This window comes from Zea mays, chromosome 5 (genome assembly GCF_902167145.1).
Source record: "Zea mays cultivar B73 chromosome 5, Zm-B73-REFERENCE-NAM-5.0, whole genome shotgun sequence".
Classification (NCBI taxonomy): Eukaryota; Viridiplantae; Streptophyta; class Magnoliopsida; order Poales; family Poaceae; genus Zea; species Zea mays.
The window spans coordinates 176,336,159-176,407,624 of NC_050100.1; the positions used below are offsets into that span (position 1 = coordinate 176,336,159).

The following is a 71,466-nucleotide window of genomic DNA, read 5'->3' on the forward strand; positions in this document are numbered from 1 at the left end:
TTGCCCCTGATTGTAGCTGGGTTGAACAATGGTAGTGCCAATGCATGAATTCAGATTTTGTAGTATAGAAATCATTTTGATTTCCCTAACCTAACTAATTATCATTTCCAAGGTGCACTGTGCTGGTCCACACAAACAAATATATTTTGAGCCTCAATATGTGAAGGCTGGGATGTATCGTGTAGTGGGCTCTACCTAGGTCTCAATGATGTCATTCCAATGGATAACACTTGTTACTATTAACTCTGCTTTTCTTTATGGAAAAGACTCGATTCTGACAATAGCATTATCTGCTTCTTGGATGTAGTTTTTTTTATGGTTAACTAGAATTTAGCACAAGTGGTTTGATTTGCATTGGTAGTGTATTCATCACAATAGTGTTCTTGTACTTAGTGATTTAGGTAGTGTTTGGTTCCGGAGCCAGTTAGGATGGTGGACAGATAAAAGTTGGGTTTTCTCAAGCAGATGTGGAAATCCTAAAATCTGTACTGAGGAATTCCCTTACTTCACCTGGTAAGGAGTTCTAGAATGCAACAATTGAATGTGCTGATGGGATATCCGCCTAGGCTAATAAGGTCATATGGAAGGCCTGAATTTGATATGCAACAGAAGACAAGTCACACAGGTGAGTCCAATTCTCAATTGATCTACTCGGTTGTTTGTGATTACTAGGTTTTGAACTAATCATTGTGTTGTTGCTCATTATCACATTAACAAATTAAATGCCACCTTTTTTCTTTACATCCATAATAAGAACGTGAAAAGTTAATGGTCTTTTGGTCTATACTGGGCTTTGTCTTTTCTTTGCTCTCAAACTATTTGTACCTTTTCACATAAACCAATATGATTTATGCTACTCTTTGCTCTCAAACTATTTGTACCTTTTCACATAAACCAATATGCTTTATGCTATACTGTTTATCCAAAATTTTAAAATATATGCATTGTCAACTTTAATACGATGTAATGAGATGTGTTTCCCTCCGCCGCGGCCCGACACAAGATGGTAAGCTCTGATCCCCTCATCTTCAGCCTACTCAAGATCCGAATTTGTCACGTTGCTCGGGTTAGATCTCTCTACCATATTTTTTGGCCTGAACTGATATATTTGAAATGAACTTATTGTCTACAAATTGTCTTAATTATTCATAATAAATAGTTAGAGATTCACCAGCACGTTGCACTTAGATCTTGTTCCTAAGCGTGCAGATTCACCAGTTGTGTCACTGTCTTTACTGAGTTTAATATGACGTCTATGGAGCAGACTTCCTATTGAAATGGAAGTGTTGGATCAATCCCCTAAAAAAGACTGAAATTCACACCATCTTGCCACAAGCTCAAATTTCCCATGTTGAGTGAGGATTCTCCAAACTGAATTTCACTGTGGGCTTTATTTGGAGAGTCGATACTATGAATGTGGTGACAGCAAGCAGTGGCCTCTTTTACATTAGATGTCCCCTGTGCAGTTTGATTCCTGACATGCAAATGGTAGGCTATTTACATGACTGAGAATATAATTTTGATTTTTTTTGCAGAATTTAAAGTGCAACGTGCTGATTCTTTATATGTACTTCTGAATGCTTGGACCTGGTGTGACTACATAGCCTGATATTCATTTCATAAATGATGGAAAGAAGATTGGGACAACATGTATATTTGATTCCCAGAACCCTTCCCTTTATGCAACTCAATGCTATGTCCTCATTCTCAGCTGGCCATGGACGCCGACCCAAGAAGAAGGTATATCACCGTGAACCTGGTCTTGACAGGGCCATGGATCTTCAAAAGAAGCCTGCCCTTCTCCTTTGTCTGTGTGACCTCATTTTGGCACAAAAGACAGGATCACTACTTGTGCGTGACCTTGAAAAGGAGGTTGGTTTTGTCCAAAAATGGAACTTTCTTTCACTTATCGAGCGTCACCCTAATATCTTCCATGTCTCTGGTGGAAGTGCTTCCCAAGAGCCCATTTCTGTCACACTTACGGAGAAGGCCAGAAAGATATCCAGTGAAGAGGCTGAAGCGCGAGAGCTAATGGAGCCAATCTTGGTGAGAAACCTTAGGAAGTTACTGATGATGTCGATGGACTGCCAGATTCCTCTGGATAAGATTGAACTAATCCAGTCTGAACTGGGCTTACCTAACAACTTCAAGAGAAACTTGATTCCAAGGTACCCTGATTTTTTTTTCAATCCGTGATGTGAAGGGACTGGACCATTTATGTCTGGAGAATTGGCGAGAAAGCTATTTATCATCTCAAGACCAGGTAAATTCACTTCGGCCAGTTTCTTCAAAATAACAGCACTTAATATTTCTATGGATATACTGGCAATGTTGTTTGCCACGCTACATTTATCTATTCCAATTTTCATCATCTATGTGCTATACTGAAGATAAAACTTGTCTATTTAGAGTGGATTATTTTGTGTGAAGATTTTGGTACAAGTAAGTAGCAGATGAAATGCAAACTTTCCATTGAGCAAGACAGTGGTGCGGTGTTGATTCCTATATGCATATAGACTTGGAATTGACACGATGTGCATATCCGTTATGGTACATAAATCTTGTCCGTACAGGCTGAGAGAGATACAATGCCTCTACATTGAGCAGCAAAGGTTTTGATCAACTTGGAATCAGAGGACGAAGAATTTCCCCAGCAAGTAAGTAATAGCCGATCCACATAGATACTACTACCCTTAATCTTGCTTCTAATTTGCACTCAAGACCTTGCTTGGAACAATCACTTGCTTCTGAATATATGTGGTTTGGACACTTTTTCCCATGTTATGAATTATCCAACTATGGTTATTGTTTTACAAATCCTATTAATTTCAAGATATATGCTCTAACCTCCATTTGATTTTTATACATTGTATTAACTAGGATCAGTAGCGGCTCGGTGGTAAGGGCACAAAGGGGAGAGAGGCAGGCCAAGGCGGGTAAGGCAACACTGTGGCTCCCAACTCACCTTCATGTGTTCCAGCTTGGGTTCATGGTGTTGGCATAGGAAAAACGAATGCAAATATCAATTATCAACCATCTGTTTTCCAGATATGTAAAAGCTTTGCATATTTATTTTTTTCCCAATGATGTAGACCTATTGTATAAGTTGAAAATAGAACGGTGATAGGTGATCATATATTTTTTTGTAGAGCAATGCAACCCAATTGCCGTGCTTACAAGGTGTGTCAAACATTGTTAGTTATGAATTATTTTGTTGTCGTCCAATTATATTGTAATATGATGCATTATTAGTGGATGCTACCATCTCAAAGCACTAGAAAATTGTAAATCCTTCTGATCGAGAAACATAAAACAACTACTCATCTACCACAAATATTGGGTTCTTTCATAGTGTGTTTTTTACCATATGCCATTTCTAGACTGAGAGGCACCAATTAAGAGCAATCATTATCAGTATGAAAAATCACACTGGCCCCATACTAATAATTTTATTTTCTGACGCACTAATTTGGTGAGGATGATGCATATGTCTCCATGTGTGTTCTGTTCTCTCACTTTTTTAGCAAGGATTCTTCTCTCTGAGAAAAAATTCTGGTGCATGCTATCATGATGTTCGATTTGAGCTTCATTTACGTCCTTTTCTTACCAAATTTATACTATCTAGCTAGAGCTCGTTGTTATTTTTACGTGACGTGTTTAGATGACTATTGCCAATTGCGGTGGTAAAGCAAATAGGCATATGTAGCCTGTCAATACGACATTGGTCAAGTAAATGGCCACATCAATAGAAAATATACATCGTGGTGCATAAAAATTAATTGAATGGATGTATTATCATATATTTGTATCCCATATTTACGTATATTTTAAATATGAATGTGTAATCTTTTGTATTCCATATTCTACTCAGATGTAGTGGTTATGATACGAGTGTTGGGTACCCACCGGCAAGTCTACTTGTATCTATCTTTTGATGAAAGTTGTTATGGTTATTTTTAATTTTTGTAGTGGTTATGATATGAGTGGATTGAAACACTGTTTTGTTTAAGATCATGTAAAATTTATATATATCTAATTTAGGTCGTGAAGTCTCGTGGTGTTATGACATGTTGTTTGATTTACGGTGTCGTGTCATGTGTATAAATTTTATGCTTTGTTTGATTTGCGGTACCACATAGATAACGATTCCATGTGTTTCCTCGTAGCATCGCACGGACATAAACCTATTTGTACATAATTATCGTAGTATTATAGGTCCCCGTTGCAACGCACGGACACTCACCTAGTCAAATATTATATTCCAAATGTGGACCACGTCGTGACTCAGTCGCTATCCGAGAATAACGTAGAGTATGTATTCTACTAGCTGTGTCGTGTGCAACGAGAAAAACACACGTATGAACACAACAAAGTGTATCTTTAGCGGCAAAGGGTCTCTCTAACAAGTTACTCTCTCTCTCTCCCAAAAATAAAATTTGTTTTGGTTTTTTAGTAGGTGTATATATGAGTCTATATTTATCACGTCTAGTTAAATATAGACATAAAAATAAAGAGTTAAAACGAATACTATTTTAAGATGGATGAAGTACATAACAGCCAACTATAGCAGACTATAGCACAAGTAAACTGTAGGTAGGTCAGTACATATAGGTGACCACTGCCTAATAAGGGACTATTTGGTTTTCTTAGTCTAGGGACTAGATCGGAGGACTAAAGATTAGTCGCTACTCTGTTTGGCGATAGGGACTAAAAATATTCAGAACACATTAAATGACTCATAAGAAGATCAAAATATCTCTTAACATTTTCCTGATATTAGTGTAACTGAAATAAATAAGGGACATGAATTAATATAGTTTAGTTTCTTTTAGTCGCCCTTTGAGGGACTAATGATTAAACAGTTTAGTCACTATTTTAGTCCTATCATTTAATAATTTAAGGATTAAATGAAACTAAAATGGATGAACTAGTTTTTAGCCCCCTCAAACCAAACGGGGGCTAAGATAGCTGTAGTCTGACTATTTAGGGGCCGGCATAGGCAGAAATATGTTAATTGTATACCTCAGGACATTAGAAATGAAGTGGATCGTTCCGTGGCTCACGTAATGCAAGATTCATGAGAGAACAGAAGATGATTGCAAGTCAACTTTGTGCTTTAATTTGATATTTTCTAAGAACGTAAAGGTACGGTGGTGCTTGGTACAGCGAAAGAAAAGAACAAAGAGATATGATCTATCTGCCACTAGCTCGGATATATATCTATCTTGTGATCTCGGAATCTAAAACAGGGGCAACTGAAAGGCGCACACGAAGGTCCAGATGTGTGGATGCGAAACATTCAGATTCCTTCTCCATTCGCGAGTACTGACTGTACATGGAGCCTGGATCGATCTGGATGCATGCATGACTATCAAACTTGCACTGTTCGGATAAATAAAAGACCAGATATTTCTTCGGTATAAATATCTTTTCCATGCATATCGTCGCACCACAAGTAGTAGCAAGTGTGAGGCGCGCCCGGGCCCGGCCGGACTTGACCTCGTCGTTGCATCGCATTGCTCGGGCGAAATGCGGGATGACACAGCGGCACACCGATCACCCTCCTCCGCCTCTCCTTTTGCCATCGCCATCGCTGTCGCCGTCGCCATCCCTATCATAGGCAACATACATAAGCGGCCATCGTTGGGCCGTTGCCTGCCCCCTAGTTGTTGGGAACTGCAACGCAAACTTGGGGCTGTCAAAAACATTACTTGGGTGAACAGGCCTTCTTTCTTTTTAAACTTTTGGCTGGAAGAGATAGGCATCATCGTTCATGTGCTCGTGCTTACTAGCAGTTGGTAGAGCCCAATAACCACTCTCTGCAAGTGGCCAAGTCGATCCACACCCTTCATTCATTCATCCACAGGTAGATACAAAATGGCTGACCCGGCATCTGCCCTCCCAATGTCTCTGCACCGTTCGCGTGTGGCTAGAGATGCCAATAAGCCTCGATCCCTGATTACCCGTAGGAAATTCCTCTAGGACGGCGATAGAGAGAAGTTTCTTTCCCCACGGGAGTAATGTAAAATCAGGCTAAGCTCAAGCTCAGAGAGTAATGTAAAACTATGAAGAACTGCACAAAAGGAGGATATATTAGTGATCACTGAAGACCATATATTTTTTTTCTAAAAAATTGGTACAATTCATCCCACACATACACTATCAGCAACTGAACATTATTATGCTATAACTCTAGCGTAAGAATGTCTGACCAAGGGAATGTGGGGAAATCAAATCGTGTAATGGGCTCAATTGAGCCCTATGCCGAAAATATATAGCCCATGCTGCTGTCAGCATATCGAAAGGTTGCAGTCCTAGAATGCCAAATCAGACTTGAGTTTTGATACGGGTTCCCACCATGCAAGCTAGAGCTAGCCTAGTGGCGAAAGGATGGTGGTTGAAAGCAAGTATCATGATGGGCTTGATTGATGGAAACGGAGGCTTGCTTTGAGCACGGTTACAATCATGTCAAACATGCATTCTGAATGGATCAGTTGTCATGTGCACGTCGTAACAGTGTAGTGTTTAATTAATATGACCCTTTTTTGTTTTCTAAGTGCTAAAGATTCTACGCTTGTGGTGCAAAAAAAAACCCGAATGGTTGATAATAATGGAGGATCAGTTGCATGGTGAAGGAGGATCAACTAAAGCTCTTTTCTCTCCACGCCCCCAAAAAAAGGTTCTAGCTTCGGACCACTCTTCACGATTCAGAAATAATTAATGGAGAAACCATGTACCATGTTACATTACAACTTTTACATGTTCTCTCAGTTTTCATGTACACATGGAATTAGCTAGCAACACACTACTTAGGGTGGACTTTGAAGCACAAGATAAGCTCTATTTATCTGCAACATACCAAATATAAGTAACCAGTTAACTCTGAATGCTTCCAAGCTCTGACTGATATTTTTATTTTTTTCATCCTACATCGATAAGTTTGAGTGTCTGACAGGATTGGGGTGACGTGACAGTGCATCCACACACGATTTAGATAATGTCATGTCACCATTGTAGGCAGATCGTCTGTACTTTTTGACAATTACAGGCATTCAGTCCATTTCTGGGTTTCCAAGATGTCTATTCTTAACATGTTTAAAGAAAGTAGCCATATGCCTTTCAGAAACTTTCTAGAGACATGAGGCATGAGTTTGGTAAATTTTCTCCAACACAAAAGCCAATTCTAATAAACCAATAAGCCTTTGTTAATTGTCCCTTTCTTTGATATACTGGCTATAAACACACAGTGGGTTTTAAAAAATCACCTGTTGTTAGAGAAGTTCAATCATAAAGTTTGTCCGTCGCAATGATTTACCTCTCAAAACGTTGACTGCTAAACTCCAACAGCCTGGATGGAATTCATGCATGGGAGGGGTTAGGAGGGTACCTAATAAGTTTTGATACCTGTTGCACAGGCACAACAAACAGCACACTGTATGCCTTCGAACTGCTATAGGCAAGGATCTGTTTGTGGTCCCATGAATGAATGAGCGTTTGGGGTCTTAATTTGCCTCTTTAACCACCCATAAAAACAAACACATCTGAGCTATGTCTTAAAAGCTATCTCAGTGCGCAACCTCCTAGCTTATATATAAGCTGTATTCCTCTTTAGCAAAAGTCAATATGGGGCTGTGTTGCTAACTGAAGCTAGCTAGTAGGTGAGCTAATGTAAAATGTATAACTTCAAAAGTTGCTAACTTTGGAAGTGACTTCAGGGGGGGCCTACTTGGGAGTTAGGCATGTGTCTTCTTCAAAGTGATGTGGGGGTAAATGATGTTAATATGGAGCATCTCCACTATTGATTATAGCACCGTTAGCTGGTTATATTAGTGGAGGTGAAGTGATCTCTGGTCATGTATACAAGCGAAGTGCAATGTGATTATGTGAACGTATCAGATAATAACCATGCCAATCTAGGTTGCATTGCAGGCTAAAAGGTGATTTTACTAATTAAGGATATGAACTGGATTTTTATATTTTGAATTAAAGTTATGAATTTAGCATAGTTGCAGAAAACCAAAAAAAATAATAATCATTTATACTGAACATTTGAGTAGAAAATTACATTTGTTCTTCTGTAAAAATTTAAAAAGATCTCCTTGTTTTACATGTGGGGTCAGTAATCAGGATTCACGTACGCTGCTATTCGATTATTATCCTGATATGCATGGTTCATTCAAACATAAGGCATTGGACAATTCCAGGGATTTGTCCAAAATGAATGGATCCAAACGGGGTTCTTAAAAAAAATCCTTTGACTGAAAATACTAAACTAACATGATGCTGCTCTGCTGTAGGAGTTGTTGTAAATCTATCTGCCTGAATATTTTAGCAGACCTAGCTAGGCTCTCCTTTCAGCTAGAAAGTCCGTTGCATTCTAAAAAAAATCATGACGGAACAAACAAAATGATAGCATGCATGTATATATACCACTAACGTAGCTAAGCTATAATTGATCTTTTTTGTTATTTATCCTTTTAAGTGTCCCCATTCACTTACATATGTTGGACCTTTATCATGTTCGTGATGCCAAAAAAAACTAGGACAATAGGACATGCATGAATCATGAAGAGAAGTGACATAAATCCAACCAGTACAAGGGTCGTTAATAAGCTTCAGCCGGGGAGAAGGCGTTTGTGTAAAACAGTTAACGACAAAGCTGTCGCTACTGGGTTTCTTGTGCTTTTTTAGGCGGCTCTAGAGCTAGCTGTAAAAAACTTTGGGTTAGAACTTATGACTTTTTATTACTGTGTAGTGACTCTCCTGCAACTGCAATTAGTGACCTAAATCCATCATTAGACACAACAAGCTGAAGCTTTTAAACCCATATTGCATGATAATCATATCGATCGATTACAGGGTAATATATAATGATTTCGGATAGAGACCGGCTTAAGCTCGATGCCTATCATCAGGCCATCTGCATCATGCACAATGCAAGTTGCAACCACTTACGCTTACGCAGACGACGACGTTACCGTCACAGGTACTAATCAAATGGCCTGCTAGCTAGGGTTCTAATTATTTGGCAAGCTCACTTCGTCGTAGTCGTCTAGAGACAAGAACACCTCATCCAAGCACGAAAGCTCTGTGCCCTCGTCATGGAAGCTCACTTGCGAACCGCAGCTTGATTCGAACACTCTACATATCACCCAGCTGTTTATTGACTCCTGCAAGAGGACGACAGATCATTGATTATTTATTATTGGTAAGCGGCTGCTGGCTGCATATATGCCGATCGAGAAGGAATGAATGAATGAATCACTCACCGTGCTCGAGTGAACTCTCTTCCTCTGCGATCTCCTGCTGCTGCCGGAGCTGCTGGAGCTACTTGGGGTGGTGGCGCCGCTGCTCCCGCCGACATTGCACCCGGCCGGCCCGTCCTGAAGGTGGTACTCATGCATGACCCAGTTCGTTCTGAACCCTCTGAAAGGCTCTCCGGTGCAGAAGACGAGCGTCTTCTTGAGGCCAACGACACGGCCGCTGCTCGCTAGTACTACTGTTTCATCGGCGCCGGCGGGGTTCCAGTACCCGGACGGAGAGGTTCTGGTCTGCCCCGCCGCGGAGTGGGCGTGGGCGTGGGCGTGGCTACTGAAGAAGTACCACTGGTTCCCAGCCTGCAGCGCCGTGCCTGCATGCTTGGAAGGAAGATCGGTCGGTCACCAGACCGTACGTACGTACGCACGCTGTGAGCTATAGCGATATATGGGTGAGAACGCAAACCGTTCAGCTCCCACGGGTCGTAGCGGTGAAGGAGGATCGTCGGGACGATGTCGGGGCGGCACGGGAGGTTGGCGGCTTTGCGGCGGAGGAAATGGACGACGAGGTCTTCGTCTGAAGGGAAGAAATGGAAGCCCGGAGGTAGGTTGGTGGCTCCTCCTCCCATGCTCGCTGGGCAGGCAGGGATAGGGACGACGAAGAAGGGTGAGATGAGACGAGGTGAATCTGAGTGTTTACTTTTTATAGGGAGGGGGGAGGGAGCGTATGGGTGTGTGTGTGCTGGCTAGCTCAGTGAGAGAGAGAGAGAGAGAGAGAGAGAGGGAGAGGGAGGCAGAGACCTGCGTGTGCGTGCAAGCCAAGGAGTGTTGAGAGGTATTATTGGAGGCTGCTGCATGCAGTTAACACAAGAAAGAAAGAAAGAAATGCGTGGTTCGCCTTCCTCGCCCTCCTTTATTAATGCGTCGTCGCCGGATCATGATGTGAAGAAGGTGGAATGTAAATTGTATTGATTTTGAACTGAACCAATCATTACGCTCTAAACCAAAAAAAAAGAGAGATTAATCATTACGGATTCACATGCAAAACATTTGCTTAGCTTCTACTAATGATTGTGGTTTTTGCAAGGCCGGTGCATCGAATGGGTACTGTGTAGGTGGAAAACTAGTGGCAGGTGTAGCTAAGCATCATGCATATATGCATGTTTGCAGTAAAATTAAGTCGATCTAGTAGTGGCTGTTGTTCTAGCTAATGGGTCTCGCTTTCTCTTTCCGGTCTGGTAGCCTAGCTGGAGTCCGTATGTATTAGCTCTCCGACTTCCTAATCCGATGGTGATGAACCCCATCAGCGTGCTGTTAGACTAGCGATGTGAAGCGGTCACATAAAGTGCCGGCACCCCGGCCTGTACGTACATGCTAGCTGGGGGGCTGGCCGGCTGGGGCTCTGCTAGCTGCTGGCGAGGGGGTGACGACTGCACTCCTCCCCCCATGTCATGCGTTCGTCACCCTTGTCGATGAAGCCATGCTCCATGACCACAGCTATTATTATATTATATATATATACTACTAGTACTGCTGCTACATGGATAGGTAGTAGATACCAGATAGCACCCAGAAAGGCTGCATGCACGCACGCACGGGCGCACGGCCATAGTTTGTGTGGACTTACCTTGTTGTAAGCTGTCACAGAGATGCTTATCGGAATGGAAGGTCAGTTCTGTTTTGTTCAGTGGAGTATAGTATATATATATGCCAGATATAATCAGCTGCCAGAACTGCTCTGCTAATGGCCTGCTGCCTGCGCCATCGAGATGCTTATCCTCATGGGCATGGAATCTTCCAGCAAACTATGCTAGCTCCCAGAAAGAAAGAAAAAAGAAAAGAAAAAAAAAGAGATCTGGCTCCACCATTATTTCCATTTCCAATTCCATTTCCTTGGTGCACAGTCACCCACAGTAGTGTCTCCAGGCACCACCCTAGAACCCTACACAATCCTCCCTTTCCCCCGGCCCGCGCTCGCTTTTTTGCCTTGCCTTTTGGTTGGGTGCCTCGGCTCTCATGCTTGCTCGCTCTCTCTGCTTCTTTATGGCAGGGCAGGGCAGGCCATGAAAGGGGAGAAAGATTAGGCTCAAGTCCACCACCGGCCGCCCGGAGTCGTGCTGCTGGTGATTCATGTCATGCCGGTAGTACACGTGAGGGAAGCCCACCTAATCCCGGGACCCACCTGGGTATGTGCGGTGGAGGGGGCTTCTTTGGCGCCATCCTCCATGCTGACATGCTCATGACGCAATCAGCCATTAGCCTCGTCCCCTTCCCACCCCGCACACTATAGGGATGGCAGTACAGGCTAAGGTACCCAATAGTCACAAAAATCCATACACATACCATATAATTGGTTGCCTGCTTTCACGTGTACATAGTCCGTGACATGAAAAAAAAACATCGGTCTATGGTGTTTGATTGGCTGCATTTATGGCTGGACCAGGTCATGTTCGTGCAGAAAAGGAGCCGGAGCCAGGCTCACGCTATACGCCCGTTCGGCGCGTATCCACGCGTGCAAGCAACCAATCACACGGATACAGTATCCACTAAAAAAACCTCATACACATATCCACTAGTACTCATCATGGATATAAAATTACGGCATACTCATACACACCATATGTGTAGCAGGTACCCATCGGGATCCATACGCACTAATATTATAGTGAACATGATCATTTGAATCACAAAAAGCAAGTATTAAATACAAAATGTTGAAACCTCACACATCATTAATATTGAAAGATCCTAAAATAACATAATATCTTTTATACCAGTATGGCAAATTTGTTGAACCCAACGTAATTTTATCACAAGGTCAACAACATTCAGTATTAAATGGCAACACCATACAAGCTCATGCATAAGAGAGAACAATCCCTTTAATTTGAACCCACATGTCATATGTTAGTGGATTTTTCTATTGGGTAACATGTATAGGGCAAGAGAGAACATACTCATGCCCACCATACCCGATGTTTTTTTACCCATTGGGTATCGGGTTTCAGGTACTCATTGCCATCCCTACCCCACAGTCGCGCCGACGCGCCGTCTCCACGGTGTTCAGCCCTAGATCCAATGCAGTGCCATGCTTAGCCCCTAAATCAAGTACATGAGTGTCCTTCCATGTTTCCCACGACCAGGGGTTACATTCTCGTTTCGTGATTTCCAAAAATTGTTTTGTTCACCAAAATTTGACTTTTATAATTTCGAATTTGAAACCGAAATACATAAAAAACTGTATCGGTTTTCGTCTCTCGATCCATAGCGAGAAGGAGAAAAACTATCGGATCTCGCCAGTTACCAAGCGGAAAGGTAATCCCTACCCATGACTCACCAAAAGCCCTGACCGGCTATTGCAGCGCCCTCTAGATCCCCATCCACCACACACACACACACACAAAGCAAGCACAAGAGTCTAAAAAATGAGATGGAACCTAGCCAAACGCGAAGAAACGAAGCAAAAAAGGATTTAATAGGCATTCATCCAAGATGTCAGACAATCTAGAGAGACGTGTCAAATCATATAGTAACCATCCAAAGAACAAGACATCTGACATTATCGCTGGACCATTATCTACCCATCATCGAACCATATGGTCAAATTGTTCATCTCATAATGGGGTTGGACATTAACTGCTCAGCGAGCATCTAACTATATCGATTGACAAAGTCTGGCGGTTATGTACAAAGGTTATAAAAAGATAATAGGGTGTCGAACTAATATGATGGTAGGCACTAGATGGTACAAGTATACCTAACGGTCGGCAACAGCTAGTACTAACACAATAGCCGAGGCATCTGACCGTACTCAATGATTTGATGGTGTTACTGTTGGATGGTCCAATGGTGCATAGAGTTGGTTGTTGAGGGTGTTACAAATATATCTTTACTTAGGGATATGAATAGAACCCTAAAATCAGTCATTTAAGATGTGTTAGAGCTAAGGAAGGTAGCCATTGAGTTGATACTCGAATACAATAATCTCTAGACACTCAAGTGTTTATGGAATAACTTAGTAACTAGGCATAGGTGCTTTATGAAGTGCTTATGTTAGTTAGATGGCTACCATTAGTGCTTGCTCTAAGTTTATACCTAAACGATTAGAAGCGAGATTAGACACACCTCTTACCCCTTGACGCTTGCGCGCATCATTATAATAGTTGTACTAAGTGGGGTTTGTAAGTCTTGCGAGATCATACCATCTATATTTGTGGTGTGAACATCACTGTGTATTGGAGGGAACATAACTTGTGACATTTTAGCCAAAACTACAGTGGAGACGATGGGGCGTATTCGAGAGAGGGTCACAACCAGAGCAACACTTATGCGTGGAGAAGACTCGGGACTATCGACGGAGTTGGAGCTTGGGCCCCGTGTGGGAATTTTATTATGTGGGGCTCCAACGAGGATTAGAGGGAAGCTTGTGCGTTTCTTGGTACCTCGATAAAAATACAGACACGTTAATGAGAGTTTGTATCTCTATTACACTTAAGCTTTTGCATTTTTATTGTGTTGTCTTGGTGGTATGCTTTACCTTTTTAGATTAGTTATATACTAGTGGATAGGTTTGAAATCTAGGTTGCATAACTTCTTCACTTAGTCAAAATTGTAGTTGCACATTACATAGATTATTTATTGTATAGTTTGTTATTAGGATAAAAATAGAGATCATGTTTTAGAGAGAAATTAGATTGCCTAATTTACCTCCCTCTTAGGCATCACTATTCCATTAAATTGGTATTGAGGCTAGTGGCTCAATTTGGAACTTTTGGCTTCGCAAGTGCCTTATGGCACGTGGTAACATCAAAGACTTATCCTCTAGTGAGAACATTGGTGATAACAAAAATTTGAAAGCCATATACTAAAGAACTTGCGCAAGCCATCGATTTTTTTAAAGAGGTTTTGCACGAAACGAAAGACTAGATTAAAATTGTTAGAATAAAAAAATAGTTAGCTCACGAAAGGCTTATCAAAATTTGCTAGAACAACATGAAAGCTTTGTAAGTTTTAATGATGAGGTATCCAATAAAATCAAAATATCAGAAAGCTAGTACAAACACACCTACCGACGAGCACCTAACGAAGAAAAAAAATTAAAAACTAAGTCAGCTAGCTCTCAAGATATTTATGATAGTTTGCTAAATAAAATATAAATCTTTAGCGTATATAATGATGAGGTAACTAGCAAGTTGTTAGTAAGACTCTCGAGACACCTAAAACTAAAACAATTAGAATTTGTAAATAAAAAAAGATGCCTCATCTATTCCTTGCAACGGTTTGGCTATCAAACTAACCTAGCTGTAGTCTTGGATACTGTTGTTGAGACTTCCTAAGCTGACGATATACAGAGATGCAACATCAGAGGTGGATGGAGGCAGCCCCATTGCAAGATTCCTTCCTAGTTCCAGAGTAGAAACAGAGTCGTGAGGCCCATGAGTGGTTTTATAGCGTTTTTTTCTTCGTATTCACATCAGCTGCAACGTAAACGTATGGAACTCTTGTTGAAATGGGGGCAAGAACTGCAAAGCGCCAACGGTGGTAGAATAGGACACCGCACCATTGATTCGTCGCCGATCCGTAGTATCCAACTGCCTACCCCCAATCACCTGTAGATATATATATCTATGTTCTAGAATCTATGCAAGAACGTACAATACATGACATGGGGTGGCAGAGACGCCCACGCGCGGCTGCACACCGTACGTTTGCTGCCTTTGCTGCAGCTCTGGAGAATGTCGGGTGCAGTGCTGCATGCGGCATATTACAAATACATACATGATCAGGCACTCAACATACATACATGGGCGCGCTTTTGCAGGGATTGGGGCTGGGCACCTGGTGTCCGGTGAGCGTGCGTGCACGCTGACACATGGGAATATAAAGAGGAATGGACACGGAAGAGTGGCAGGCGTCCACATCCCTCTCGGCATGTATATGGTCTCACGCCCGGCCCGGATACCTGTTCCGTCTCACGCGCGCCGCGGGATAAGACAAACTGCCGATGGGTGGGTCGCCCACTCGTTCGCGCGCTGCTGGGCTCTGCCGGCGTCAGGCGAGGGTGAACCGTGACCGAGGGCAATGCACCTGCCCGGTTGGTGGGTGAAACCAACGGTAATGTGCGTATGTTGTCTTCATGCCTTGTTACTGCATATATGTCTACATCATCTGTGACGATTGCTTGCTCCTCCTCGTACTCATCCATTTCCTTCACGACCTTCCCCTCAGATAACTCAGCTGACAGAAGATATGGATGCTCAGAACCATTTCCCTCAGATAACTCAGCTCACAGGGCGTTGTTGCCTGCCTGTTGGGTCGAAATATTGAAACAATGCAAAAAAAAAACCCCCCTTCGTTGATCATTATTTTTTCTCTATCTTTTTTATTGACCAGTACATGTTATGATGCATTTTTAGAGATTATTGTCTTTGTTATTTTTCTCTACACAGAGTCTAAAATATCTTTAAGCCGACTGGTTGTGATTAATTGTTTGCTGGTACCAGGGTAATCCCAAGCTTTTTATCCTAAAACATATTCTAGGCTTCGCATTGGCACCATGTCTTCGCATGACGGACTTCACCTTCATCAATTGGATTGGATCGTTCTGCCTTCATTCGGTTTTGGCTTTGTCTTTTTGCAGAAGTATATCTCGTGGCTTCATTTGGACGGAGACAATCTTCGTCGGAGAAACTTCACACCCTAGAGTGGACTGATCTAGCTTCCCTCACTTCTGAATTCGCTTCTTAGCCGAGAGCATCTAGACGCCTGGTTGTGTTTCAGTGGTTAATGACAGCGATAGATTATTATTACTAATGTGTGTGTTTTGCATAGATAAAATAAGTTGGCTCATTATGATGATGATTGATTGGACGTATATGGATTTCATGCCCCCGGGTGATAATGTTCAATTTTGGTTTTTAAATGATGAGAGAGAATGCTAAGGATTGGCTAGTTCCAGGTTTTGATGGGGTAGAATGTAGATAGACATGTAAATTAGCATTTGAATCTTTTCTTTTTCTTTTGGTCATACCATAGAGTAGAACATGGATGGATACCTTGAACTAGGTAAGTCTGATGCACACTTGTGAAATCTAGTACTAAATAACTCTATGGAAGCCCAATATAAGTTTGAGATCAAATCAAATTCAAAGAGTGGTTGAAATAGACATTTAGGTAGTGTTGTTGGTGCATCGTACGTGCCCGGTGAGGCACCAGATACCTGACATTGGATAGTAATAGTGTCCTGATACACAAAGAATCAGCACTGATGTGTTTGATGTGTCCCTGCTCCCCTATATTTAAATGGTAAAAAAGCTAAAATAATGCACAAATGTGAATACGAACCATAGTTGTTGGTTCCAAATCACATTCATACCCACATGGCCAACATAACACAAATGTCTTTGATTTTATACTCTATACTTAAGCATAAATGGAAACTGTAGTAATGTACAAGCACCTACTAGCTGAAGTGAAAGGGAGAGTCTTTGCCTAGTGATGTGTTTGAGATATGATAATCACGAAATTAGAGATCACATTAGTACATAAAAAGTAGCAACTGTGCATCCACCTTCTCATTAGGCTTGATCAGGTCAAGTGAGAGTTTGCGCTCATTACTCTTGGTGGTCGACATCACATAGATTAGCTAGCAATCGAGAGTTTAATGATCACTTGATGGAGATTATCGATGGCCCAACTCATGGTGTAAACTATAGGTGTACATTCGGGCCGCCAGGCCCGGCCCGGCCCAAGCCCAAAAAGGCCCATTGTTTGAATTTCGGGCCAGCTCGACCCGTTTGAATTTCGAGCCGGGCTAGGTCGGCCCATGGGCCTAGCCCTCGGCCCACGGCCCGACCCGTAATTGCTTAAACGTGCCGGGCTCATTTCGGGCGGCCCGAAATTCATTTTTTGGCCCGAAATTCAATTTTTGGCCCAAAATTCACATTAGAGCCCTAAATTCAAAAAAATAATAAAACAAATAAAAGATAAGACAAATAAATTTGAACAAAATCAAACTTAATATTTGTATTAAAGTTACCACAGCTATGCAATGACTACCTCGTTTATAAATCATTTTGTTAGAAGGAAAAAGAGTATAATCAGCTCTATACAAAGTCTGTAAGTTCAGTTTATTGTCTAATGTACATAACAAAAGTAAAATTACATCACACACTCTAATTCAAAGCTACAAAAACATCTAACTAGCATTATCTCTAGCTTTGTGTTTTTATCAAGTATATGAAAGTGTGGAATGAAGTGTGGTTTTAATAAATATATAGGCCTTTTTGTGCCTCTATATGGGTCATTTCGTGTCTGCCTTAAACGGGGCGTGCTCATGCCCGCCCATGAGTCGTGACCTCTGCCCAAACCCGGCCCGATATAACGGGCCGTGCCGGCCCGACACTAAATTATTTCGGGCCGTGCCGTGCCTGGGCCGTGCTTTTTTCTCGTGCTTCGGGCCGGCCCATCAGGCCCGGCCCAAATATACACCTATAGTGTAAACTGTTGTAGATGATTCACTGTGTTAGGGTGGCGACTAATCAACTTGTAGAGAAGAACTTGTAGAGAACACTCGAATCAAGGGGGAGACACACCCTTCCGCGAGTGCTCCAAGGGGGGCTAGGGGGAGTATCGTCTCCTCGATACATCAAGAAAACATCTCGATGTTCCTAACGCTTATTTACTTTTAGCATTTACGTTTAAGCAATTCAATTCTTGTTTTATATTAATAGAATTACCATGCTAGAATAGGATCAGAGCTTAGGGTGCAAAACTTTTCTTCTAGGTAGATAACACTTTTAGACACAATGGGTGAAGTAGGTTATTTGATATGTTTTATTTGTTTTGAGAAATTTTAGATTAGCCTAACTCACCGCTCCCTTATCAGCTTGATCCTTTCAAATGGTTTCAGAGCCTCATGCTCATTGGTTTAGGTCTTACCACCTAGAGAAAGATGTTCGGTGGGGATAGACCCCTCCTATATTTGAGGGAGACAATTTTCCTTATCGAAAGATTTGCATGGAGTCATATCTAGAGGCCATAGATGTTGGAGTGTTTAGAGCCGCCACACAGGGTCCCCCAAACCCTAATGATCCTGCCAACCTACTATTCGCTTGGCTTTAATCCGTACTGGCTTCTACTACTTCTACAATATTTTTGTCTCTATGTATTGCAGCTACAACAGTTCAAACAACCAGCTTTAATCCGAAGTGAATAACCCTAGTTGATGATAAGATACACTAGGATAAATATAATTTAAAGGCCAAAAACACCCTATTTAGAGGCCTTTTGTAAGGAAGTGTTTAATCATGTATAGAAGCAGACCAAGGATATCTATGCACCATAATCGAACATTTTTACGTTCCATGAGGGAACAACGATTAAGCATGAGGAATGATGCCACCCTATTATGAAGAATGCTTCCTCAAGAAAGTGCTAATAACATGGATTCTTGCCTAAATGTGCTTGTATAGAAAGTCAATGGGATACGACTCACTCAATTGTCATGACCTGCACCACCACTACGGATGATACATGATCGACAAACAACGGGAGAAAAGGACATTGTTAACCGAAGTGAAGTGCCCCTTCCCTCTAATTTTACCTTTATTGTGATGATTAAGGCTTCCCAGTAAAACCTCTAGATCCCAAGTTCGATCCCCCTCGAAGCGAATTTCAGGCTTGGTTAAAAAAAAATCCTCTCACTATGCCTCGCCCGCTCTCGAGATCGATATCCTGTGCACCACCCTCTGGTTGGGTCGTTGCAGTAGACAGTTGTTAGTGATGGGAGGCCTAGGTTCGGGGTTTTTTCGGTCTCTTCTTAATATAATACCAGAAAAGGACGATCTTTCCCTCTCCGTCCGAGGATTTTTTTTCTCTTTCAGGGACAAATGTAACTAATGCCTTAGCATAAAGGGGAGGGTTGGGGACCAACACAAGGATAGGAGAACACGAGGCAACACATGAACACACACACTCGCATCAGAGACTTACGAGTTTTTCCCTCTCTCGTCCAGCTTGTAACTCCTACTGCCCAGCTTGTAACTCCTACTACAAGCAATATAGTGCCGCTAGCATAAGCTAACAAGACTGTAGTAGTGACATTTCGTTCAAACCAGTATAATCCTTGTGTCCTACTTGCACACCATCTCGGCCTTAAAACGTGTAGCACAAGTTTACTAGTCAGACACTCACTCGAAACATCGACAATTGTTGGTTCACTTGATCATCAACTAAGATAATCTTGGTCAGAGAAGCATCATGCCTTGGAGTGGACTAATCTAACTTCGTTCAATTTTGACTTCGCTTCTCGGCGAAGTATATCTTGTGGCTTCGCTTGATCACCGACAAAGAGGAAGATTTGACTTCAATCTCTGCTTTGAGTCTTCGTGTTCAGGTGAAGTAACCATTCGCCTTCGCCATATTATTTGTTTCTTTTTTGAGCGAAGATACTCCTGAAAATGTATATCAAGTAAAGAGTAGATAATTGTTCTTCAACTCCCCGGGGACTGTGTTTATCCAAAGTCAGAGCCCCAACAGGTACCATATACAATTTAAACTAAATCAGAATCTCTGAACCTTCTAACGTAGAATTACCATTCTCAGGAAACAATCTTTTTTTATGAAAAGGGAAAGATCAGCTGACAGCACAGGGCACATGAATATTGGATTGTGAACTCAAGGAACTCAAACTGGATTGGATCAAACTCTTGCAACTTCTGCTGTGATTGAAGCCTGACAGATTACACCATGACCCAAGACTTGGAACGTTGAATCAACTGCAGATGATTCTCTGGGTAAACCTCGTTGAGCACTTGAGCTCTCAAACTGGAGATTGAAAACTCTGCACGAACAGAAGCCCTTGGCTCGAGCTATTTTGCAGTCTCACAAAGCTTAACAGAGTGCCACGAGGATGCTGGTGGCAAGGGAGCGAACCTCGCCTACCATCACCATAGCAGTGTGCCAGCAATACAAGAGCAATGCTTTTATACATGGGCAGTTCCACTCAAGTCTAAACAAAAATTAAGCTGGTGTTCAGTAGGATCCTCTGCTACGCTCATATGGTCGAGAAGCTTCCCCAACATCTCATATATCTTGTCTGCCTCGCAATGAGAGATGTCATCAGCAACGAATACATGCTTTGCACTCCGCACCTCAATCCAACTGTAAGCCTGATCCTTCTTAAGGCCCTTCTCCTTCATGAGCCCCCTGACTCGACGTGCATCATCCCACTGTCCTGCAGCTGCATAGATGTTTGACATCATGACATACCGACCACTGTTCCCAGGCTCTAACCTGAAGAGAAACTCTGCCACTTCTTCTGCAAGCTCGATATTTCCATGAAGGCGACATGCACCTAGGAGAGCTCCCCAGGATCCAGCTGTACCAGGACCAATCCTGGATGGCAAATCTTTGATGAACTCAGTCGCTTCTTCCAGCTGGTGATTCCGACCAAGAGCATCAATGAAGGCAGCATAGTGTTCAGCCCTTGGTTCAACACCATGGTCCTCCATTGATTCAAGAACGAGTCGTCCATTAGATACTAGACCAGAATGGCTGCAGGCCGTGAGGACAGCGAGGAAAGTGACATGAGTTGGACGAACTCCAGCTACCAGCATCTCCTCAAAAATAGCAAGTGACTGCTTTCCGAGGCCATTATGTGAGAACCCCGTGACCATTGAGTTCCAAGAGATAAAGTCCCTCTCAGGCATCCAGTCAAATACTGCCATCGCAGCCATCATGTCTCCACACTTAGAGTACATGTCAACGAGTGCATTGTGGATGAAAATGTTGAAAGGGACAGAGCCAATGTTCCGGCGTAAGATGAAGCAGTGCAATTCCTTCCCACGTGTGACAAGTCCAAGTTTGGCACATGCACCCAAAGCTGACACCAAGACAAAAGGCGTTGGTGATACTCCCTTGGCCAGCATCTGTTCGAAAAGCTCAAGAGCGGTGTCCTCCTCTCCATTCTGCTCATGCCCAGATATCAGCGCTGTCCATGCAATCCTATCCTTATCTGGCATCATATCGAACACCTGCACTGCCTCATGGAGCTTCTTCACTTGGCAGTACCCAGAAATCATCGACGTCCAAGTGACATTGTCTCGGATGCTGACCTGATCGAACAAATGCCTCGCATCTTCCACCCTCCGAGCCTTGCTGTAGGCGTTCAACATGGCATTGGCCATGATGACGGTGAACTCCATCCCTGATACCACTACCGCACCGTGCATTTCCCGCAGCGGCCTCGCAGCTCCGATTCCCGCACATGCAGTCGCCACGCTGACCACCGTGAACCGATCCATGGCTAAACCTGGCCCCAAGAACCTGTCCCTGGCCAGCCGGGCAACGACGCGGAGCGCCTCCACCTGCCGGCCGTGGTGCGCAAGGGACGACATGAGGGTGTTGTAGGAGACGAGGTTGCGTGAGTCGGCCGGCATTGTGTCGAACAGGCGGAAGGCGTCGGGGAGGGTGTCCGGCCTGCGCAAGAGCGCAGCGAGAAGCGTGTTGTAGGAGTGCGCGTTCTTGTGTGGAAGGTCGTAGAAGGCCTTGACGGCAGCGGCCGGCGACGGGAGCGAGGAGTAGAGCGCGACGAGACGATTTGATAGGAGCGTATGGCTGGTGAGCGCCGTCTTGACGAGGTGCGCGTGCACCGCGCGGCCGAGATGGAGCACGTCCCCCATTGAGATGGCCCGTTCCAGGAGAGGAATCAACTCCGGGATGGCGAGGGCGCTTCCGCCGCCGGCGGTTGGAGGAGGTGCTGGGAGGCATGGCGGCGGGTGGACAGCGAGCGGCGGGAGAAGGCGGCGCATGCGTTCCCGACTCGACGGCAGCATATGCGCTCACAGACGCTGAAGCTATTTACTGGGCCGTGTATGATAGCGGGCCTTTGGGCCAATCAAGCGGGCCAAGTGGGTATGTGAAGGCGAACAAGCTCAGCAGCGTTCGAGTTGTTGCGAATTGCAATTGCAGAACGGAATTCCATTCCAGAACCATCCTTCGCTCGCCCCCGCCGCCGCGCTGCCGCGGCCATATACGGCGAAAGCCCTATTCGTGCCCGCGGCCGTGGATAGATAGGTCAGTGACGATTGAGAAACCCGTAGTCGGAGCAGAGGAGGGGTAGAGGATGGTGTTCGGTCAGGTGGTGATCGGCCCGCCGGGCTCCGGCAAGACCACCTACTGCAACGGCATGTCGCAGTTCCTCTCCCTCCTCGGCAGGTAAGTACGCCGTTTAGTTCCTCACCGTTGCTTTGGCTGCCCCTCAAGCTGCTCTAGTTAAGTCGAACACGCTTGACCTTGATTTGACCCGCTGCGTGATGCCGTGATTCGATTAGTAGTTGCTTCGGTTGCCCCTCACAAGCTGATCTAGGACTCTAGGTAAGTGGAATACGCTTGACCTTGACTTGACCCGCTGCGTGATTCGATTAGGGTAAGTGGAATACCTTCCTCTGCTAAGGTTGATCGAGAATGTTAGCTGATACCATATTGCTTGTAGCAGAAGTTGTGCCGAGAGTTTAAACTTCACCCTTGGCTTTGTTTTGGTTGGACTAAAGCTGAAGTTGATAATTTGCTCACACGGATGGCTTCTTTATGTGTTTTCCTTGTGGCAGGAAAGTTGCGGTTGTCAATTTGGACCCTGCAAATGACGCATTGCCGTATCCTTGACTCTTTGAGCACCACATTTTTTCCTCTGTACTCACTCTCTCCCTATCAAAAAAAAAAACGTACTCTCTCCTTGATGTTCTCTTGTCACAATTGAACTTTTTCCTTGATTGTAATAAATAGATATGAGTGTGCCATAAACATCGAGGACCTCATAAAACTCAGTGATGTCATGTCTGAGCATTCGCTTGGCCCTAATGGAGGTTGCTCCTGGTCCTCCATTGATATTCAGTAACCTACTTGCTTTTGTTCTAATAATATGACTTTCTTTCTCTGTGGTGTTAAAACCTGTGTCAGGGCTTGTGTATTGCATGGATTACTTGGAGAAGAATATTGATTGGCTTGAAGAAAAACTGAAGCCTTTTATTGAAGGTGAGTAACGATTACCTCTCTGAAGTATGCACATATCTGCAGTGGCAATATCTGTAACAATGGTCATATCCCAAAAGGGCAGAGCATCTGATGGGAAAATTATAAATTGCTAATAAATGACAGACCCAGTGTTGTGGCTCCCGTATGAGTGGGGTCTAGGGAAGGAATAACTGAGGCAAGCTTTACCCCTGCAGTTTTGCAGAGACGCTAAGTCAATCCCGAGACCTTTGGCTCAGTTGGAAGGCTTCTCACTTCTGTGCTAGGCCTGTCCTTCAAATTGCTAATATCGATAAATTTGTTATTTTACACAGGTCTTTCTATGTGCTTGGACAGAACCAATTATATACTAGTAGACTAATCATCCAACTGGAATTAGAATTAGCTTTTTATAAACCCTATTCTGTTATCCTGAGGATTGCACCTCAGTTTGTTTAAAAGTATTTCTGCTGTTTCTTGTGCTATTTCATAGTGTTCAAAGTTATAGACTCGTAGTAGGCAAGCACTGAACATTGTAAACAGTCATACTGCTCAAATTGTACTTCTTTCACCTGTTATTATTGACAGCCAAACTTAACATTTCTGCAGATCACTATCTGTTATTTGATTTTCCTGGTCAAGTGGAATTGTTCTTCCTTCACTCAAATGCCAGAAGTGTTATTAATAAACTCATCAAAAAGATGGACTTGAGGGTAGAGTGTGCTCTTTGTCCTATTTATATCATTCTAATGCTAATGAACTAGATTGTTCAATGTTTTTTCCTGTATTCTACAGCTTACTGCTGTTCACCTTATTGATGCCCATTTATGCTGTGATCCTGGAAAGTATGTCAGTGCTTTGCTTCTTTCACTATCAACGATGCTACACTTGGAATTGCCACATATCAATGTCTTGTCAAAGATTGACCTCATTGAGAACTATGGAAATTTAGGTATTTGGAACCTTCAATCTTCCTGTCATTTGAGCATTTATTGTTCATGGAATTGGATGTTCACACCATATTCTATTGATCAATACTCCTATGTATTTACTGTAGTATCTATTCATCTTCTTGATTGGCAGCATTCAACCTTGACTTCTACACTGATGTCCAAGATCTTTCTTATTTGCAATATCATCTTGAGCAGGATCCCCGCTCAGCCAAGTACAGGTGAATTTCTGAACACAATCGTTACAGCAACAGCTAGGAGTATGTGTACTTTGCTCAAAATTTGAACTTGATGAATTTACATGAATTGTTAATATGTTTCCAATTCACTTGACCAAATACTGAACCAAACGCAGACATGCAGTGCCCACTTTCTAGTTTCTTGCTCCCTTGTGAGTTCAGGTTTATCTGCAACGTACCTAGATAAAAATCTTGCATACTTGCAGTAACCCTGTTCCACAGGAGATTTACTGAGTTTAATTTGAGGAAAGGCGGAAATCTAGAACTGGGTGAGGATATGTGAGCAAATGTGGAAATCTAGGTTGCTAGTGGATAATTCTTCACTCATTGCAGTGATGTATGTCAATGTAGTTGGTCATATGCTAAGATTTCTATTATCCGCTTTCAATGTGAAACCTTTATAGTGCCCCATTTATAACCTTTTTTAGTGAACCTGCTAACAGGAAACTGACTAAGGAGCTCTGTGATGTGATTGATGATTTTGGTTTAGTCAATTTTTCAACTTTGGACATCCAGGTCTGTATTTGAAAGACTATTAAAATCTAATTTCTCATTGTCTTAGTTCTTACAAGCTTTTGTGGCCTCTAGGACAAGGAAAGTGTTGGCAATCTTGTGAAGCTGATTGACAAGAGCAACGGATATATATTTTCTTCTATTGACAGTAGTGCTGTTGAGTTCAGCAAAATTGCAGCGGCGCCTCTTGATTGGGACTACTACAGATATCCTATACTTGTTCTTTAATAATTTTTGCGAAGAAGTCTTTTGCCGCCTGTAATTTTTATGTTATCTTCAATGTCCCAGATGCACACTATCAAACCACTTGCATTCACAGGTATAATATACTGACAATATGGAGTAAGCATTAGACTTTCTTTGCAGATGATGCATCTGCATGCCATTAAATTTTGCAGCAAGCATGTGGTGAATAGATCGCAAGCCAAACCACGCGAAATTGCAGCCAAGTATGTTGTTTTATCACCAGCTTACTATTGCTAAGTCGAGTTGTGAAATCTGGAGTAATATTTCTCTGTTACGTATGTGGTATGCCTTAGAATATATGCTGTTGCACCAATATCTTGCAAATTGTCTTTCTTTCCTTGACGTGTGGATACAACAGCGGAAGTGCAGGAGAAGTACATGAAAGATGATGAGTTTGCGCAACTGACAAGCAGGATGCAATGAGGCTGGCGGTGCCGTCCCGCACCCCCACTTTGGTAGCACTACGGGTGAACCACGACAGTGTGGCACGTTGAACTTCGGTTGCCAGAACGATGTGAAACCTGTCTAAATTCATGTAGCTCAGTTGTAGGTGTTTACTGAAGCTGATTGCTGTAGTTGCCTGATCTTCTGGGAGTACCCTTTGGGCAGTAAAAAAATGCACTTGTCACCGGTGACCAACCGGTCATGTCCTGTTTTGTTTGTTCGCTTCAACCTAACTGTTCGACTGCTTGTTTGAACTGCTGCAGCTATAATCTTTAGAGACAAAACATTGTAGTGTTTGGACTACTGCAGTTGTAATCTTTAGAAGCGGTAGAAACCGGTATGAATTAAAGCCAAACGAATAGGCTTAGCCTTTTAGGGGAACTTCCTCTATAAAAAAATATAAAAATATAAATCTTGTTCTTAGAAGTCAAAGAAACTTATAGAAAAAATATAAATATTTTGAGTAAAACGTGTCAATGGTCCTCGAAGTTGGTATTATGTATCATTTGAGTTCTAGAATTTTTAGAAAAAAAAACAGAATTTTGAACTTTGTCAACATTCAAAATTAGGTTAGCTTAAATTGGATGTTGATATGACGTGCCATGATGTAACGTACTAATAAAAGTTTAGGGGTCCATGACACTAAATGCTAAGTTTAGGGCTTATTCTCTTTTTTGTGAGGGGCTGCAAATAGCCTGGTTTGCAGTCGGGCTGCAACAATTTTTTTCCTGTAATATAGCATGTCAAGTTTAAAGACTTAATACCAAGTTCGAGGATCCATGGCATATAGCATGCCAAGTTAGGAGACCTAATATCAAGATCTAAAAAAATTACGGAAGGAGTATCTTTTAGGCTAACTAGGGTTGGACAAAAAATCCGAAAAACTAACCCAAAAACAAAATTACGGAAGGAGTATCTTTTAGGCTAACTGGCAAATTGTCGTTGTTTAGATTGCCGTGATCCAATCTTAGATTCTTGTAAGTACTAGCAATTGAGTAACTAAAGTTCTATTTGGAAGTGACCTAGTTTTTAGAATCCAATTTTTAGGAACAGGTTTATAAAAAAACTGGTTAATAGTGTTTGGAACCACCTTAATTTCTATAAACTAGTTTCTTGAATTTTAAAAAACTGGGAATCCACATTCTATAATCTGGGACATAAACCGATATGTTTGGAACTACCTCAGTTTTATAAACCAATTGAGGGCCATGAACATGCCTGTTCAGCTAGTCCATAGCGAGACGACCTGTTTTTTTTTGGATTATATTATATCTAGATTATATAATCTAGTTTATTTAAAAGTAAACTGTTAATTTAAAATAAGTTAGATTATATAATCTACATAGATTATAGTTCCAAACAAACAGTTTCTAAGTGTATGTTTTCTTTTCTTCTTGTATTATACTATAAACCAGTTTATAGATTATATGCGCACCTATTGATCTGTTTATTGATTATCATAATTTAGGTATCTATATTATATAATTCACCTAACGGGTGTTTGGATCCATTCATTTTAGAGGATTGGAATTTGAAAGGGAATTAGACTTACACCTATTTTCCTAATTGATTTTGGTGGTTGAATTGCCCAACACAAATAATTGGACTAACTAGTTTGCTCTAGTGTATAAGTTATACAGGTGCCAAAGGTTCACACTTAGCCAATACAAAGACCAAAAATTGGGTTCAACAAAGAGAGCAAGGGATAACCGAAGTGTGCCCTGGTCTGGCGCACCGGACTGTCCGGTGCACCATCGGACAGTGTCCGGTGCACCAGGGGACTTCAGGCTGAACTCCCCACCTTCGGGAAAATCCAGAGGCGCTCCGCTATAATTCACCGGACTGTCCGGTGCTCCAAGGAAGAGCGGCTCTGGAACTCGCCAGCCTCGGGAATTTGCTCCGCTATAATTCACCGGACATGTCCGGTGTACACCGGACTGTCCGGTGAGCCAGCGGAGCAACGACTACTTCACGCCAACGGTCACCTGCAGGCGCATTTAATGCGCGCCAGAAGCGCGCAGAAGTCAGGCACGCGGGAGACGGTGCACCGGACAATCTACAGTTCTTGTCCGGTGTACACCGGACAGCCAGGCGGGCCCAGAAGTCAGAAGCTCCAACGGTCGAATCCCAACGGCCTGGTGACGTGGCTGGCGCACCGGACATGTCTGGTGTGCACCGGACTGTCCGGTGCACCATACGACAGTCAGCCACCACCAAACGGCTAGTTTGGTGGTTGGGGCTATAAATACCCCCAACCACCCCACATTCAAGTCATCCAAGTTTTCCCACTTCAACTACTTACAAGAGCTCTAGCATTCAATTCTAGACACACCCAAGTGATCAAATCCTCTCCAAACTCCACACAACGCCCTAGTGATTAGTGAGAGAGATTTGCTTGTGTTCCTTCGAGCTCTTACACTTGGATTGCTCTCTTCTTTCTTTGATTCTTCATTGCGATCAAACTCACTTGTAATTGAGGCAAGAGACACCAATCTTGTGGTGGTCCTTGTGGGAACTTTGTGTTCCAAGTGATTGAGAAGAAAAGCTCACTCGGTCCGAGGGATCGTTTGAGAGAGGGAAAGGGTTGAAAGAGACCCGGTCTTTGTGACCACCTCAACGGGGAGTAGGTTTGCGAGAACCGAACCTCGGTAAAACAAATCCGTGTGTCTCACTCCTTATTCGCTTGCGATTTGTTTTTGCACCCTCTCTCGCGGACTTGATTATATTTCTAACGCTAACCCGGCTTGTAGTTGTGATTAACTTTGTAAATTTCAGTTTCGCCCTATTCACCCCCCTCTAGGCGACTTTCAATTGGTATCAGAGCCCGGTGCTTCATTAGAGCCTAACCGCTCGAAGTGATGTCGGGAGAACACGCCAAGAAGGAGATGGAGACCGGCGACAAGCCCGCTACAAGCCACGGGAAGGCTTCATCGGAAGAGTCCCACAACAAAAGGAAAGGGAAGGAGAAGAAAGCCTCCTCCCACAAGTCGCATCGGAGTGGCGAGAAGAAAAATAAAATGAGGAAGGTGGTCTACTACGAGACCGACACCTCATCACCATCTACCTCCGGCTCCGACGCGCCCTCCATAACTTCTAAGCGCCATGAGCGCAAGAAGTTTAGTAAGATCCCCTTACATTATCCTCGTACTTCTAGACATACTCCATTACTTTCTGTTCCATTAGGCAAACCACCAACCTTTGACGGTGAAGATTATGCTTGGTGGAGTGATTTAATGAAATTTCATCTAACCTTACTCCACAAAAGTATATGGAATGTTGTTGAGTTTGGAGCACAGGTACCATCCGTAGGAGATAAGGATTATGATGAGGACGAAGTGGCCCAAATCGAGCACTTCAACTCCCAAGCCACAACAATACTCCTCGCCTCTCTAAGTAGGGAGGAATACAACAAGGTGCAAGGATTAAAGAGCGCCAAGGAAGTTTGGGACGTGCTCAAAACCGCGCACAAGGGTGATGAACTCACCAAGATCACCAAGCGGGAAACGATCGAGGGGGAGCTCGGTCGATTCCGTCTTCGCCAAGGGGAGGAGCCACAAGACATGTACAACCAGCTCAAAACCTTGGTGAATCAAGTGCGCAACCTCGGGAGCAAAAAATGGGATGACCACGAGGTGGTTAAGGTTATTTTAAGATCACTTATATTCCTTAACCCTACTCAAGTACAATTAATTCGTGGCAACCCAAGATATACACTAATGACTCCCGAGGAAGTAATCGAGAATTTTGTGAGCTTTGAATTTATGATCAAGGGCTCACGGAAGATCAACGAGCTTGACGGTCCTTCTACGTCCGAAGCTCAACCGGTCGCATTCAAAGCGACGGAGGAGAAGAAGGAGGAGTCTACACCGAGTAGAACACCCATCGACGCCTCCAAGCTCGACAACGAGGAAATGACGCTTGTCATCAAAAGCTTTCGCCAAATCCTCAAGTAAAGGAGGGGGAAAGATTACAAACCCCGCTCAAGGAAGGTTTGCTACAAGTGTGGTAAGCCCGGTCATTTTATTGCAAAATGTCCTATATCTAGTGACAGTGACAGGGGCGACGACAAGAAGGGGAGAAGAAAGGAGAAGAAGAGATACTACAAGAAGAGGGGCGGCGATGCCCATGTTTGTCGGGAGTGGGACGACGAGGAGCTCTAGCGACTCCTCCGACGACGAGGACGCCGCCAACATCGCCGTCACCAAGGGACTTCTCTTCCCCAACGTCGGCCACAAGTGCCTCATGGCTAAGGATGGCAAAAAGAAGAAGGTTAAAATCTAAATCCTCCACTAGATATGAATCCTCTAGTGATGATAATGCTAGTGATGAGGAAGATAATTTACGTACTCTCTTTGCCAACCTAAACATGCAACAAAAAGAAAAGTTAAATGAATTAATTAGTGCCATCCATGAGAAGGATGACCTCTTGGACTCCCAAGAGGACTTCCTAATCAAGAAAAACAAAAAGCATGTTAAGGTTAAAAATGCTTATGCTCTAGAAGTTGAAAAATATGAAAAATTATCTAGTGAGCTAAGCACTTGCCATGAGACAATAGACAACCTTAGAAATGAGAATGCTAATTTATTAGCTAAGGTTGATTCAAATGTTTGTAATGCTTCAATTCCCAATCTTAGAAATGATAATGATGATTTACTTGCTAAGATTGAAGAATTAAACATATTTCTTGCTAGCCTTAGGATTGAGAATGAAAAATTGCTTGCTAAGGCTAAGGATTTTGATGTTTGCAATGCTACTATTTCCGACCTTAGAACTAAAAATGATATTTTGCGTGCTAAGGTTGTAGAATTAAAATCTTGCAAACCCTCTACATCTACCGTTGAGCACACTTCTATTTGTATTAGATGTAGAGATGTTGATGTCAATGATATTCATGATCACATGGCTTTAATTAAACAACAAAATGATCATATAGCAAAACTAGATGCTAAGATTGCCGAGCATGACTTAGAAAATGAAAAATTTAAATTTGCTAGAAGCATGCTCTATAGAGGGAGACGCCCTGGCATTAAGGATGGCATTGGCTTCCAACAGGGAGGCAATGTCAAAATTAATGCCCCTCCTAAGAAGTTATCTAATTTTGTTAAGGGCAAGGCTCCCATGCCTCAGGATAACAAAGGTTACATTTTGTACCCTGCCGGCTACCCTGAGAGCAAAATTAGGAGAATTCACTCTAGGAAGTCTCACTCTGGCCCTAACCATGCTTTCATGTATAAGGGTGAGACATCTAGCTCTAGGCAACCAACCCGTGCTAAGTTGCCTAAGAAGAAAACTCCTAGTGCATCAAATGAACATAACTTTTCATTTCAAACTTTTGATGCATCTTATGTTTTAACTAACAAATCCGGCAAAGTAGTTGCCAAATATGTTGGGGGCAAGCACAAGAGGTCAAAGACTTGTGTTTGGGTACCCAAAGTTCTTGATTCTAATGCCAAAGGACCCAAAACCATTTGGGTACTAAAGTCAAGAACTAAAAATGTTTTGTAGGTTTATGCATCCGGGGGCTCAAGCTGGGTAATCGACAGCGGGTGCACAAACCACATGACAGGGGAGAAGAAGATGTTCTCATCCTACGAGAAAAACCAGGATCCCCAACGAGCTATCACATTTGAGGATGGAAACCAAGGTTTGGTCAAGGGTTTGGGTAAAATTGCTATATCTCCTGACCATTCTATTTCCAATGTTTTTCTTGTAGATTCATTAGATTACAATTTGCTTTCTGTATCTCAATTATGCAAAATGGGCTACAACTGTTTATTCACTGATGTAGGTGTCACTGTCTTTAGAAGAAGTGATGATTCAATAGCATTTAAGGGAGTGTTAGAGGGTCAGCTATACTTAGTGAATTTTGATAGAGCTGAACTCGACACTTGCTTAATTGCTAAGACTAACATGGGCTGGCTCTGGCATCGCCAACTAGCACATGTTGGGATGAAGAATCTTCATAAGCTTCTAAAGGGAGAGCACATTTTAGGATTAATCAATGTTCATTTTGAGAAAGACAGGGTTTGTAGCGCATGCCAAGCAGGAAAGCAAGTTGGTGCTCACCATCCACATAAGAACATCATGACGACTGACAGGCCACTGGAGCTCCTACACATGGATCTATTTGGCCCGATAGCTTACATAAGCATCGACGGGAGTAAGTATTGTCTAGTTATTGTGAATGATTATTCTCGCTTCACTTGGGTATTCTTTTTTGCAGGAAAAATCTCATACCCAAGAAACTTTAAAGGGATTCTTGAGACGGGCTCAAAATAAGTTCGGCTTAAGGATCAAGAAAATTAGAAGCGACAACGGGACGGAGTTCAAGAACTCACAAATCGAAGGCTTCCTTGAGGAGGAGGGCATCAAGCATGAGTTCTCTTCTCCCTACACCCCACAACAAAATTGTGTAGTGGAGAGGAAGAATAGAACTATATTGGACATGGCAAGAACCATGCTTGATGAGTACAAGACTTCGGATCGGTTTTGGGCCGAAGCGGTCAACACCGCCTGCTACGCCATCAATCGGTTATATCTACACCGAATCCTCAAGAAGACATCAGATGAACTCCTAACCGGTAAAAAGCCCAACATTTCATATTTTAGAGTCTTTAGTAGCAAATGCTTTATACTTATTAAAAGAGGTAGAAAATCTAAATTTTCTCCTAAGACTGTAGAAGGCTTTTTACTAGGATATGATTCAAACACAAGGGCATATAGAGTCTTTAACAAGTCCTCTGGACAAGTTGAAGTTTCTTGTGACGTTGTGTTTGATGAGACTAACAGCTCTCAAGTAGAGCAAGTTGATCTTGATGAGATAGGTATTGAAGAGGCTCCATGCATCGCGCTAAGGAACATGTCCATTGGGGATGTGTGTCCTAAGGAATCCGAAGAGCCTCCAAATGCACAAGATCAACCATCCTCCTCCACGCAAGCATCCCCACCAACTCAAAATGAGGATGAGGCTCAAGTAGATGAAATAGAAGATCAAGCAAATGAGCCACCTCAAGATGACGGTAATGATCAAGGGGGAGATGCAAACAATCAAGACAAAGAGGATGAAGAGCAAATACCGCCACACCCAAGAGTCCACCAAGCAATCCAACGAGATCACCCCGTCGACACCATCCTTGGCGACATTCATAAGGGGGTAACCACTAGATCTCGTGTTGCACATTTTTGTGAGCATTACTCTTTTGTTTCCTCTATTGAGCCACACAGGGTAGAGGAAGCACTACAAGATTCGGATTGGGTGGTGGCGATGCAAGAGGAGCTCAACAACTTCACAAGGAATGAGGTATGGCATTTAGTTCCACGTCCTAATCAAAATGTTGTAGGAACCAAATGGGTCTTCCGCAACAAGCAAGACGAGCATGGTGTGGTGACAAGGAACAAAGCCCGACTTGTGGCCAAGGGATACTCCCAAGTCGAAGGTTTGGATTTCGGCGAAACCTATGCACCCGTAGCTAGGCTTGAGTCAATTCGTATATTATTGGCCTATGCTACTTACCATGGCTTTAAGCTTTATCAAATGGACGTGAAAAGTGCCTTCCTCAATGGACCAATCAAGGAAGAGGTCTATGTTGAGCAACCTCCCGGCTTTGAAGACATTGAGTATCCTAACCATGTCTATAAGCTCTCTAAGGCGCTTTATGGGCTCAAGCAAGCCCCGAGAGCATGGTATGAATGCCTTAGAGATTTCCTTATTTCAAATGGATTCAAAGTCGGAAAAGCTGATCCTACACTCTTTACCAAAACACTTGAAAATGATTTGTTTGTATGCCAAATTTATGTTGATGATATTATATTTGGGTCTACTAACGAATCTACATGTGAAGAGTTTAGTAGGATCATGACACAGAAATTCGAGATGTCTATGATGGGGGAGTTGAAGTATTTCTTAGGATTTCAAGTGAAGCAACTCCAAGAGGGCACCTTCCTAAGCCAAACGAAGTATACTCAAGATATCCTAAGCAAGTTTGGGATGAAGGATGCCAAACCCATCAAGACACCCATTGGAACCAATGGGCATCTCGACCTCGACGAGGGAGGTAAATCCTTCGATCAAAAGGTATACCGGTCAATGATAGGCTCTTTGCTATATTTATGTGCATCTCGACCGGATATTATGCTTTCCGTATGCATGTGTGCAAGATTCCAAGCCGACCCTAAGGAAGCTCACCTTACGGCCGTAAAACGAATCTTGAGATATTTGGCTTATACTCCTAAGTTTGGGCTTTGGTATCCTAGAGGATCCACATTTGATTTAATTGGTTATTCGGATGCCGATTGGGCGGGGTGTAAAATCAATATAAAGAGCACATCGGGGACTTGCCAGTTCTTGGGAAGATCCTTGGTGTCTTGGGCTTCAAAGAAGCAAAATTTCGTAGCTCTTTCTACCGCCGAAGCCGAGTACATTGCCGCAGGCCATTGTTGCGCGCAACTACTTTGGATGAGGCAAACCCTTAGGGACTATGGCTACAAATTAACCAAAGTTCCTCTTCTATGTGATAATGAGAGTGCAATCCGCATGGCGGATAATCCCGTTGAGCATAGCCGCACTAAACACATAGCCATTCGGTATCATTTTCTAAGGGATCACCAACAAAAGGGAGATATCGAGATTGCATACATTAATACTAAAGATCAATTAGCCGATATCTTTACCAAGCCTCTTGATGAACAAACCTTTAACAAACTTAGGCATGAGCTAAATATTCTTGATTCTAGGAACTTCTTTTGTTGATTTGCACACATAGCTCATTTATATACCTTTGATCATGTCTCTTTCATATGCTATGACTAATGTGTTTTCAAGTCTATTTCAAACCAAGTCATAGGTGTATTGAAAGGAAATTGGAGTCTTCGGCGAAGACAAAGGTTTCCACTCCGTAACTCATCCTTCGCCGTCACTCCGAGCAACTCTCCATCTTTGGGGAGAAAAGGACTTCGTTCTTTGGTATAATCATCACTCATTTATTTATGACCAAAGGGGAGAGAGTATTTTTAAAGGCTCTACTGATTCCGTTTTTGGCGATTCATGCCAAAGGGGGAGAAAGTATTAGCCCAAAGCAAAAGGACCGCACCACCACCTAATTTTAAAAAGAGTTTTTCAATTGGTATGATTCTCAATTGATAAATTTAAAATTGGTATCTTATTGTGTTCAAAAGGGGGAGAAAAGTAGTATTTCAAAATTGATATATCAAAACCCTCTTAAACATTAAGAGGAGAATTTCATCTAGGGGGAGTTTTTGTTTAGTCAAAGGAAAAGCATTTGAAACAGGGGGAGAAAAGTTCAAATCTTGAAAATGCTTTGCAAAATCTTATTCATTTGCCTTTGACTATTTGCAAAAGAACTTTGAAAAGGATTTACAAAAGAATTTGCAAAAACAAAACATGTGGTGTAAGCGTGGTCCAAAATGTTAAAAATGAAGAAACAATCCATGCATATCTTATAAATATTTATATTGGCTCAATTTCAAGCAACCTTTGCACTTACATTATGCAAACTAGTTCAACTATGCATTTCTATACTTGCTTTGGTTTGTGTTGGCATCAATCACCAAAAAGGGGGAGATTGAAAGGGAATTAGGCTTACACCTATTTTCCTAATTGATTTTGGTGGTTGAATTGCCCAACACAAATAATTGGACTAACTAGTTTGCTCTAGTGTATAAGTTATACAGGTGCCAAAGGTTCACACTTAACCAATAAAAAGACCAAAAATTGGGTTCAACAAAGAGAGCAAGGGATAACCGAAGTGTGCCCTGGTCTGGCGCACCGGACAGTGTCCGGTGCACCAGGGGACTTCAGGCTGAACTCCTCACCTTCGGGAAAATCCAGAGGCGCTCCGCTATAATTCACCGGACTGTCCGGTGTACACCGGACAGTGTCCGGTGCTCCAAGGAAGAGCGGCTCTGGAACTCGCCAGCCTCGGGAATTTGCTCCGCTATAATTCACCGGACTGTCCGGTGAGCCAGCGGAGCAACGACTACTTCGCGCCAACGGTCACCTGCAGGCGCATTTAATGCGCGCCAGAAGCGCGCAGAAGTCAGGCACGCGGGAGACGGTGCACCGGACAATCTACAGTTCTTGTCCGGTGTACACCGGACAGCCAGGCGGGCCCAGAAGTCAGAAGCTCCAACGGTCGAATCCCAACAGCCTGGTGACGTGGCTGGCGCACCGGACATGTCCGGTGTGCACCGGACTGTCCGGTGCACCATACGACAGTCAGCCACCACCAAACGGCTAGTTTGGTGGTTGGGGCTATAAATACCCCCAACCACCCCACATTCAAGTCATCCAAGTTTTCCCACTTCAACTACTTACAAGAGCTCTAGCATTCAATTCTAGACACACCCAAGTGATCAAATCCTCTCCAAACTCCACACAACGCCCTAGTGATTAGTGAGAGAGATTTGCTTGTGTTCCTTCGAGCTCTCGCGCTTGGATTGCTCTCTTCTTTCTTTGATTCTTCATTGCGATCAAACTCACTTGTAATTGAGGCAAGAGACACCAATCTTGTGGTGGTCCTTGTGGGAACTTTGTGTTCCAAGTGATTGAGAAGAAAAGCTCACTCGGTCCGAGGGATCGTTTGAGAGAGGGAAAGGGTTGAAAGAGACCCGGTCTTTGTGACCACCTCAACGGGGAGTAGGTTTGCGAGAACCGAACCTTGGTAAAACAAATCCGTGTGTCTCACTCCTTATTCGCTTGTGATTTGTTTTTGCACCCTCTCTCGCGGACTTGATTATATTTCTAACGCTAACCCGGCTTGTAGTTGTGATTAACTTTGTAAATTTCAGTTTCGCCCTATTCACCCCCCTCTAGGCGACTTTCAGAATTCTCTCAATAAAGTAATTTATTTAGTTTGGAATTCAACATTCCATCATTTTCCAAAGTTTAGATATAAGACTATCTCAAATTCAAGAAGTGGAGGATGTAAAATGATTTTATGCATTAGTAAAATTTGTTCTACACTGTAACTTACATTACACTCTTCGTCTCACTTCTTTATAGTAAAAATATAGCATACAAATATTTCTGACATCTTGCTAATATAGTATACACATATATTTTGTATAAAATCGAATTAGCTTAATTGATATATGACTAAATTACTATTATTAGAATTAAATTCAATTCCACCAAACGGGGTGTAATATTATATGTTGTTTTTTTGTCTTTTAATTTATTTAAACTGGATTATATAATCCTTAGGATAAACAAAAGAGAACGTATCTAGTGCACATGAAATTTTAGTACACATGATGCACATATTAAATCATCAACATTCATCTTAGATATAACGTATGTAGTTGTTTGGTATATTTGCTAAGTACACCCTCCAACGTGGTGGGTTGTAGTGGTGGAAGATGTTATTTGTAAATTACAATAATCAATTAGAGACGTTAGATCTAAGATGGATAGTGATAATTTAATATGTGCACCATGTGCAGTAAGCTTTCGTGTGCACCAGATATATCCTCCCAAAATAGTGCAGTTCTTTCGTCGCCAGGAATGGAATGGAATCACAGTGGATCGGATATAGGCATATAGCATTTGCGGATAAGTAGGGTACCCGGGAGCGTAAAAGTCGACGATGATGACCTGGTGCGCCGTCAGCACCTCCCAGAAGTTGTCCGCGTCTAAGACCAACTCCAGCAATGGCTGGATGCGGATCCGTATCCTACGGAGTGGCATGCGACGATACAGAGTTGCGTAGTAGCCCGGTTTCCAGGAAGCTCCATAAACAGTTCCATAAAGCGGTGTAACAAGGCGATGGCTAGGTTGCGCGGATGAGAGAGAATACGCGAGAAAAGGGAGCGACCACCCCCACCCCATTTTTTTCCGTCGCCGGATACGACGTCTGCTGGGGAACTCAACAGTGCGAAAACGCACAAATTTTACGGATGCACGCGCCCATATATGGCCTCTGCTGGAGTTGGTCTTAGCACCGCCTCCTCCGCTTGGGTGCTCCAGGCCGACACCACGACACAAGCAGAAGCAGCACCGCGAGGAAGGGGTAAGGAAGTCGCAAGGAGGCCGCTATTGCTGCGACTGTAGGTGTAGGGGCGTCGCCGCGTAGTGCTGCCGCGATCGTCTCGACTCTCGAGGTCGGACATTTGTTCATGGAAAACTAAAGAGGCCTTTTTGTTCATGTGCACTAGATACGTTCTCTTATTTTGGTCTAATGTGTTGTGCCGCAGTTTTTAAAGGAACGAGTGTGGGAGAAAAGAGGTTGGGCAATATCACAGTCACAGCCCTTTTTTGTCTTGCAAGAAAATTAATTACGAAACGCCTCTAGCCCTTATTTACAGGTACAATTTCTATAAACCGACATGACAAGTAACGGAGGACTTTGTGCAAGTTTTCGTTTCCTTTTGATGTTCGGTCCAGATACATGTCTGAATTTATCCCAGATCAGACAAAAAAGTGGAACTTATGCCCTGGTACTGACCATGTTCTTCTGATCACTGTTACCCACATTCCCTTGACCACAATAATCCTATGAAAATCCTGAATCGTGATTGGACTTGTTGAGTGGAATGTAATGCTTGTGTGGTTCAAAAAGTGTTCACGAACTTGTGGACTTGTTGAGTGAAAATCCTGAATTATTGTACGGGTGAGCTCGTCAGTTGAGGCCGGAGATGAATTGTCTGAATCGGTGAGCTATATATCCAGTCCGCTGCACTCGACCGGTTGGATTGCTGAGACATCAGCTACTTACTGCTGTAGCTTTCTGGCAGGCTCATCCGCTATCAGTACGGCATCAGCCGCAGTGGCGTGCGCTCTGGAGTCTGGACTGGATCTACGACCGGGAAGCAAGGGCAAATATGCATGCTTAGCTCAGGCCTTCTCGTGAGTAAATGGGGGGTGTCATATGCGCTCCTCCTCTTAGCATCATTTCTGGACAAGAACCACATGGTGGCGCGTGTGGCCCAGACGCGCCATTATTTGGTCTAAAAAGACAACAGTACACGTACGAGGGGTCCTGAAGGAAGAAGGAAGGTTCTTGATGGACAGGAGCGATCCATAATGTCTTGTTGTGCCTCGCGCGAAAATCCTAGACGGGAACGCTGTTGACGCTGGCGAGATGTCAGAACGACGAATGGCAGGGATTGCAAGATCTTCTTTTCAATCTAAGGATGTACGGTAACTGTTCTTCTTGTATTGTATGTAGCACAGCAGCACTTCGACTGGGTGGAGGCGAAGGAACAATCCTCCTCCGTCCTATAGATAATTCCACTAACGGACACGCACGCACTGGTGGCCCGGCCGTGTGCTGTCCCCGGCGATGGATGGCGAAATCATCCACATGGCGTTGCTTGGCCGCTGGCGCCGTAGAAGAAATAAACGTACCTGCAGCTCCGCCGTCGCAATCACGCCGGTCGTTGGGTGTCCCTGTCGCTGTCCTCCCCCACCCCGCGCCCGCCTCTTTCCCACTGACGACTGACTCTAGTGCATGCATAGTTGGGCTACCACTACTTGTTGCACCGGCCGAGACAGAATTAAAGGAGGGAGGCACTTCGATTTATTTATCCTGCCACAGAACAATGCTGGCGGCTGCTGCTGCTGCTGCTTTGCTTTGTACTAGTACTACTATCTTGACAAATACTATCTCCGTGCCAGTACGCCATGCCAGCACCTCACCAAAAGATACAGGGAGCACAAAACACGTTCTACACCAAACAATCATCAGATTCACTAAACCCTACTCTGTTCTTCATCATGGAGAGCAGAGGACGAACAAGTACAAAAAACACATGTACGAGGACTCTTGGCTAACTAAATTACCTAGCAGCTGGTTTTTTCTTGACGAAACAAGAGCGATGACCTGTAATCGCCATATACGTAAAATCCTGCATATCAGTAGAACGACACGGCTAGGGAAGTGAGCGCGTGATGGTCATGGCACGCAGACGCTGCGGGACGGCTGCGCCGTCCTGTCGACGGCGAAGAGCCTGCGGAAGAGCCTCAGCAGGAGCGCCCACCCAGCCGCCGCCCCGCCGCCGCGGCCGCGCCGTCGGCCGCGGTGGCTGGCGCCGGCGCCGCAGAACTGGCCCGCCCCGCCCGCGCGCGACGACGCGCGCAGCATGGTGGGCGCGCACCCGTACCCGCGCCGCTCCGCGGGCGACGACGCCGACGTCTCCTGGCCATCGGACTCGTCGTCGTCGGCGCCCGACGACGCCGAGTAGTTGCAGAGGTACCAGTGGTCGTCGTCGTCGTCGTCGGCCAGGGCCCGCGGCGCCTTGGTGTTGGTGTTGGTGCCGCCGGGGTGCTCGGCGGCGGACTTGGAGCGGCGGCCTCGGTCTCGGACGTGCCGCCGCAGGACGACGAGGTCCTCGTTGAAGCTCTCCCACAGCCTGTCCATCCTCTCCGCGGCGGCCAGCGCCGCGGCGCGCTGCTTGTCGTCGGCCGCGGCCGCGCGCCGCTCTGGCGGCGGCCCCGCGTGGGGGCTGACGACGGCGCTCCCAGCTGACTCCGGCGCCGGCGCCGGCGCTGTCGCGACGGGCCTGGTGGTGAGCGTGCTCTCCCACAGCAGGTCCATCCTGTCCTCGTCGTCCTCCTCTGTCACGGGCGGGGACGACGGCGGCGCGGCCGTCGTCGTCGTCGTCTTGGGAGTGGAGCCCGCGAACGGCCACAGAGGGGAGGTCGTCCCCGCGAGGGTGGGACTGGGAGGCGGGGGAAGCTGGAGCAGGTGCGGCACCGGGTCTTCGTCATCGGGGCGGCCGAGCGGCGCCGTCGGGCCCCGCGCGGCGGCAACGGTGGGGAAGGTGAAGTCGTCGTCTTCCATGGCGCTGCGTTGCGCTGTTGTATTCGCTCGCGCGCTGCGCTTCGGGCTTTTAGCTTCTTCTGCTGGCTGCTGCTCGCTCGCTCGCTCGCTCGGCGGCTCTGACGATAAGGCAGACGAGTGACTGGACCGGACGGGGCCGCTGGCCGCTGGAACAATGTACGGCAGATCTGGCATGCCAGCGGGGCCCGGTAGCAGACATACAGAGTACTTCGTACTCGTGTGGACGCTGGACACTCGGAGTCAGAGCCAGAGGTATTGCCGACTGCAGTCTTCAGAGAGCCATCTCACGGAACCTTCTTCGTCGATCTGGCAGGGAAAAAAACTACCGCATCTGTTTAATCTGTATCCGCCTGTTTGGTTGGCTTCTCCCGGTAGCCCGGCTGCATGAGCCAGGTCGGCGGGAGCCTGACTCTAGAGATGCGAACAATTTGCTCGCGCCTGCATAGCCTGGCCCAGGGTGCTTTAAGTATCGTGCGAGTCCGACTCCATATTTGTACGCAGGTAACCAATCACACACCTCACACGCGTAAAGCCTGGTTGACAACAACCAAACACCAGCTCATTGCATCCCACGATGTAAACACCAGCAAATACATGCAACCAAACACATGGTATGTGTGCCTACCTGAGTCCAGTGCACAGCCTCCCTCTCGCCCCTGCCACGTCAGCTCTCGCCTTCACTCTCGCCTCTGCTGCTCCAGTGCACAGGCTGCAGCAGGCTACAGCCTCAGGCTATAGCCACATTAGCTTTTCTATTTCAGAATTAAGTAATTGACGCAGATTTATTTCAACGCTCAGAAAACACACAACATAATATTTTTTATTGAATTAAAAATTACAAATTGCGTAATAATTAAAATAAAATTACATGACGATTTAAAAATACATAATAATTAATAGAAAATTACATAAATCTAATGATTATTATGTCCCCATACATGTTCAACCAAATCATTTAGTAGTTGTGTATACATCGATGTGTCCGTCATCTCGTTGTCCATTTGAATCCTAGCTGCTTGGCTCGGGGTTGCATTGTAGTAGATCGACAGGCCGACTGTAGAATCAACTGTCTCATATGTCTCGTCTAAATCGGCATCACGCTCGTCATCGATGATCATATTGTGCAAAATGACACATGCACGCATGATCAAACCAAGAGTACGTTGAGAGTAAGAACGTCCAGGAACTGCTATAATGTTGAACTGAGATTTCAACACTCCAAAAGCGCACTCAACATCTTTGCGCCATGCTGCTTGAGCATTTGTGAAAAACTGATGTTTCTCACTTTGTGGAAGCAGAATACCCTTGATGAACACCGGCCAGGAAGGGTAGATGCCGTCGGCAAGATAGTATCCCATATTGTGTTCATGTCCATTAACCATGAAGTTCACTATGAGTGCTTGACCTTGAAGGACATCCTTGAATAATGGCGACTGATTCAGTACGTTAATGTCATTGTTGGACCCGACCACCCCAAAAAAAGCATGCCAGATCCACCGATCATACGATGCAACAACTTCTAAGATGATGGTGGGATGTTTGATATCCCCCCTTGTGAATTGACCGGCATGGGCGACCGGACAATTCCTCCATTGCCAATGCATACAATCGATACTTCCTAGCATGCCTGGAAAGCCACGCTCTTCTGCTTTTGCTAGTAGACGCTGAATATCCGCGACATTTGGTCGACGACAGAACTCCTCCCCATAACAATGAATGATACCCTCACAAAACTTCTCTAGACACTCTAATGCAGTTGATCTAGCTAGCTTTAAGTATTCATCTATCGAATCTGTAGCGGATCCATAGGCTAACAAGCGCAGAGCTGCGGTGCACTTTTGTAGGGGAGAGAGCCCGAGTCGACCCAGAGCATCTTCTCTTTGGGTGAAATACGGAGAGTATTCACCTAATCTAAGCATAATACTCAAAAAAGTTGTCACCTCATGCGATACCTGCGCCGAAAGTAATTTGGAGGATACACACAGTCATCGGCGAAGTAGTCTTGATGAAGCCAATCATGGGCAGACTCACGATCACGATTGATGTAGCGTCAACGACGCTTGGGCCGGCTCGGCGACTCTTCATTGAGGTTGAGCATAGCCTCCTCCATGGCTGCTTGCAATGCATTGCACATTGCCCCTTCGGCTCCTTCACTTGAGTTTGTGCTCGAGGAAGACATGACGTGAAGATGAGTAGAAAAGGCGAGTTTGGAAGAGAGAAATGAGATGAAATGGTGTGTGGAATGAGCTCCACCCGGGTAGGGATACATATAGAGGGATTGGGGATAAAATTTGTGATTTTTTGCAATTTTTTTCGAATTTTTTGGACTCCAAACAGTCAAAAATGGCTAGTTGCAACGGCTAGCACACGTGAACCAATCAGATCGCGACACGTGGACCAGTCAGATTGCGCCACGTCGCTCTCGCCCGCGCTCTCGCCCCGCCAGTGCCTTGCCTCGCTCTCGCCTCCCTCTCGCCCGCCTCTCGCCCGGGCGGGCGCTCCAGCGCGGGCGAGAGCGAGGCGATACCGCCCGCTCTCGCCGGGCGCGAGCGCCGTCGCCCGGCGACCCTCTCTCGCCCGCCTCTCGCCCACGCGCGGGCGGTAGCGGCTCTCTCTCGCCCGCGCTACCGCCCGCGTTGCCACCAGCCTAAGCGGAACAAACAGGAGCACTTGTTTGTTTGGTCCGCTGTTTACCCTCAAAATTGTTCAGAATAAGATAATGTTGCTTATTAGACACAATTGAGGGCCTCATGTTAAGGTTCCATGGAAATATCATCCGTCTCTTCTATTTGTTAACACTAGTCGGTTGTCCGTGCATTGCGACAGATCATAACAATACACACGTAAATTATTCACAAAAAAGATTTCAAGATTTTTTATTAATTGTCTACGTTCTCCGTATAATATTTTTTTATTTGACTAACTGATGTTGTTGTTTACTACATCCAATATGTCTTGATACAACACGACTAATGAAGGGAGTGATTAGAAGAGAGTCACAACGACCGACCGAACGAATAAAGATTATAGAATGACGTAATTCCACCACACAGCGACCAAATAAGACGAAGTTTGTGAGCTCAAGTTTCTAAAATAAGTCACATGAACTCAAACCTATAGAAAAGATAGATCAAAATATGGAGTGGTTGCTAAAGTCAGTCCTTAATAAAAACTGAATGCGCTCCATACAAATCATGGTACTTCATAGCAATTACTAACATTTGAAATCAACAAATAACATTTCCTTTTACTGTTAGCATGATAAATCTTTACTGCTCTATCCAATTCAGCAACCTAAAACACCATGGAGTCCATTGCGCCAACGTGGTCTCAGAAATGAACTAATGCATGCAAGAGCCAATAACACAAGGGACGAGCACCCTATAGTAGTGTCCGCATGGATCTCCAAATCCTAACACATATTTTGCAGGATCCATGAGCCATCATCAGAAGAACACAAACCACGTGCATACAATAAATAAAGTATTAGCACACCCAAATTATGTTCAGTCCTTAGCACAACAAAAAATGAACACCCAAAACAACAGAGGAACAACACAATAATTTTTGCAATAATAGAAGGATGGGTGACAGGTACATAGAAGTGGTAGAAGCATACCGAGTCGACACCGTGGCAAAGGAAAGGCCATGTAGATAGGCGATGCCGAGCTTGAGCATAATGTTCTACTAGTTAGACAGTTGCACCTAGTATCTCCTACCCTTCTTCCATCAAGGCGTGGGTTCGAACCCCACCTCATGCACCGCTTTTAAATATTTTACGCTGATTTAACCAAATGGCCCGATGGGCTAACGGGTCAGGCTGGCACGGTGAGCAGGTCGGCGTGCCTGGGCCAGAGCCACGGCCCGCGGGCATCGGGCCTAGCGGGCCTGTGCACGTGGATGTTGTCTGCGCAGAGAGGGCAGGCATGCAGCGAGTTAATTTAAAATAGACGTGAGGGGTTATTTGTAAAAATATGACGCAAATATAAATATCCATTTCTGGTGGAATAGCGAACAACACTAAAATTTATCAAAAATGTTTATTTGTGTGTTTTTAATTTGAATTTGTTAAACAAATTTAATAAGAAAATAGATGAAAACGAGTGAAATAAGGGTGAAATATCGTTTTAGAGGAGTTGTTCACTTCTAAGCACTATTATAGATAAGTCTGATCTATTAATACTATTATAAATAAGTCATTTGAAACGAGTACTATAATAACAAATAACTCGCCACATAGGTCCGCCAAACCAAGTATCAGGGCCAGGTGAAATCGGTTTAGAGATAAGCTTTTGGCTAGATTACGGATAGTAACGAGTAGACACTGGACTCGTGTGGACACTAGGCACTCAGAGTCAGAGCCAGAGGGATTGCCCACTGTAGTATTTAGAGTCTCATGGAACCTTCTTCACTAATCTGGCTGTGAAAAGCACCACCGCATGTGGCGCGACCGCACATCATATGGCAGTTTAAAACACTATCTGGTTCCTTAAAACCTGAAGCCATTTCGAGCTCTCTCCGCGTTTCACGCGGCCGACAACGCTCGTGTCACGACGCGTAGGATGGGCGGACCCGAAACGCTCATTCAATCCAGTAGAACGGTCCAGCCGCGTCCGCCGCTCTTGGATCTGCCCACGCCACAAACTCACGACCTCTTGCCTCCCAGATTTCGATTTCGATCTCTTGTGCCTCACCTCCTCTCGCAACGTGCAGCTCCACTGGCCCCGAGCCCCCGATGCGGCTCTACCGGTCGCCGCGTCGTCCCTGCGGTGGCTTGGCGGCTAAGCCGCCGAGGCCGCCTCCTCTACAGCCACATCGCCTCCCCTCCAAGGCCGAGGAGGATGCATGGTGAAAAGCGGTGAAGAAGCGGTCCTCATCGCAGGGGAGCGCGATGGGGTCCGGGGCGGTCGGGAAGCCGTATTCTATTCTTCTCCCTCCCATGCCCATGCCCCAGATCCTTCTCCAACTCTTCCTCGTCCTCGCTCCGCTTCCACTCGACGTCGGCGGTGCAGGCAGACATGACTGATGCCTCCTCCTTAGATCTGTGCTCATCGGCATGCGGGGATGGAGATGGTGGGGCAGGCAGGCGGCTCCTGGATCCGCGTATTTCTTATCTTTCCTTCTGTTCACATGTGCTTCGTGAAGATAGATCTAGCTGCTCATCCCTAAGCTCACTGCAGAGGCAGTGGCTGCGGCGCCGGGCTTCTCCCCACGCGCTGCCGACGGTCTCGTTCGACGCGCGCGGCTGCTGGACTCGTGGTAAAAATGGAGGTCTTTCCTCATGGTCTTCCCTCTTTCTTTTTAACTGGGAACACAATTACTCATGGTAAAAAACATGTCAGGCACAACAGGGGCTATCTATCCACTAATCTCTTTGCCTCTTTTGCTCTTCCAGGATATGACCATACCAACGTACTCCAAGCTAGAGAATTTGGGAAGGGTGTTCTTACTGCTCCTTTGAACAATTATGTTCAACCTGCATGCTTGTAGATATGCAGGATCCTAAGTAGTGTATAGTACATACTGGAAATGTCAAGTGAGGTTATTATTTGGATTAGCATTTGTTGATAAGAATTATGAAACTATAGGGAAGTAAGTTTCTCAATGTTTCTTCAAAGCAAGGATGTCCATAGGTGGAAGTAAACAATCCTTTAGAATTTTGTTAGGAGCTTCTGCCTGAGTTAATTTAAAACATGTTGAACTGAGAGATCCATTTTTTTAATGATAGCAGTTTCTGTTATTGATTTAGTTCATCGTTATTGATACTAAATTTTACGGTTTTGTAGGTGCACCAGGTATCAAAATGGGTCAAATAGATAGAATTGAAAAAGGTATGTTTCCTCTTTATTTTGGGTTTTATTATGGTTATTTGACGCGTGGTTTCCTGTGACTGCAGCATATACTAAATACAAAGGTCCACTAGGTAGTGTCAGGAAAAAAAGTTTTCGTAGAGCCATTTTCTTTAACTTCATAATATTCTCTTTGTTTATCATGTGTGCATAGAATTAGAAAGCTAATGATATACTCCTTTAGTACATATCATGTGAACAGCTTCATGATGCTATAACAGGATTGCTGGTGCAGGATGCGGAGGTCCAAAAACCGTTGCTTTCAGTTTTCCCAATGATGAATGGATTAAAAATGAACGAGGAACTTCCATGGTTATGCTTAAAAACATTTCAGAAGCCAAGTATGCCCTTTTTTGTTCTCATTTGTAAAATTTAATTGTCAATTAGGTACCTTGCATTCATAACAAAATGAAAATAAAGGGTTTATGCTAATTTTATGCGTGCATCAGGGTGGGATGAACAGAAGGAATATGTTGATTTCGAGCCATATTATACACATATATTCTGTCATCAATGGTGCCATGGAATTGGAGTTCTATCACCCTTCCAAGTGGTTAAAAATCAACAGTTAGAATGGTACATTCCGCCCTTGACCTTGTCCATTGAATCATAGCGGTGGCCGTTTTCATACTTGTGTCGATCCCTTGGTAAAGCATATTTATTTTCCATTTTTATCGTAGCCGCTGAGGACAGAGGACACCTAGCAAGGGTAGCTAGGCAGGTGACGACGTCTTCGGCTTCACGTATTGGCACATACTACAGTTGGCTTAATCTTCGGCTTCACGTATTGGCACATACTATAGTTGGCTTATTGAAACTTTGCCTTTTAACTATCTGCTACATTGTTTGCATAATTGTAGCCATTTGTTTCTTTGCATAATTTGTTGTGTTAGACCGCTTTATAAATAAATGCGATGTTTATATTTGGCACTTGTTCTTGCTCTTGAGCTTCTAGCAATTCCTGCTTGCTCATTGCACCATAGATGTACTCAGTGATTGGCAACTACTACTGCTGGATAGAACTTTCACTTTTGACCTGTGACCCTGCATATAATAACAGTGAGGCACCTCAATCATTGAGCATAGTTAACAAATCCTAAGATACCTTGGACAGTGTAACAGAGCTGCTGTGCAGAGCAAGTTTTTAAGATGAACAAATAGATACTGGCGTATCTTCCTCTGAAGATAAATGTCAAGCCTGGTTCTCTGTCGACCATGCTTTTGTTTGTGTTGCATTTTTCAGTCATCGAGTCTAAAAAAATTGTTTGTTTTGAAAGTTTCGAGGAAGCATCCATTAGAGCGCCCATAAGCATTGTTGAACCTATGCGTTTCTTTTGAATCCCACTAAGCCATATGCGTTGTTGCATATTTAGACTTTGGAGTGTGAACCTATGTAACAGACATATTAGTGCAGATCGTGGCTTGGATATCTGACACTTGATTTTGTTGCAGGAAGCATGTGATCAATTCAAGGTTATGAACGACTACCTGAAACCTCATGTTCTCCCTTTGTCCCTATCTAATCATCATCAATAATTTTTTTGAGTGGTGGATTTTAGCATGTTTGCTGCCTATTTTGGATTTTTTTCTATTCTTTGGTAAAAGGCATTTCTCTGATTCCTTTGTATCCTCTTTCATTTATAGGTAGTTTTCTTTGAGCTTTGTATGAGCACGGTTGCGATTTCGACACCATAGAACCTTGAGTATCTACATATTTGTAAGGTGAGTAACAATCATTCTTATTGCAAGGCACATTCTTCTTGATTCTTATTCCTAATATAATATTTGGCAAAACAATAAAATACAATGTTGTGCTTGTACCATAAGTAGAATAAATATTTGTGCTTGCCTACACAAAAGTACAATGGTCTGGATTGCTGAAACATCACACAAGTAGAATAAATATATGTGCTTGCCTACACAGGGTGCTGATTTGCTAAAACCATGAATGATGGGTTGCTCCATTAAATCATGTTTTTTTTGTGGTTTTAGATTCCTAACCTATCATCTGAAAAGGGAAACAATGTATCTCCTTGTGTCTTGAGAGTGCTTCCATTTTAACAAGTGATGCAGTAGCCATTGACTTTTTAGAGCATCAGTTCTCTTGTTGTTGGTCACCTCAATTAGCCAGTTTAAGTTTACTGGATGCTACTACTATTTTAATGGTCACCTAAATATATGTGCTTGCATCATGAAATCCTAAACTAGGGATATGTGATGATGAGATATAAGGAGGTGATTTTCTGACTTGTGTGGAGGCACCCAGTGGTCATTGTGGCGGAACTGCCCGAATTATTCCAACTTAAGTGCCTCAGTCCCGCCTTAGAGGCTAGACCACACTTAAATAGGAATAACACGTCAATCCCTCTGATCTAGTCCGACGAGGCCACTAACAGGATCAAGTACCACGTACTCACTCGATGGTGAGGCACAGAGCAAATACAATAAAGCATAAAACCATACATTAAGGAGTATCAAATTATTACATCATCATTGGAGTTTTAGCAAAAGAAGTACTCATTGTTCGGAATGCAGCGGAATAAAACTAACGATAAATAAACAGAGAGATGGGGAAGCCTGTCCCATCACTCCTCGTGCTCCTCCTCAGCCGAGGTAGGGTCCCACTCGACTGTCCAACCCGGTGGCAAGATGGACAACCAAGTCACTCCAGCAACCATGTCCTCCAGGGAACCTGTAAAATTATGCCACAAGCAAGGCTGAGTATACTAATACTCAACTAGACTTACCCGGTGTGAGGAGTCTACTCCTCTACCTCTAGACATGCAGCTGTTTGGCTGAGGGGTTTGGTTGCCAAAAGCACTAGCTGAGTCTATAAATCAAGTTTTAGCTTTGTCAAGTTTTAGTGTGACTCTCTTAAGACTAAATGTATACCTATCTAATCATACATGGTATCAAACATTTAGCAATCAACAACTTTTGCCAAGTCATCTCATTTCCACTTGTTACTCAATGTAGCAGCATGGATCAAGCAGTCTCATTAGCTGCGAGAAGCAGATGATCCGAATCGAGTTTTTAAACCTTGCAAGGTAAACCTAAACACACGACGTGGCGAGGCACTCCGTCCCCACACACATCAACCGTCCCCATCGATTCCCCGTCAGTAGATCAGGGCTCACCGCCTTGGCGTACAATGCCTCACTGACCCCGACTGCCGTCGTGCAGTGACCGCACTTGTACCCACCATAACCGGAATGGGAGACTACGTCTCAGGTCGCGTGAGGGGATATGTCGGCTGCCAGGTTCACTCAGGTACTAGGATTACCGATTTACCATATTTCTCGGCATATGTTTAGTACGTTCAAACGCTTGACTCACGGTACCACACCTTAATCCTTATTCCAATTTCCACCTCGTAGACAATCAATCCCCATGGATTGTTGTCCACAGATCAACATCATTAGGCTATGATCGGGGATACAACCAATTCCTGACCTCGCGCGAGTGCTGGAAAAATCACTCGACTTCTACCGAGATCCCTAATTAGTAAGTAGCTACTCGACCTAGCATACTAGTGTCCATTTCAAAAGGATTCCTGAGATCATGCAACTAGGGTTTCAAACAACTCCTACACTTAAATGCACATTCAATCCTACAATCATTAGATGTAGTAAAATAGCATAATAAATAGGTTATGCATAAAACCGGGGCTTACCTTCCAAAGCTGAGGCAGGCAGATCCTCTGGGGCAGGCTCTGGTGCTGGATCCGGTGCTACCTCCTGAGCAACTCCTTGCTCTGGCACGAGGATGTACTCTCCGTCCGCGAGGTTACAATCTATCGAATGTAATGAATAAGATATATGTATGCTATGATATGTAAAATTTAACAACAAGTATGCCTTAGTGCAGAAAAACTAAGTTAGTTAATCATTTAGGGTTTCCTTGTTATAAGAGGCTCTTAGGGTTTTAGGCTTATCAATTTAGGTTTGAGGTTTTGCCTAGTGATAAGCATAATTTATCAAGACTTGGATTGCCTCTTAAATGTTTTAGTAGGCAATCAAGGGGTTTTGCTGGTTTGGTTAGGGTAACATTAGTCTCCACCATTAATTCCCCTTTTTATTTTCTATTTAGGATTTTTGAGTGTGTTTAAACTATAACAGTGATTTAAATTCTTCCAAAAATTCTATTAAAATTACAGTGGGTTACTATTTGTCACTGTAGTCTGTCCTGTAAATTTGGGGTCCAGAATAATTAGAATAATCCCTGGACAAAAATAGCAAAAGTTGGGGCAAAGGGGTCACTTTGCACTACAACTCTTATCTAAGGGTGGGTTCTGCACTAAGAGTCATTTTTGCTGGTATCTATAGGTAATAACATACTTCTGTGCCAAAAATCACAGAAGGTTACTTATTGGTTATTTAGTTATGATTTTCTAAAGTTTAATGCTAAAAAGTCACTTACAACTAACTTGTTATTTGAAAAATGTCCAACAATAGAACTCATAATTTTTCCATGTTTATAATAACAAAACATTAGTTATCTCAAGGTTTGGGGTGTTTTCTCTTTAGGGTTATTTTTCTAGGGTTTTTTCTAAGTTTTCCTTGTTTTTCTAAAATAAAAGGTATCTCCTTTCTTTTGTACTAAACAAAGGTATAATAAAACTTTCTAGTGAACTACACTGAATAAGGGAGCTAACAAAAATGAGGGTGCTCCCTGGTTCTTATTTTAAACTACCTTTTATATTTTTTTTAACTTTAAGCTAAAAATGTATTAAATGGCAAACTCTATTTTAATTGGGTGTACAGAGGGGTTTATTATTTTTAAACAGGTTAGGAAGTGATTAAGTGCTTCTTTGAATTTTCTTAATCCCAGTCTAATAGTATAGCTATTTTTCCTTATTTTATTTAGCTTTTGACGAGTTAATCATTTAAATCTAAACTTTGAAGTTTTCTGCAACACTTAGGGGTTTTATATTTTTCCTAAGTAGTTTACATTATTTAGGATCTGGCAAAATTGGTTTGACTGGATTTGGGTAAACAAAACTGAAGTTATGAATTTTTCAAGTCATGTTTGTATTTAAATCAGAAATATTAAAAAGGTTTTCTGGAAATCCACTTTGCATCGAAGACCCTGGGTTCTTTCTAAACTAATCCCTTCAGTTATACCCCTGCGCCACTATTCCCTTGAGTCACTGACAGTGCACAAAACCCCCTGGCTTTTACTTCTTCTCCCCCGAGGTCCTTCCCCTTATTTAAATAGTACCCGTGGAAGTAAAAAGGGCGGCGCGGCTTACCGGTGGTGAGGGAGGTCCGACGAGGGGCGGGGTTGGCTCCGGGAGGTTCTGGCGGTCACAGCGAGGTACGACTCGACGGCGGTGGTGGCCGGAATCAGCCGGTCCACGTGCGCAGGCGGGTGAACTCATCGGCGGCGAGTGCTCCGGCCTAACCATGGCGGCATAGGTCAATCCAAGGGCACGGGGAGCTTGACGGGGTGTTGATGAGTCGACACGTGCAAGGAATTGAAGAACAACTCACCGTGGAGCTCGGTCTATGTTCACCGGCGGTCGGGTGAAGTCCGACGACCGTGGACTGGCTTCTCCGGCGTGGCAAAGTTCGATTCCATGCTCGGGGAGCTTCACCGAGGCACGCAGGGTCTACTCCGAGGGTCGAACGAGGCTGGGAGAGGCTCTGCTGGCCGGTCTACAGTGGCGGGGGATTGGGTGGCCGCGGGCACGCCATGCGCGGGGCAATGCCGGTGATCTGGTGCTCCGGTGAGGTCGAGCGCGCGCGGAGGAGTACGGTCGAAGTCCCTGGGGGCTTTATAGGCACAGGCGCGGGCAACGGCGCCGGCTCGGCTTTGGCGCGACGCGGGGCACGCGGGGGCGGTGTCGGGCGTGCTCTGGCGAGCTCAGAGCGCGTCGAACACGTGGCTCTTTGCTTCTGTTCTTGTTCTACCCTCTGCTGAGCGGCCAAAACGTGCGAATCTTGCCCTAAGACCTGTGAGAGATCTCTTCCCTGCACCTAGGGCTACCTAGTTCATGTGAGTTCCAAGGGGAGATGTGGTCGGGTTAGAGAGATATGGGGGTGGGAAGTTGTCTTTGTCCTAGCTATCCAAACTGAGACAAATCTTGTGCCAAGTCGTGTCAAACGACTTAGGGTTGGGTTCAACCTTTTCCAGGGTGTTCTAGAGGTATTTTGGCGCCACTTTGTCAATTGGGTCAAATGGTTTTGAAGTTTGAAAGAGGGTGAACATGTTTGATCTTTGGAAAAGGGGTGGTTTTGGACTTAGAAGAATTCTGATTTTTCTCTTATGCTCAACCCTTTGGTGAACCTTTTGGGGTTTTTCTGAAATCTTTTTGGGGTCACTTTCTTACTATCATTTGTAGGGTATTAAGTGTACTACATCTTTTATAATTGGCCCAAGTCATGATCATGTGGTTTTCATAGCCTTTTGATCATACTTACTTCTAGTGCTCCACTTGTCCAAAGGGGTTTGAATTAGGGTTTGGGCAATTCTCCCCATTATATGTGCATGACAAGCCAAGGTATGACTTCTAAGATGGGTTGCACTTACTTAGGATCTTGAGTTCCAAATTTGGTGTACTTTCCCAACTTAAGTCACATGTGATGATGGGCTTACTTGTGTAGCCTTGAGTGAAAACTCTAGGTAACACCTGGGGTGTTACAGCCCCCCCCTTAAAGGAATCTCGTCCCAAGATTTTAGGTAGAGTCCTTTGGAGGGGTGCCATGAAGGTGTGCTGGTGTGTTGTTCCTTCCTTTATCCAAGTTTCTCTAGTTAACTGCTCTTCGAATGTCATTCTCTTTGCGACTTCTGAAGGAAGTCCTTTTTGAGTCATTTTCAAAGCTTACACTACCTTTAACATCTAAGTTTTTCTTATATTTAGATTCAAAGGGCAGGTGGGGTTGGGGTTTTGGATTACGTACCGACTCCTTTGGGCAGAAAGTCGTGGAAGCGAGAACGTAGAAAATCCTCAGTCTCCCATGTAGCCTCTTCTACTGAATGGTGACTCCACTGAACCTTATACATTCTGATCGACCTTGCCCGCGTTGATCTCTCCTTTTGGTCCAATACCTTGACGGGGTGCTCTTGATAAGACAAGTCTGGTTCTATCTCAATTTCTGGTTCAGGTAGCACTTCAGTGGGTAAGTTAAACATTTCCTTAGCTGGGATACATGGAACACATCATGAACTGCTGACATGTGGGGTGGCAACTTCAATTGATATGCTACGGGTCCACAAGTTTCCTTGATCTCATAGGGTCCAATGTAGTGAGGAGCTAACTTGCCCTTGATTCCAAATCTCTAGACACCTTTGGTGGGTGACACCTTAAGATAAACATGATCTCCCACTCCAAACTGTAGAGGCTTCCTTCTCTTGTCATGATAGCTCTTTTGCCTGGCCTGAGCAGCTTCTAGGTTCTTCTTAATAACTCTGACCTTTTCCTCTGCTTCAAGTACCAAGTATGGTCCAAATATTTCCCTCTCCCCAGCTTGTGACCAATTTAGTGGTGTCCTACACCTCCCATACAAAACCTCAAAAGGTGCCATCTTTAGACTGGACTGGTAGCTGTTATTATAAGAGAACTCTGCCAAAGAAAGACACTTGTCCCAATCCTTTCCATAGTGTAGCACACATGCCCTCAACATGTCTTCCAAGATCTGATTCACCCTTTTTGTCTGACCATCTGTTTGAGGATGGTATGCTGAGCTTCTTATTACATGGGTCCCAAGTGATTCCTGCAATTGCTCCCAAAATCGTGCCACGAACGGTGCTCCTCTGTCAGATACTATAGTCCTTGGTATTCCATGCAAGCGAATTATCTGTTCAATGTAAATTTCAGCATACTTTTCCGTCCTGTGGGTGGTGTGTACCGGCAAGAAATGAGCTGTCTTGGTCAATCCGTCCACAATGACCCAAATGGAATCATGGTGCCGGGAGGTATTGGGCAATCCTACGATAAAATCCATGCAAATATCCTCCCATTTCCAAGATGGTATGGGGAGGGGTTGCAAAGTGCCTGCTACCTTCAAATGACTGGCCTTGACTCTCTGGCAGGTGTCACATTTAGATATATACTTGGCAATTTCCCTCTTCTTTCTGGTCCACCAGTATAGGGATCTGAGATCATGATACATCTTATTACTGCCGGGGTGCATGGAGAATTTTGAAAGGTGAGCTTCATCCAATATCTTCTTTCTGAGCTCAGGGTTCTTGGGAACAACCAATCGGTCTCCAAACCATAGGATTCCTTTGCTGTCCTGACGGAAGCATTTGTATTTGTCCACCTTTTGTTTGATCATTTCCTTGATAACTTGAACACCCTTGTCACCAATCTGTGCCATGACTATTTGCTCATGTAAGGTGGGCTCCACTGAAATATAACTTAAAGCGCCAGAGGAAACAACTTCTAATTTTAGCTTGCACAACTCATCACATAGGGTGGTGATCCTTGCATCCATATTCATACAATTGCACTGGGCTTTCCTGCTTAAAGCATCTGCCACAACATTGGCTTTGCCAGGATGGTAATGCACCTCCAAATCGTAATCCTTGATTAATTCTAACCATCTTCTCTGCCTCATATTAAGATCAGCCTGAGTGAAGATGTATTTGAGACTCTTATGATCAGTGTAAATATTACAGTGAGCTCCCATCAAGTAATGTCTCCATATCTTGAGAGCATGAACTACAGCTGCTAACTCCAGATCATGTGTGGGATAGTTCTGCTCATGGGGTCTGAGTGCTCGAGAGGCATAAGCAATGACTCTGTTGTCTTGCATTAAGACACATCCCAATCCAGTACCGGAAGCATCGCAATAAACTTCAAAGGGCTTGGTGTTGTCAGGTTGAGCTAGCACTGGTGCTATTGTCAAGTGCTGCCTCAGTGTATGAAAGGCATCCTCACACCTCTGTCTCCATTCATACTTGACTCCCTTCTTCAACAGTTCAGTCATTGGCTTGGCAATTCTGGAGAAATCCGGAATAAATCGTCGATAATACCCTGCCAATCCCAGAAAACTCCGAATCTGCCGCACTGTGGTAGGAGGTTTCCAATCCATTACTTCTTGTACCTTCTCAGGATCAACTGATATCCCATCATGAGAAATTGTGTGACCCAAAAATTTAATTTCCCTCAGCCAGAAATCACATTTAGACAACTTAGCATACAGACGATGATCGCGCAGTCGCTGAAGCACAATGTGTAGATGCTCAGTATGCTCGTCTTCATTCTTGGAATAGACTAGAATATCATCAATGAAAACCACCACAAATTTATCCAGTTCCGGCATGAAAACTGAGTTCATTAGATACATGAAATAAGACGGGGCATTGGTCAGCCCAAAAGACATCACCAAGAATTCATAGAGCCCATATCTGGTAGAGAAAGCTATCTTGGGAATATCGCTGGCACGGATCTTGATCTGATGGTAGCCCGAGCGAAGGTCTATCTTGGAGAACACTTTGGCTCCTACCAACTGATCAAACAAAACATCAATGCGGGGTAGTGGGTATTTGTTCTTGATGGTCACCGCATTGAGAGGGCGGTAATCGACACACATTCTCAAACTCTCGTCCTTCTTCTTTACAAATAAGGCTGGACATGCCTAGGGTGAAGTACTCGGACGAATGAATCCCTTGTCCAACAATTCTTGCAACTGCTTTTTCAACTCTGCTGGAGGCATCCTATATGGTCTCTTAGATATAGGTGCAGTTCCGGGTTGCAATTCAATTGCGAACTCTATGTCTCTATCGGGTGGCATCCCTTGCAATTCATCCGGAAAAACATCTGGGTAGTCACAGACCACTGGGATCCTCTCAACTGGGGACTCTATCATAACGAAGGCACAGGAACGGGTACAACCCTGATCGGGCAAATATAGTGTGGTTTCACCACACGTAGGCGAGTGCACCTCAATGGCCCTTGCTGCAATATCAATCACTGCCTGATGTTTGGTTAACCAATCAGTTCCCAATATGATATCCACGCTATCCAAACCCAAAATGAGGAGGTTAATTTTGATTATCAAACTACCAAACTTTATAGGCACATTCTTGTTGATTTGGTAGGTGGCAATCCTGCCTCCTGGTGTTGAAATTGTAATACCCCATTGGTGTGATGGAAGGGTAGCTGACATTTGGCACTAAATTTTGCATTGATAAAACTATGTGATGCACTAGAATCAAAAAGAATAATTGCAGGATAATTCAAAACTGAAAAGGTACCAGTCATGACGGGTGCTCCCTCCGGAATGTCAGCCATGGTGGTGAAGTTCAGCCTGCCTTGCCTCACTTGCACCTTCTGCCTCTTGCCTTTGTTCGGGTTGGCATTCTGTCCCTGTCTCTGCTGGTTTCTGGGGCAATTCTTAGCATAATGTCCGGTGTTACCACAAGTGAAACACTTGTTGTCATTGACCTGACGGTACTGCTGTTGCTATGGTTGATTGTTCCTCTGAACTGAAACTAGGTGCGGTTGGGTGCCTGCTGCTGCTGTGGCCGGATCACCCAACGTCCTTGCTGCTGCTGGGGTCCCATGTTCTGAGTGTCAGATACGATCCTGAAGCACTGTGGCTGAGCTGAAGGTCCTGCCACAGGGGTCTTCCTCTTCTTTTCTGCCTGACGGGCTGTGATACAGTCCTCCTGAGAAATGGCCATGTTGACTAACTCATTATAGCTGTTGGTCATGACTGTGTTAAGACGGTCGCGGAGCTTAGTGCTGAGCCCCCTCCTGAATCTGTCCCTCTTCTTCTCATCAGTGTCTGTATGGTACCCGGCATACTAGCACAGGTCATTGAAGGCCTGAGCATACTGTAATACTGTCCGGTTCCCTTGAGTGAGTGCCAAAAACTCATTGAGCTTGCGGTCCATAACGCCCGCTGGTATATGATGCCCCCTGAAAGCTGCCTTGAACTCTCTCCATTCCACCTCATGGTCAGCTGACTGCATAGCAAGGAAATGATCCACCATGTCCGCGCGGGTCCGCGAAGCTGCTGGGTGGCAAACCTGACCTTAGTCACCACTGAACAAACTCCATGGAGTAGCGGGAATTTGGATTCCACTACTCTCAGCCATACATCAGCATCAAGTGGGTCCTTTGCCCTGGTGAACAACGGTGGCTAGGTACTGAGGAATTCCTGGTAAGTGGCTGCTGCGGGGTGACACTGATGATCACCACCACCATAATGCTGAGGTGGCGGCTGACGTTGCGCCAACTATCGCAGAATCTCGTTCTGCTGAGCCATCAACTCTTGCAGAGTAGGAGGCGGTGGCGGTGGTGGAGGAATGCGCTCATTCTGTCCACGACGCGCTCTTCCTGCCATCTAAAAAATCACGTATACTCTCAATATCATATTTCTGAGGTTCAATGTTCAATCGTGGTGAAAGAGTCAAAGGGGTAAAATCAATACATATTCTTGCATAATTTATAAAAGATTCCACATGACATAAACTTTTCTTCTTAAATTAAAACTGACATCATTTATCATCCATGCTTCCAAAAGAGTTTGTCATGATTACATCAGTAACTCAAAGGACTCAACTCTATCTAGCCTAGTACCCCAAGGGTGCAAAAGCTAAGCTAGCCTCGAGGAGTTCTACCGTCACAGACTTCTAACTCTATCTCTGCGACCTAGTGAGCAAACGAGGCAACGCTCGACTCGGGGGAAGGTGGTCTCCCTGAGCCAGCAGTGTCCAAGCTGGAGGCAGGCTCCTCTCCTCCCTCGATGTCGACGTCCTCGTTGGCCTCCATGTCCTGGATCTCCTAGTGGTGCATATCCAGGTGCTGGTTAGCCTCCGCAAGCTGCTGCTGAGTGTTGATTAGCTGATCCTCGAGAACCTCGTGTTAGAAATATGCCCTAGAGATAATCATAGAGATGAGCATATTTCTTTGTATCCATGATATATATATTGCTTAATTGAATATCCATGGAAGGCACCTTGTATTGATTAGCAATTATGTGAATTGTTTGTGAGATTCTTTACTTATATGGTTATTCTAAATGATGTCCCTAGTCAGAGTCGATGACTAGCACATGTATTAGTTGATGACTACATTTCACAAGTCATGAACATGGAGATGTTAAACTAATAATGTGGGCGCATGTATGACATGAGGCTGGACCGACCCAACGTGAGATATTGTAATATAGTTCTCTTTTTGCAACATGAATACTGTATCCTTAGACCTGAGATTGTCGCATGTTCTCAAGATGTGAATTGACTTACTTAGGGACTATCAAACACTATTCCATAACTGGGTAGTTATAAAGGTAGTTTTGGGTTTGTCAGGAAGCATGCTGTGAGGCATGGTCAGTCAAGATGGAATTTGTCCCTCTCTTTGTGAGAGAGATATCTCTGGGCCCCTCGAGTGATTGGATCAAGAAATGCATGGCCATGCTAGGGTTAAGAGTTAACCATTGAAAGGATTCCAATTCACAGTATCGAGAAAGAGAGGTCAGCTTAGAGCCAGACCAAATATCGTGAGACAAAGGGAACAACATGTACGTAATGTTGCAATGGTTTGTGTGATATGATCTTTACGTGCGCATAGGAGTTGACATGTCTTGCTAGAGGCCGCTGTCAATTATTGGGCCAAGTAAGAGTACTCGGGCTATGTCTATTTGTACGTGAACCTATAGGGTCACACACTTAAGGGGAAGGAAACCTAACTCGGATTAGATCCGAAATTAGACTGGGCTTTAGGGTTAATGATGGGCCTCGGTGTCAGAAGCCCACCATAACGCCTATATAATGAGGGGCGGGGGCGCGGTTAGGCTTAACCTAATTTGCCACCAGTAAACGAGCAGCCGCCGCTCACCTCTCGCCCTCGCCAAGCCGCCGTCGCGAACCTAGCAGTTCGGTACGCGGCGCTTCCTCCCTGTACGTGTGGATACCTCGGAGGTGCTGCATCTGGAGCACTAGGACGAACCGTGCGAGGACGTGAAGGACGCCGACGACTGCACGACACTGCTCGACGCGTTCATCTACATCGAGACGTCTTCCGCTGCTCTGCGCGTCTAGTGGTAATTCCATGACCTATAACCGCAGTAGTTCTTGGTATTATGGGGTTGAAAATTTTGTTTTGCGCTAGCGTAGCCTCCCCGTAATCCTTCAGTGGTATCAGAGCCAGGTTCTGCGTAGTTTTAGGTCTGGATGCACGGTTTGATTAGATCAATTGGTTATAAAGGGTTGAAGTAGATTACATCGGATATGACTGAAAAGATTAGTTCGTCCTTCTCTGTTATGTGCGCGACTTGCCCCTACCGGCTGGAATCACCATCGGGGCTAACTGCGTACACAACCAGCAGATTGACGTAACAGATCGACGTCATGAGTGTAATCTTCTTCGGGTCGAAAGTCTCGGACTTGGGTTGATTTGATCAACCGCATGAGATCTCCAGTGGAATTTCCATACATACGGTGCCACCAGTTTTCCTTGACTAGATAGGTTTGTATCGGATACGAACTGCAGAAAGGGTTGGTTAACTTAAACAAAGTCAGCTTAATGGTTAAGGACTTTGAGGCATAAGGTTGGGAGCCGAGACATAGAGATGTCACCCAACAACAGGAGTCATATATATGATATGATTAGCAAGGAGTTGCTTACCGATCTACCTTGTCTTCTAGCGGTGATGCTAAAGCTCACTAGTAGACTTGTTAGTTGTGGGTTCTGAATCACTAAGTATCAATCGAGGGATATTGATTTTAGTGGGAGTAGACTATTAAATGTTTAATATGATTTACTCTGTCATGGATATTTTTGTCTTAGTATTTTGCATTATTTTGTTGTAGATAAATGGCACCTAGCACACCAACATTTACTTTGCGATCAATTCTTGAAAAGGATAAGTTAAATGGAACAAACTATACGGATTGGATCCATAACCTGAGAATTGTTCTCAGGGCTGAAAAAAGGAAGACGTTCTAGACACCCCACTACCAGAGGATCCTGGTGAAAATGCAACTGCTGCAGCTAAAACCGCTTACAAGAAAGCAATGGATACTAATCTTGAAGTGAGTTGCCTAATGCTTGCTTGCATGGAGCCTGAGCTACATATGTAGTTTGAGACAAACCATGAGGTGCACGATATGATCGTGGCGCTCAAGGATATGTTCCAGACTCAGGCTAGGACTGAAAGGTTCAATGTGTCCAAAGCCTTTCTGGAATGCAAGCTAGCAGAAGGCGCAACAGTTGGGCCACACGTAATCAAAATGGTTGGTTACAGTCAGAGGTTGGAGAAGCTAGGCTTCCCAATAAGCCAAGAGTTGGCCACTGACTTCATTTTGGCATCTCTTCCGCCCAGCTATGGAAACTTCATCACGAACTACCATATGGATGGGGCGGAGAGGGGCCTCAATGAACTATGTGGCATGCTGAAAACTGCAGAGGGGGACATAAAGAAAAGTGCTGGCAGCAGCGGCCATGTGATGGCGGTCCAAAACAAACCCAACTTTTCAAAAGAAGAAGGGCAAGGCAAAGGATACAGTATCCAAGCCAAATCAAAAGCCCAAGGCTAGACCAGCTGCAGATGCAGAGTGCTTTTATTGCAAAGAACTTGGTCACTGGAAAAGGAATTGCAAGCAGTACTTGGCCTCTATTAAGGATCGCGGCGATAAGGGTACAGCCGCAGCAGGTACACTTGCTATTCACATTACAGAAATTTTTCTTGCTGATTCTTATATTAATTCTTGGGTATTTGATACCGGATCGGTTGCCCATATTTGCAATTCGATGCAGGGAATGATAAGAAGTAGAAGCGTGAAAAGAGGAGAAGTTGATTTCCGGGTAGGCAATAATGCAAGAGTTGCTGCGTTGACCGTCGGGACGATGCAACTCCACCTCCCATCAGGATTTATTTTGGAGTTAAATAATTGTTATCTAGTTCCTAGTATGAGTCGAAACATTATGTCTCCTTCATGTTTGATGAAGGATGATTATTCATTTGCGAGTGAAAACAATGGTTGTGTGATCTCTAAGAATGGCATGTTTGTGGCTTTTGCATCCATTATGAATGGGTTATTCATTTTAAATCTTGATGATGCACCTATCTGTAATATTAGTGCTAAAAGGCCTCGGCCTAATGATTTAAGTCCTACCTACATGTGGCACTGTCGTTTGGGTCATATAAGTGAGAATCGCATGAAGAAGCTTCATTCTGATGGGCTTTTAACTTCGTTTGATTTTGAATCATACGAGACATGTGAAGCTTGCTTACTTGGTAAGATGACCAAGGCGCCCTTCACGGGTTTACCGGAGAGGACGTTAGATTTATTGGAACTCATACATACTGATGTGTGCGGACCAATGAGTACGACAGCTAGGGGAGGATTCCAATACTTCATAACCTTCACTGATGATTTTAGTAGATATGGGTATGTCTACTTAATGAAACACAAGTCTGAATCCTTAGAAAAGTTCAAAGAGTTTCAGAATGAAGTAGAAAATCAGCGTGGCAAGAAAATTAAAGCACTGCGATCAGATCGTGGAGGTGAATATTTGAGTCATGAGTTTAGCAATCATCTAAAGAGTTGTGGAATTGTTCCACAGCTTACGCCGCCTGGAACGCCTCAGAGGAATGGCGTGTCTGAGCGACGTAATCGGACTTTATTGGATATGGTTCGATCAGTGATGAGCCAGTCGGACCTACCTTTGTCGTTTTGGGGATACGCTCTAGAAACAGCAGCTTTCACACTAAATAGGGTACCGTCTAAGTCCGTAGTTAAGACACCATATGAGATGTGGACTGGGAAGACTCCCAGTTTGTCTTTTCTGAAGATTTGGGGTTGTGAGGTTTACGTCAAGCGACTTCAGTCAGATAAACTCACTCCAAAATCGGACAAGTGCATGTTCGTGGGATATCCAAAGGAAACTTTAGGATATTACTTTTACCACCGGTCAGAGGGCAAAGTGTTTGTCGCCTGGAACGGTGTGTTCTTAGAGAAAGAGTTTCTCAAAAGAGAGAAAAGTAAACAAAAGGTGTATCTTGAAGAAGTTCAGGATGAGCCAGTGGGACAAGATTCAACAAGTGATGCTAATGTAGCAGAACAAGTTGAGACGTCTATGGCAAGAGAATCACCACCACAACCACGAAGGTCAGTAAGTCTTCGCGAGGCACGAGGAGAAGTGCTATTGTTGGGCAATGGGGAAGTGTTGTTGTTAGACAACGACGAACCTGCAACATATTCAGAAGCGATGATGGACCCAGATTCCAAGAAATGGCATGTCGCCATGAGATCTGAGATAGATTCCATAGGAGAAAATCAAGTTTGGAACTTGGTTGACCCGTCTGATGGTGTTAGACCTATAGAATGCAAATGGATCTATAAGAAGAAGAAAGACATGGATGGAAATGTTCACATCTATAAGGCTCGACTTGTTGCAAAGGGTTTTCGACAAGTTCAAGGAGTTGACTATGACGAGACATTCTCGCCAGTAGCGATGCTTAAATCTATTCGGATCATTCTAGCTATTACCGCATATTTCGATTATGAGATTTGGCAGATGGATGTCAAAACAGCTTTCCTTAATGGAAACCTAGATGAGGACGTGTATATGATACAACCCGAGGGTTTTGTCGATCCGATCAATGCTGGAAAGATATGCAAACTTCAGAAATCCATTTATGGGTTGAAGCAAGCATCTCGGAGTTGGAACATTCGTTTTGATGAAGTGATCAAAGGGCTTGGTTTTCATCAGAATGAAGAAGAAGCTTGTGTTTACAAGAAGGAAAGTGGGAGCGCTGTTGTATTTCTGATCTTGTATGTGGATGACATATTATTGATTGGGAATGACATTCCTATGCTGGAGTCCGTTAAGGCTTCACTGAAAAAGAGTTTTTCTATGAAGGACTTGGGAGAAGCAGCATATATTTTGGGCATAAGGATCTATAGAGATAGGTCGAAGAGGCTTATAGGATTAAGTTAAGATACGTACATTGACAAGGTTTTGAAACGGTTCAACATGGAACAGTCCAAGAAAGGGTTCATACCTATGTCACATGGTAAACACCTTAGCCAGATGCAATGTCCTGCGACGGCTAATGAGCGGGAGCGCATGAGTAAGGTACCATACGCCTCAGCAATTGGATCAATCATGTATGCCATGATAAGTACACGCCCAGATGTTTCATACGCTATAAGTGCTACGAGTAGGTACCAGGCTGATCCAGGTGAGGATCACTGGACAGCGGTAAAAGGCATTCTTAAGTACTTAAGAAGGACTAAAGATATGTTCCTGGTATATGGGGGTAAGGAGGAGCTCGTTGTAACTGGTTACACCGATGCTAGCTTCCAAACTGACCCAGACGAGTTAAAATCGCAATCAGGTTTTGTGTTCACAATAAATGGTGGTGCTGTTAGTTGGAAGAGTTCCAAACAGGAGACTATGACTGATTCTACAACAGAAGCCGAGTACATTGCAGCTTCTGAATCTGCGAACGAAGGTGTTTGGATAAGGAAGTTCCTCATCGAGCTTGGTGTGTTTCCTAATGCTTCTAGTCCATTGAACCTCTACTGTGACAACAATGGGGCTATTGCGCAAGCTAAGGAGCCAAGGAACCACCAGAAAAACAAACACGTACTGCGGAAGTTTCACCTCATACGGGAATTCATTAGGCGGGGTGAGATAAAGATATGCAAAATACATACGGATTTGAATGTTGCTGATCCTTTGACAAAACCTCTTCCACAACCTAAGCATGAGGCACACATGAGATCTATGGGTATTAGATATCTTCTAGATTAACTCTAGTGCAAGTGGGAGACTGTTAGAAATATGCCCTAGAGATAATCATAGAGATGAGCATATTTCTTTGTATCCATGATATATATTGCTTAATTGAATATCCATGGAAGGCACCTTGTATTGATTAGCAATTATGTGAATTGTTTGTGAGATTCTTTACTTATATGGTTATTCTAAATGATGTCCCTAGTCAGAGTCGATGACTAGCACATGTATTAGTTGATGACTACATTTCACAAGTCATGAACATGGAGATGTTAAACTAATAATGTGGGCGCATGTATGACATGAGGCTGGACCGACCCAACGTGAGATATTGTAATATAGTTCTCTTTTTGCAACATGAATACTGTATCCTTAGACCTGAGATTGTCGCATGTTCTCAAGATGTGAATTGACTTACTTAGGGACTATCAAACGCTATTCCATAACTGGGTAGTTATAAAGGTAGTTTTGGGTTTGTCAGGAAGCATGCTGTGAGGCATGGTCAGTCAAGATGGAATTTGTCCCTCTCTTTGTGAGAGAGATATCTCTAGGCCCCTCGAGTGATTGGATCAAGAAATGCATGGCCGTGCTAGGGTTAAGAGTTAACCATTGAAAGGATTCCAATTCACAGTATCGAGAAAGAGAGGTCAGCTTAGAGCCAGACCAAATATCGTGAGACAAAGAGAACAACATGTACGTAATGTTGCAATGGTTTGTCTGATATGATCTTTACGTGCGCATAGGAGTTGACATGTCTTGCTAGAGGCCGCTGTCAATTATTGGGCCAAGTAAGAGTACTTGGGCTATGTCTATTTGTACGTGAACCTATAGGGTCACACACTTAAGGGGAAGGAAGCCTAACTCGGATTAGATCCGAAATTAGACTGGGCTTTAGGGTTAATGATGGGCCTCGGTGTCAGAAGCCCACCATAACGCCTATATAATGAGGGGCGGGGGCGCGGTTAGGCTTAACCTAATTTGCCACCAGCAAACGAGCAGCCGCCGCTCACCTCTCGCCCTCGCCAAGCCGCCATCGCGAACCTAGCAGTTCGGTACGCGGCGCTTCCTCCCTGTACGTGTGGATACCTCGGAGGTGCTGCATCTGGAGCACTAGGACGAACAGTGCGAGGACGTGAAGGACGCCGGCGACTGCACGACACTGCTCGACGCGTTCGTCTACATCGAGACGTCTTCCGCTGCTCTGCGCGTCTAGTGGTAATTCCATGACCTATAACCGCAGTAGTTCTTGGTATTATAGGGTTGAAAATTTTGTTTTTGCGCTAGCATAGCCTCCCCGTAATCCTTCACCTCGATGGTGTTCTCCCTGGTTCCCACTAGCTCCTCAAGCTCTTGGATCTCATTTGACAATTGTTCCACTTGTAGGTCTTTTTCCACCATCTCAGTGGACAAATCTACCAGAAGTTCCTCCCTGTTCTCCAAAGTGATCTTGGTAGCCTCCAACAATGCCATCAGATGAGACATTGCCTCTCCTCGCATCACTTGCAGACGATACAGGGCATTCATGCACCGCACCGTCAAGCGAGCAGTCTAACCTGGGTAGATAGCCCATATATCCTTGGCATGCTCCACTCGGTCCTTCCACATTGGTTCGTCCTCCTTCTCCGCGGGGAACAAACCAATGGGGTGAGTGGACAGCTCCAAGGGGTGGAAACCACAGAAGGTGGTCAGTCCATGAAGAGCAATCGCCTCGATAGTATCCTCAGCCCTGTATCCAAAAGACTCAGAGTCCAGCGAACGCCAGCCTGGCTACAGGGGATGAGGATCTAGGGTCATCCTCACCCTACAGCGGGGCACTCGGTGCTTCTCGAACAGCTGCACCGCGTACTGGGGAGGCGTCGTGTAACCAGCTCCCTGAAGTACCTCCCACAAGATACAGGGGAAACCCTCTCGTGCAAGTCCGTCCGTGTGGGACTGTGCATTCCCTTCGTCCGAGGATCCATGAGAAGTCATTTGTGTACGGTTAAGCGTAAGTAAAATAAAAGGAATTATAAAATGAAAAGGGATCGCAACTCAGCCTCTCTATAACTACGACAATGGCACTAGGTGTACTTAGTTTGTCATCATTGTGTATTAAAGTTCTTACCTAATTTTTAATAGTTTAATTTAAGGATGCATGCATGCTCTTCCTAAACGACCTCATTTCAATTTAGAGGGATTAGGGAAGAACTCCCATCCCTTATAGTAGCCGGTAGGGCTTACTCAATTAGCCACCTAGCTACCCCTCTATCGTCCTAAGGCTCCACGTCCTAGGTCTATCCTGATCGTCCTACGCTCTATCCAACATTTGTTTCTACCAAGTTTTACTTTGAAAAAGGATGGTATTTATAGTTTATTGATTCCTATGTGGTGGTACGAGCTCCGATACCAGCTGTGGCGGAACTGCCCGAATTATTCCAACTTAAGTGCCTCAGTCCTGCCTTAGAGGTTAGACCACACTTAAATAGGAATAACACGTCAATCCCTCGGATCTAGTGCGACGAGGCCACTAACAGGATCAAGTACCACGTACTCACTCGATGGTGAGGCACAGAGCAAATACAATAAAGCATAAAACCATACATTAAGGAGTATCAAATTATTACATCATCATTGGAGTTTTAGCAAAAGAAGTACTCATTGTTCGGAATGCAGCGGAATAAAACTAATGATAAATAAACAGAGAGATGGGGAAGCCTGTCCCATCACTCCTCGTGCTCCTCCTCAGCCAAAGTAGGGTCCCACTCGACTGTCCAACCCGGTGGCAAGATGGACGGCCAAGTCACCCCAGCAACCATGTCCTCCAGGGAACCTGTAAAATTATGCCACAAGCAAGGCTGAGTATACTAATACTCAGCTAGACTTACCCGGTGTGAGGAGTCTACTCCTCTACCTCTAGACATGCAGCTGTTTGGCTGAGGGGTTTGGTTGCCAAAAGCACTAGCTGAGTCTATAAATCAAGTTTTAGCTTTGTCAAGTTTTAGTGTGACTCTCTTAAGACTAAATGTATACCTATCTAATCATACATGGTATCAAACATTTAGCAATCAACAACTTTTGCCAAGTCATCTCATTTCCACTTGTTACTCAATGTAGCAGCATGGATCAAGCAGTCTCATTAGCTGCGAGAAGCAGATGATCCGAATCGAGTTTTTAAACCTTGCAAGGTAAACCTAAACACACGACGTGGCAAGGCACTCTGTCCCCACACACATCAACCGTCCCCATCGATTCCCCGTCAGCAGATCAGGGCTCACCGCCTTGGCGTACAATGCCTCACTGACCCCGACTGTCGTCGTGCAGTGACCGCACTTGTACCCACCATAACCGGAATGGGAGACTACGTCTTAGGTCGCATGAGGGGATATGTCGGCTGCCAGGTTCACTCAGGTACTAGGCTTACCGATTTACCATATTTCTCGGCATATGTTTAGTACGTTCAAACGCTTGACTCACGGTACCACACCTTAATCCTTATTCCAATTTCCACCTCGTAGACAATCAATCCCCATGGATTGTTGTCCACAGATCAACATCATTAGGCTATGAACGGGGATACAACCAATTCATGACCTCGCGCGAGTGCTGGAAAAATCACTCGACTTCTACCGAGATCCCTAATTAGTAAGCAGCTACTCGACCTAGCATACTAGTGTCCATTTCAAAAGGATTCCTGAGATCATGCAACTAGGGTTTCAAACAACTCCTACACTTAAGTGCACATTCAATCCTACAATCATTAGATGTAGTAAAATAGCATAATAAATAGGTTATGCATAAACCGGGGCTTGCCTTCCAATGCTGAGGCAGGCAGATCCTCTAGGGCAGGCTCTGGTACTGGATCCGGGGCTACCTCCTGAGCAACTCATTGCTTTGGCACGAGGATGTACTCTCCGTCCGCGAGGTTACAATCTATCGAATGCAATGAATAATATATATGTATGCTATGATATGTAGAATTTAACAACAATTATGCCTTAATGCAGAAAAACTAAGTTAGTTAATCACTTAGGGTTTCCTTGTTATAAGAGGCTCTTAGGGTTTTAGGCTTATCAATTTAGGTTTGAGGTTCTGCCTAGTGATAAGCATAATGGATCAAGACTTGGATTGCCTCTTAAATGTTTTAGAAGGCAATCAAGGGGTTTTGCTGGTTTGGTTAGGGTAACATTAGTCTCCACCATTAATTCCCCTTTTTATTTTCTATTTAGGATTTTTGAGTGTGTTTAAACTATAACAGTGATTTAAATTCTTCCAAAAATTCTGTAAAAATTATAGTGGGTTACTATTGGTCACTGTAGTCTGTCCTGTAAATTTGGGGTCCAGAATAATTAGAATAATCCCTGGACAAAAATAGCAAAAGTTGGGGCAAAGGGGTCACTTTGCACTACAACTCTTATCTAGGGGTGGGTTCTGCACTAAGAGTCATTTTTGCTGGTATCTATAGGTAATAACATACTTCTGTGCCAAAAATCACAGAAGGTTACTTAGTGGTTATTTAGTTTTGTTTTCTAAAGTTTAATGCTAAAAAGTCACTTACAACTAACTTGTTATTTGAAAAATGTCAAACAACAGAACTCATAATTTTTCCATGTTTATAATAACAAAACAATAGTTGTCCCATGGTTTGGGGTGTTTTCTCTTCAGGGTTATTTTTCTAGGGTTTTTCTAAGTTTTCCTTGTTTTTCTAAAATAAAAGGTATCTCCTTTCTTTTGTACTAAACAAAGGTATAATAAAATTTTCTAGTGAACTACACTGAATAAGGGAGCTAACAAAAATGGGGGTGCTCCCTGGTTCTTATTTTAAACTACCCTTTATATTCTCTTTAACTTTAAGCTAAAAATGATTTAAATGGCAAACTCTAATTTAATTGGGTGTACAGAGGGGGTTTATTATTTTTAAACATGTTAGGAAGTGATTAAGTGCTTCTCTGAATTTTCTTAATCCCAGTCTAATAGTATAGCTATTTTTCCTTATTTTATTTAGCTTTTGACCAGTTAATCATTTAAATCTAAACTTTGAAGTTTTCTGCAACACTTAGGGGTTTTATATTTTTCCTAAGTACTTTACATTATTTAGGATCTGGCAAATTTGGTTTGACTTGATTTGGGTAAACAAAAATGAAGATATGAATTTTTCAAGTCCTGTTTGTATTTAAATCAGAAATATTAAAAAGGTTTTCTGGAAATCCACTTTGCATCGAAGACCCTGGGTTCTTTCTAAACTAATCCCTTCAGTTATACCCCTGCGCCACTATTCCCTTGAGTCACTGACAGTGCACAAAACCCCCTGGCTTTTACTTCTTCTCCCCCGAGGTCCTTCCCCTTATTTAAATAGTACCCGCGAAAGTAAAAAGGGCGGCGCGGCTTACCGGCGGCGAGGGGCGGGGTTGGCTCCGTGAGGTTCTAGCGGTCATAGCGAGGTACGGCTCGACGGCGGTGGTGGCCGGAATCAGCCGGTCCACATGCGCAGGCGGGTGAACTCGTCGGAGGCGAGTGCTCCGGCCTAACCACGGCGGCATAGGTCAATCCAAGGGCACGAGGAGCTTCACGGGGTGTTGATGAGTCGACACGTGCAAGGAATTGAAGAACAACTCACCGTGGAGCTCGGTCTATGTTCACCGGCGGTCGGGTGAAGTCCGGCGACCGTGGACTGGCTTCTCCGGCGAGGCAAAGTTCGATTCCCTGCTTGGGGAGCTTCACCGAGGCACGCAGGGTCTATTCCGAGGGTTGGACGCGGCTGGGAGAGGCTCTGCTAGCCGGTCTACGGTGGCGGGGGATCGGGTGGCCGCGGGCACGCCGTGCGCGGGGCAATGCCGGTGATCTGGTGCTCCGGTGAGGTCGAGCGCACGCGGAGGAGTACGGTCGAAGTCCCTGGGGGCTTTATAGGCATGGGCGCGGGCAACGGCGCTGGCTCGGCTTTGGCACGACGCGGGGCACGCGGGGGCGGCATCGGGCGTGCTCCGGCGAGCTCAGAGCGCGTCGAACACGTGGCTCTTTGCTTCTGTTCTTGTTCTACCCTCTGCTGAGCGGCCAAAACGTGCGAATCTTGCACTAAGACCTGTGAGAGATCTCTTCCCTGCACCTAGGGCTACCTAGTTCATGTGAGCTCCAAGGGGAGATGTGGTCGGGTTAGAGAGATATGGGGGTGGGAAGTTGTCTTTGTCCTAGCTGTACAAACCGAGACAAATCTTGTGCCAAGTCGTGTCAAACACTTAGGGTTGGGTTCAACCTTTTCCAGGGTGTTCTAGAGGTATTTTGGCGCCACTTTGTCAATTGGGTCAAATGGTTTTGAAGTTTGAAAGAGGGTGAACATGTTTGATCTTTGGAAAAGGGGTGGTTTTGGACTTAGAAGAATTCTGATTTTTCTCTTATGCTCAACCCTTTGGTGAACCTTTTGGGGTTTTTCTGAAATCTTTTTGGGGTCACTTTCTTACTATCATTTGTAGGGTATTAAGTGTATTACATCTTTTATAATTGGCCCAAGTCATGATCATGTGGTTTTCATAGCCTTTTGATCATACTTACTTCTAGTGCTCCACTTGTCCAAAGGGGTTTGAATTAGGGTTTGGGCAATTCTCCCCATTATATGTGCATGACAAGCCAAGGTATGACTTCTAAGATGGGTTGCACTTACTTAGGATCTTGAGTTCCAAATTTGGTGTACTTTCCCAACTTAAGTCACATGTGATGATGGGCTTACTTGTGTAGCCTTGAGTGAAAACTCTAAGTAACACCTGGGGTGTTACAGCCATTGTAGGTGAAATTAATTAAAGGTGGCCATTGCATGGGTATGCGACTCTCCATGTTCAAGTGCCATAAAACATCAGGGAGCCTCAAACATTTCTGATTTTTTGCTATTGAAGAGTGTAAACATGCCATATTTACCTATTATAGAGAACATATCATGAGATGAATTTAAGATGTGATTATGTTAGCTTCTTAAAAAGGGTGTGCATGATAACTTTTATATACAGAAACCAAGTGTCAGTACACAGGTTTTCCAACAGGTGTCAATACACTTTAGTTTTTCTTACACTTTAGTTTTTCTTAGGATGGACTTTAATCAGGATAGCAGCCTGCAGTAGGAGTTAAAAATGCCATACATTATTTCATTCATGGGCAATTGTGTTTTCAAAGATTTTTAAATAGTTGACAAAGACAATTAGATTTCAGAATGGGTAGAGTTGGCCTACCTCTTCCTCAAACTGTGATTGCCCCTGTAAACCATCAAATTCTAACGCCTTTATTGCCAACGTCATGTTCTGGAGGGTACATTTGTACACACACCCAAACCCACCTTCTCCGATCTTAAGCGAACTACTGAAATTGTCAATAGCATGCTCCAGTTCAGATGAGAAAACTCACTGTGCTCTTCATACTTTGTGAATATATGATAGACAACGGGATGGACCCGGTGTTATTGTAATATCAGCAAAATGGGTTTTGCTATGCACCTTT

At 44.2% G+C, this 71,466-nt stretch overlaps 5 protein-coding genes across 7 annotated transcripts; 2 read left to right on the plus strand and 3 right to left on the minus strand.

Annotated features, from left to right (window-relative positions):
- The first annotated feature begins 1,540 nt into the window (after positions 1 to 1,540).
- LOC103627284 (protein WHAT'S THIS FACTOR 1 homolog, chloroplastic) lies at positions 1,541 to 2,226 on the plus strand. Its single transcript, XM_008647579.3, has one exon. It carries the CDS (start codon positions 1,624 to 1,626, stop codon positions 2,194 to 2,196), a length of 573 nt encoding a protein of 190 aa, XP_008645801.1. The 5' UTR covers positions 1,541 to 1,623; the 3' UTR covers positions 2,197 to 2,226.
- Positions 2,227 to 8,813: 6,587 nt separating this feature from the next.
- LOC100284512 (NAC domain-containing protein 78) lies at positions 8,814 to 9,931 on the minus strand. The gene is made up of 3 exons (NM_001157407.1): positions 9,724 to 9,931; positions 9,270 to 9,631; positions 8,814 to 9,170 (listed from the first exon to the last, which is right to left on the minus strand). Exons 1-3 carry the CDS (start codon positions 9,884 to 9,886, stop codon positions 9,018 to 9,020), a joined length of 678 nt encoding a protein of 225 aa, NP_001150879.1. The 5' UTR covers positions 9,887 to 9,931; the 3' UTR covers positions 8,814 to 9,017.
- A 9,269-nt stretch (positions 9,932 to 19,200) lies between these two features.
- Positions 19,201 to 22,139, minus strand: LOC100382300 (uncharacterized). The gene has a single exon (NM_001175049.2). It carries the CDS (start codon positions 22,091 to 22,093, stop codon positions 20,243 to 20,245), a length of 1,851 nt encoding a protein of 616 aa, NP_001168520.1. The 5' UTR covers positions 22,094 to 22,139; the 3' UTR covers positions 19,201 to 20,242.
- Positions 22,140 to 22,193: 54 nt separating this feature from the next.
- LOC100192734 (uncharacterized) lies at positions 22,194 to 25,962 on the plus strand. Of its 3 annotated transcripts, none has more exons than XR_004858112.1 (10): positions 22,194 to 22,475; positions 22,868 to 22,912; positions 23,043 to 23,122; positions 23,217 to 23,291; positions 23,877 to 23,980; positions 24,063 to 24,219; positions 24,351 to 24,438; positions 24,900 to 24,972; positions 25,045 to 25,288; positions 25,368 to 25,950. XR_004858112.1 is itself a non-coding variant. In XM_020553038.2 (10 exons), the coding sequence occupies exons 1-10, from the start codon at positions 22,384 to 22,386 to the stop codon at positions 25,636 to 25,638; spliced, it is 930 nt and encodes a 309-aa protein (XP_020408627.1). In that variant the 5' UTR covers positions 22,194 to 22,383; the 3' UTR covers positions 25,639 to 25,962. The 3 variants fall into 3 exon arrangements, 2 of the variants coding, with proteins under 2 accessions (XP_020408627.1, NP_001131405.1); XM_020553038.2 differs by having other exon boundaries at positions 24,885 to 24,972; positions 25,045 to 25,175; positions 25,569 to 25,962; NM_001137933.1 differs by having other exon boundaries at positions 22,237 to 22,475; positions 25,045 to 25,175; positions 25,569 to 25,939.
- Positions 25,963 to 39,169: 13,207 nt separating this feature from the next.
- LOC103627285 (uncharacterized 103627285) lies at positions 39,170 to 41,037 on the minus strand. The gene has a single exon (XM_008647580.4). It carries the CDS (start codon positions 40,630 to 40,632, stop codon positions 39,571 to 39,573), a length of 1,062 nt encoding a protein of 353 aa, XP_008645802.1. The 5' UTR covers positions 40,633 to 41,037; the 3' UTR covers positions 39,170 to 39,570.
- Positions 41,038 to 71,466: the final 30,429 nt, after the last annotated feature.

Bases quoted from the DNA above. Each gene is read 5' to 3' on its own strand.
- LOC100192734 (XM_020553038.2), top strand. From the start codon at position 22,384: ATGGTGTTCGGTCAGGTGGTGATCGGCCCGCCGGGCTCCGGCAAGACC. The intron at 22,476-22,867 runs GTAAGTACGCCG...TCCTTGTGGCAG, and splicing joins TTCCTCTCCCTCCTCGGCAG to GAAAGTTGCGGTTGTCAATT. The intron at 23,123-23,216 runs GTTGCTCCTGGT...AACCTGTGTCAG, and splicing joins TTCGCTTGGCCCTAATGGAG to GGCTTGTGTATTGCATGGAT.
- LOC100284512 (NM_001157407.1), bottom strand. From the start codon at position 9,886: ATGGGAGGAGGAGCCACCAACCTACCTCCGGGCTTCCATTTCTTCCCT. The intron at 9,632-9,723 runs GTTTGCGTTCTC...CCAAGCATGCAG, and splicing joins CGACCCGTGGGAGCTGAACG to GCACGGCGCTGCAGGCTGGG. The intron at 9,171-9,269 runs GTGAGTGATTCA...GTCCTCTTGCAG, and splicing joins AGAGAGTTCACTCGAGCACG to GAGTCAATAAACAGCTGGGT.
- LOC100382300 (NM_001175049.2), bottom strand. From the start codon at position 22,093: ATGCTGCCGTCGAGTCGGGAACGCATGCGCCGCCTTCTCCCGCCGCTC.
- LOC103627285 (XM_008647580.4), bottom strand. From the start codon at position 40,632: ATGCCAGATCTGCCGTACATTGTTCCAGCGGCCAGCGGCCCCGTCCGG.
- LOC103627284 (XM_008647579.3), top strand. From the start codon at position 1,624: ATGATGGAAAGAAGATTGGGACAACATGTATATTTGATTCCCAGAACC.